Genomic DNA, 68,247 nt, shown 5'->3' with positions numbered 1-68,247 from the left:
CTCCCTTCTATAATATGGGTCCAGGGGTCTGAACTCGGGTCAATAGGCCTGGTGGGAAGTGTCTTGACACGCTAAGCCATCCAGCAGCCCCTCTCTCGGTGAGGTTTTGAGCTGTGCTGCGCACTGGTGAACGGCGTGAGCCCCTTCTCCCAAATGCTAGTTATCTGCAAACAAATATTCTGTGGACCCTGTCTGTTCTGATAGTGCTATCATTTCTTTAGGCTGAGTTTGCCATCTTCTCTGTTGGCCGTGCACGCTACCCTCTTACCCATCATTCCTTCCTTCCAGCAGCTTTTTGATGACCCTGCAGAATTTCCACCCGGGCAGGCAGGCAGGCAGCCTGTCTCCCATCTTCCTTTGCAATCTGTCGCCTTTCTTGTTTCTCATGCCTCGCAGGGCAGAGCCTTCCTTGAAGAGTGGCAGGCAGGGCCAGAGAACCACATTCCTGCCTTGTTCCTTATCTCCGAGGGAAGCATTTAATCTCCCAGTACTTGCTACAAAGTCCACCGCATATTTTTCATAGATGCCTTTTTTATCAGATGGAGAAAATGCTTTTGAACTCCCAGCTGCTGGAGAGTTTTATGCTGAATAGATTTTGAATTTTTTCAAGTGTTTTTCTGATACAGATAACTATAATCCCGTGGGAATTTTTGTTTGTTAATACGGTGAATCCGGTCTGTTTATATGGGGAATTTGCTGACTTCAAATACCCAGATACTCTTCATTCCTAGTAAGGGCTCTGCGCCTCCACCACAGCTAATCCTTTGTATATGTTACTGGATCTGACGTGCCAGGTTGTTTCATATGTGTTCATGAGAAATGCTGGACCCCAGTCCCCTTGGCGCTCCCATCTTGTTTTTGACACCAGTGTGTCGCCGCATAAGCCTGGTGGTTCCACTGTGGCTTCTTTGCTGAAGCCTTTATCAGTCACAAACCCCCATAGCAGCATGTGGTTGTGTGAAAACATCCTTAGCAGATTCCCGAGCAGATCAGGGCTGGCCTACTCAACCAGCTGCTCTGGATATTTTTGGTCATTTCTGTGGGTCAGGGACTCTATCACAGAATTCCCTTTCGGTCTTCAACTAGTTTTTAAGAATGATTTTCAGTTTTTAATTTTGTGTATGTGTTTGTGTGGGGCATGGTATGTAGATGTGTAAGTGAAGGTGCCTGAGGAGTCCAGGGGAGACTGTTAGATCCCCTGGAGCTGGAGTTACAGGTGCTTGTGAGCAGCCCTGTGAGTGCTGAGTGCTGAGACTTGGGTCCTCTGCAGGAGCAGGAATCACACTCAAGGGTGGGGCCATCTCTCCATTGCCCCCAATGCTTCCCGGTCTTCTTGTAGAGAATCTGTGGAATCAAGATCCAAACTGAAAAATAAAAGCACTACAGTTCTGAAGGGACATCCAGGGAAGGTTAAGGGGACCCTGAGGTGGGGTAGGGGAGGGTGCCATAGAATAGCCAGTGAACATGCAAGAGAATTGACTATCAAAAATTAGTCACTTCTCCACGGACAGTCATAATGAAGAAGGCATGTGGTTGCCAGGCATGGTGGCATGCACACTTGGTACCCCAGCATTAGGAAAGCAGAGGCAAAAGGATCAGGAGTTCAAAGCCATACTCAGTTATATAGCGATTTCAAGATTAACCTGAGCTACATGAGACCCTGTCCAAAACAACATAAATAAAAATATATTTTTCAGGAGAAGAGAAAGTGTTTCCAGCAATTATAACAATAAACTATGAATTCCTATCCTTCTTAGAAGATTGTTTATTTTTATGTGCATATATGTTGTGTACCATGATGTGCAGAGCACTGTGAGGCCAGAAGAGGATGTTGGATCCCCTGGAATTGGAGTTACAGATGGTTATGAGTCACCATATGGGTGCTGGGAATCAAACCTGGGCCCTCTGGAAGAGCAGTCAGTGCTCTTAACTGCTGAGCCTTCTTTGTTTTTGTTTTTCAAGACAGAATTTCTCTGTATAGCTTTGGAGCCTGTCCTGGAACTCACTCTGTAGACCAGGCTGGACTCGAACTCACAGAGAGCTCCCTGCCTCTGCCTCCTGAGTGCTGGGATTAAAGGTGTGTGCCACCAACACCTGGCGACTTTCTACTCTTCAGACCAAAATTAATTACACAAATCAGCAGGCAACAGAGACTGGACAAGAAAGAACAGGTGAGTCCTATGGGACTTGGGCTATGTGGAGATTCTTGGCATTTTCTCACTAAGTACATGGTGGTTGATTTTCCATTTTTCCTTTGTCAATCCATATAGACATAACAATTCTTATCAAAACTAGAATGGCTAACCTCATTATTGTTTAGTAAAATGGAGGCACCCCACCACTTGGTTCTGAGACTTGCTTCAAAGCTGGTGACCCATGGAAGGGACACCCTGAGAGGAGGCAGTCAAGCAGGCCACAGGCAGAGGGAAGCCGCTCCCTCCATATTTCCCTTCTTCTCAGGAAGCTGCAAAGCAGCTCAGCAAAGGAAGAGAGCATTAGACATGTATCTGGGCAGCAGGCCATCCACAGGTTTCAAAAGGTCCATGGAGGTGGAGAGATGACTTGGACCGGAGTCGAATCTCCAGCACCATGTAAATGCTGGGTTTGACCAAACACTCTGGCAATTCCAGCACCTGAGAGGTAGATTGGAAGCTGGCAGGCTAGCCTAGTCCCACCCCCTAGTGAGAGAGACCCTGTCTCAAAAGTCAAGGTGGACACCTGAGGTTGACTTCTGCCTCCACCTGCCTATTCACACACAGTACATGAATAAAATAAGTAAAAGCTGGCCTTGACCTAAGCTGTGTAATTCTCATAGGTATGAAGCCACATTGGATAAAAGTCGACAGAACTTCAAGAAACACACAGGAGCAAATGTGCAGGCCCTGGACTATGCCCCAGTGTCCCAAATAGGGGGGCAGAGAGATGGCTCAGTGGGTAAAGCTCTTTCCTTACAGGCAAGAGGACCCACCTGTGATCCCAGGGCTGCCCAGAGCAAGCCGGCTGCCTAGATTAGCTGAACTAGTGAGCTCCAGGTTCAAGGAGAGGCCTTACCCCAGGAAAGAACGTAGAGGGTGAGTGAAGAAGACACCTAACACAAACCCTTTACACATGTCCTCACATGTACACGAACGTGCATATACACATGCACACACTAACATATTAAACTAATTAGACCTCACTGAAATGAAAAGTTTTCACTCTGTGAAAGACCAGTTAAAGCAATACAAAGAAGGAAGCTGGAAACAGAGGAAAGATTTGCAAGCACATGTCTGACAAAGGCTTTCAGTGTAAAATAAAAGGGACTCTCAAAACTGCATAGTTTAAACCAGGCACGGTGGTAGACACATGTAATCCTAGAACTTGGTAGGCTGAGGCAGGATGATGATTGTGGATCTGAGGCCAGCCTGGACTACAAAGTGAGATACTAGCTCAGAAAAACCAAACTAAACACACACACACACACACACACACACACACACACACACACACACACAAAACCCTACATTGTGCAAGAGGCAGATGAACCAGTTAAAGCAGATATGAGGCCTTGCAAAGCCAGGGTGCTAATGAGATGCTGCAGAGGCAAATGAACTCCTAGCAGAGCGTGCAGCTCACACTGCCTTGCAGGGAACGCAAGTCCATTAGGGCCTCAGCAGCAAGACTGATGGCCGTTCCACATGGCGTCTTGGAAGGAGCCAGAAGAACGAGGTGTCCCCCAGTCTGGCCGTGGGAAGGTAAAATAGCACATCATCTCTGGAATATTGTTTGACAGTTTCTCAAAAAGCTAAACATACACTGACCATAAGGCCCAACAGTCCCAGTTCTGGGCGCCCAGCCCAGAGGCAAGAACATGTGTGTCCGCACGCAGCCCGCACACAATTGCACCTACACTCTTTGATGTATAACCTTAACTGGAAATAATTAAAGTGGCCTCAGTGGGAGGGTGGGGGGAGTGAGCTTGTGGGTCTGTGATGGCGAATACAACTGTCCACTCAGTGACAGCCAGGGTCTCAGGGCATCACGCAGAAGAAAAGACAAGCCAAAGAAAACTAGCCCCATGCAGTCCCTTCCTATATGATGTTCAAAGTGACAAGGCAGAGGCCCCTGGAAAGGGACAAGAGGGCTTGGGTACTTCATGGGAGGAGATGGGAGTGAGGTGTGCATGGAAGAAGGGTATCTGTGTCTCTATGGCAGCAGCAGGGCTCTTCTTGCTGGGAGCTGACATAGAGCCAGATGCCCAACTATGGGACACCCATCCTGCCATGGGTACCCCATCACAGGAAAGTAAGAAGGAGACACTGAAGGACACTGTGGCAGCATGTGGGGACTCCAAGCTGTGCTAGGTCCTGTGACCCTGTAATGATTTAAAAAAAAAAAAATTTATCTGAGCAGATGGCTCCTTCAGTAAAGGACCTGAGTTTGCTCTTCAGCCCCTCAGTTAAAAGTACGGCAGTGCATGCCTGTATTCCCAGCATGCACTTGGGAGGCAGAGGTAGGAGGATCCCTGGGACCCCATGGCCAGCCTGCCTAACTTCATCAGAGAACTCTAGTTTCAGCAAGAGACTTTCTCCAAAGACAAGATGGAGAGCATTGGGAGGGACATCTGATGTGGACCTCTGCCTTACACACACACACACACACACACACACACACACACACACACACATACACACACACACACACACACACACACCATGTGTCTACGCAGAAATGTATGTACATGCACACATATACATAAAACATCATGAGCTGGGGCTGTAATGTTGGTGCTCAGGAGACTAAAGCAAGAGGACTGTGAATTTGAGGCCAGCCTAAGCTACATAGTAAGGCCTCTAAATAAGAAATAATAACTATTTTTTTAATGGCCTAAGAGTGTCCCTTGGCGGCAAAATGCTTGGCTCCTGTGCACAAAGGCCTGGGTTCAACGTGCAGAACAGCAAAAACAAGAGCGGGAAGCACAGCAGGAGTGACCACCAGGGTCGAACGCCCGGCAGGCTGGCGGCTCTGCCTTATGGATAAGAGGGAAAGGGAAAGAGAAAGAGCATGCATACAGCATGCATCTGGTTAGTTTCGCGGACACTGTAGAAAAGATAAGACAGATTAAGATGCATTTTTAGGATGCTTGTACAATCAGGGAAGAAGGGCCAGGCACGGTGGTGCACCCCCATAATCTCAGCGCTCAGGAGGCAGAGGCAATTGCTGTGAATTCCAGACATCCAGAGCTATGTACTAAGACCTTGTCTCAAAAATAAAATAAAGTGAAATAAAATTATGGAAGAAAAAAGACACTCCCCTCAGGAATCATTCTAACATTTAGTCTTCAAAAGGGAAGAAATACAATTTAAAAGGATAGGGAAAAAAATGTAAAGGGACTGAACATTTTTTGAGTACATTGAAGACCCAAGGCTTGTGAGGGCACCTGGGCAGGATCTCACCCTGCACGGGCAGCTTCCTGGGGGTCATGAAGAATAGAAGGACTGAGTGGGCATTTCTGCCAGTGGCACAGGCCCACTTAACCCTTCTGTATACCATCGAAGACACTGTTCTTGGTGCTCCTTACAGGCATGACACAGGTCATGAGTGCCTAAGAGCCTCACACCCCACCAGCAGGGATCCAAGACCAGGTCTGGCTGCCCCCTTCCCCCAGGCCCACGGCCACCCAGGTCCTGAGAACAAGGCCATGGTTAATCCACTTCCCAGCAGATCCTCTGTCCAGCCAAGGTGGGTGGGAAACCAGAGCCGCTTCCTCAGCCAGAGAACATTCTATACCATTCTTGCTCATGCTGTTTAATTGCCCGATGTTTTCCTTTGGGGGAGACCCGAAATTGCAGAGATCTTGGGGATTTTGGAGGAATGCAAGGCCTAATTTTGCCTAATTAGGAACCGTCTGGGCGGTGACGGTGATGCATCCCAGAGTTGGGCCATGCAGACCCTGGGCCTCCTGGGCGGCGGGGGGCTGGGGGCCGCTGACGCACATGTTTACCTGAGGTCCTGGGCCACAATCTGGTTCGCATTGGGAAATCAGACTGTTTACAGGAGGCCGCAGCTGTCTCCCTGTCTCCTTGCCTTTCATTTCTCTGTGACGTTTTGCAGGTCTCCCTGAGCCCCCTCAGGAGGGCCAGCAGCATCTTTCGAGTCTGCCCACCCCATATGGCCCTTATGGGGACTCAAAGTTCCAGACAAGGCCTCAGAGTGGGCAGTGTGGATCTCAGTGGACTGTGGAGATGTGGAAAAATCCAGGACACAGGACACAGGGGCACTATGGGCATAGGCCCCAGGGAAGGACACTAAATCCTCACCAAGACCAGTGGACACAGTGGGAACCTGAGCTCACTGGAATGTTCTGGAAGCAGAGGTTGAGCAGCATGGGCACAGGGTCTGTGACTTGCTTGGAGGCTGACTAGCTCCCGTCCACAGAGGCTGAGGGCTAGACACACTCAAAGCTTCCCATTCTGGGCAACTCTGCGGCCTGTAATGTCCTGATGGCCTTAGCCTTCCTCCCACTGGAGAACACCCCTTCTTTCCTCCTGCTACCTCAGCAGCTCAGGCCCTCCATTCCACTAGGGAGGCTTCCTTGAGGACTCCTGCCTCAATCGCTCTCAAAGATGAATCCTCAGCCCTCAATTGCATTCATGTCCTTCTATGTAGACCCCAACCAAAGAGGGCCAACTCTGTCCCTCCTCTTTACCCTCACCCTCCAGAACAGGACCGGGAGCAGAGAAAGGCCTTTCCTCCTGAAGGCTGTCCTTTCTAGCCACCCTCTCAGCTCTAGTGCGTCGTCTCGTTTGCAGGCCCGAAGCTCCCTCTCTGCCATGGGCATGACACTAATACCTGTCCCAGCTGGGCAAAGTGGAGAAGAAGCAGAGGGCACAGAAAGCCGGATCCAAGATGTGATGGTGCTTGGTGTCTGACCTGGACACAGGACCTGTCGGTGGCCGAGAGGAGAGGCTGCAAGACGCTGCAGAAGGGACAGGATGGGCAGAGTCACTTCTCTATGAGTTTGAGTGGGATGTACAGGGGCAGGACAGGGGCCAGCAGGGCACCAACAGTTGGGCACACTGCAAGAAGAAACTGTTGTCTTCCGAGAGGTCAGAGGTCCATGCTCTTACCACAATCTCTGTCCTGTTTCCTTGTCAGCCTCTTCCTGTAGGGCCTGAATCACCTCAGGGACTCTTTAGGAGGTGGGTCTGGGGGTGAAGAGTGGGAGATCACAGCACTTAACAACCTGGCCCACAAATGGGCCAGTGGGAGCCTCCGTACACCAGCCTAAGCTCCACCCTTCAGGCATCCACTGCAGGGTTCTGAGCTCTCCTTGCCTGGATCCCTGAGAGGTCTCTGCCTCAGTGCCTACAAAGTCGGGTCCTGTTTTTCTCATAGTGCGCAGCCACCAGGGGGCACCCACGCACTACTCAGCTGAGGACTTGTCTAAATAGGTTCCTTGCCTGATTTGGTGGGCTCTTCCAGAATTGGCTTCTGCCGGCTCACAGGAGAGACAGACTGTGCCTAGGAAAGAGGAAGCAGCAGATGATGAATGCCTGGGTTCAGAGGACAAACCAGCCTCTCACAGAGAGCTGGCAATTTGCTCTTCATGACCTCTGATTTCCAAAGCCCTCCCCACCAAACTGACTTTTTAAGAGAGACAAGATGGAGGGCTGGAGACTTTCTGTCATTGTTTGATGCCATGTAGCTGGGGGAAGAGGACTATGAGAGACTAGACTCTGGCCCAGCCTCTCAGTCTCTAGATTCCATTTTTTTAAGGAGGTGGGTGGAATGGTCTCTGCAGCCTTGTCCAAGGATGCAGAACAATGTGTCTTCTATCTGAGGGACTGAGATGCTCTTTTGGGTAGAATGCTGCTTGTCAAGGGTGCCCAGACACCCTGGGTGGAGCACCCAGCTTTCCCCTCCGAGTATCTGAGTCTCTTCTAGACTATGTGCTTTCATTTTGTACCAGGGCCTGCAGACTCAGGGGTGGTCCTGAGCCCACATCAATAATACCACTCGGTTTAGTGTTTATCTGTCCATGCCTGTGCTCTGGCTACTCCAGGACCATAAGGACATACTGACAGGGTTCCCTTGACCCTGGCTCCTGATGGGACTCTACATATGTAGGCGCCCATGTACTTTGGCCCTTTCCAGTGTTCACCTGGGTTCTTTTCCAGGGCCCCTGTCCTGTGTACGGGATGGGGACAGACCTTCCACAACTGTGGCTCTCAGAGCTCTGGCCATTGTGCTTGCCCACCAGGCAGACTGGCCACAGTGGCTCCCTGCTAGCTGATGTGTGTTGTGCCTGCTTCCATCTGTCTCCATCTCTCCCAGCCAACTGGCCAGTGCCATCAGTGACCACAAGGTGCCAAATGACATACCATCTTGGTATCTTAAATAAGCCTGAGTCAGCCAGTCCTGGAGCCTTGATTCTGCCAGACCCAAGTTCTTAAGCTGTAGGTGTCCTCCATCGTCCATCCAGGATCCCACAGGATCTGAGAAATTCTGATTCCTGCCCTGGTCCTGATCCCTGCTCTGATCCCCAGGGATGCACTGACCCTGAGTCCTTCTGTAGCCTTAATCCTGAGTCCTTTCTGATACTAATTCTTACCCTGACCCTGAGTCCTGTTCTGACCCCCACTGGTGCCCTGACCCTGAGTCCTGTTCTGACCCCCAATGGTGCCCTGATCCTAATTCTTATCCTGATCCTGAGTCCTGTTCTGACCCTCACTGGTGCCCTGATTCTGAGTCTTACCCTATTTCTGAGACCTGAGCTGATCCTGAGTCCCGCCCTGTGGGAGACATCAGAGACATAAACACAGAGGACCATATGAGGAGAGTCACAGAGACTGGGAACATATGAACATAACAGTATACCTAGCAATCAGCAGAAGCTGGATTAGGCAGGCAGGATCCTCTTTTAGAGAAACATGCCCTTGTCACTCTTGATCCTGGCCTTCTATCCTCCAGAGCTGTATTACAGTAGTAGCAGATACCTGGTCGTCTGTGTGTGTTTATGCTTGTGTGCACACACATGTGTGTGCCTGCACATGTGTGGAGTCCAGAGGTCAATGCTCATGTTTTTCTCAGTCCCACCCGCCTTGTTTTTCTTGAGACAGAGTCTCTCATTGGATCTGGAGCTCTCCAGTTCCACGAGTCTGGCTGGCCAGTGAGCGAGCGCCCAAGATCCTCCCGTCTCTGGCACACCTATGCTGGAACCACAGGTGCATACTGCCACATTTAGAGTTGACCTGAGTGATGAGGGTCTTATGCTTGCTCGGCAGTCACTTTACTGTCTCCCCAGCACCAGGGCACTGATCTTTACGGTCACTTAAAGTCACCAACTGGTCATTTGCTGCAACAGCCTAGGAAATGTGTGAAAGCAACAGAACTGTGTCCCACACCACCAAGAAATGGCAGGGACTTTACTACTGTTTCAAGAGCATGTGAGGAAAATCCTAAGCTAATCAGAAGAAATTATGATATGAGCGTCATTATCTCAACACAAAACAAAGAGAATTTTTCTGGGGAAATGGCACAACCAGGAACCAGGAAGTGACTGTGTGCCAGCCTCCAGCCTGGTCCTAGGCAGGGAGATAAAGGGGGTTCCATGTCTGCACACCCCTCTCCCTCCTTGCTCCTCTGACCTACTCCATCATCAACTGACTACCGGAACCATGACTTGCTGTGGCTGTGGCTATTCTGGAGGCTGAGGCTCCAGCTGTGGGGCCTACGGCAGATGTTCAATGTAAACTGGAGAGGTGCATTCTGGGACTCACACTGTGATTTCTGGCAGATGCAATTTCCTGGGTGCCTCTGTGGCCACCACACTAGTAATACCAGAGAGCAAAGCCACCTACCTTCACTTTTGCCTTGGAATCAAATGGCCAGGAGAATTGATGACAGAGGCCAGGAACCATGCTTCTTCTGATCAATCCCTCTCCTGTGTCCCAAGTGTTGTTCTCTGTCTCACCCTCGGGGCGGGCGGGGGGGGGGGCGCGGGGAGGCCTCCAAGGCCTCTAAGATGGGCTCCTGCTGACCCACACGACTGGCTTTAGACCTTTTGCCTGCTGCAGTTGTGGGGTAAAATGGTTGTGTCCCTTTCCAGAGCGAGCAGAGCTCACAAAACTAACTGTAAGTTGGGGCTTGTAGGACTGAGCCCTATGCTGCCATCCAGGGCCCCTAAGGCACTGACTGCATGGTGGCCGTATTGCTTTGGCCTAACACTGCAAAGCAACAACATCTTCACATGGACTGAATTGAGTTTCCACAAGCTGAGCAGCCTCCTAGACCAAGATCGAGGACATTCCAGCTCCCCCAGAACACCTCTGTGCTCACCACCTCCACACAGGTGGGACCCTGAACTCTCTCATCAAGTACTGGTTTTGCGGGGCTGGGGCTGAAGAAAGTTTACAGAGTACGCAGGAAGTCCTAGGTTTAATCCCGAGCACCACACCACAGAAACAAGATACCGTGGTGCACCCCCCACCCCCACCCCGCCATCCCAACACTTGGGAAGCAGAGGCAGGAGGATCAGGTCATCCTGCTTACACAGTCGGTTCAAGGCTAACCTGGGCTACAGGAGAAGCTGTCTCAAAAACAAAGGTTGAAAGTGTGGACTTTGCTGTTACTGCTCTCTGCAAGTACTACTTTGCCTGCCTTTGGGGCAGCTCCCTAGCTCAGCAGGAGCCAGCCACGCTGTCTCCAGGGGTTCGGCTCCTTTGCCATTTTTGTGGCCTATCTAGCAGCGCATTGTGGGAACAGAGAGCTCTGTGGGCAGGTGAAGAGGCCTGGAGTCTGAGTAGACAGAGCTGGGACTCCTGCATGGGAGAGGACGCTGCAGCAGCAGAAGGGTAGGTCCAGACCAGCAGCCATGGCCAGAGACGACAGCAGGGGGGGACGCTGTTCTGAGTTGGAAGGCCGGGGCCACCTGCTCACAGTGTGAGGCTCAACGATGCATTTATTTTGGCATCTAAAAGCCCCACCTGTGCCCAGAGCTGCCTAAAGGAGGCACAGGGAAATTCTAGGCAGGACCACAGAGAGGCAAGGGTCTGAGCTCCAGACACATGCACCTGGACCCTGAAGAAAGAAGTAGCAGAGGGACAAGGACCTCGACTGACCACGCTATGACAATAACAAAAATGTCAGTTAGGTAACTTAAAACATTTTTGTTCATATTTATTTTCTTTTTATTTGTATATGTGTGTGTGTGTGTGTGTGTGTGTGTGTGAGAGAGAGAGAGAGAGAGAGAGAGAGAGAGAGAGAGAGAGAGAGAGAGAGAATGAGTGTATCCCGTGTGTATGTGGGTGTCTGGAGAGGCCAAAAGAGAGCATCAGATCCCCTCGAACTAGAGTTACAGGTGGTTGTGAGCGGCCATGTGGGTGCTGGGAACTGAATCCAGGTCCTCTCAAGAATAGCAAGTGGTCTTAACCACTGAGCCACCTCTCCACTCTGACAGTGGGTTCTTTGGCTGCATGGGACCTTGGTCAGAGTGAAAGATGGCTTCCGGTTGTGGTAAGTAGAATCATGTAGCCCAGACTGACCTCAAACTTCTATGCAGCTGAGGTGACATTGAACACCTGATTCTCCAGCCTCCACCTCCCAAGTTCTGGGATTACAAGTGTGTGCCGTCATTACATGTTTACTTCTTATGTGCTGAGGATCAAACCCAGAGCTCCACTCATTCTAAGCAGGCACTCTACTAACTGAGTCACATGCCCAGTCCTAGGTAGCAGCCGTTCTCGTTGAAATGTGTCTATCACTGTGACGGGTAAGCTGTTCTGGGGACTCTAAGTGTGCACATAACCAAGAGACAAGGACAAAAGAGAGCCAAGGAAGGACTATGCCCTGTGAGGTTTCCTTGTTCACCAAAGGCAGGAATATGCTGATTCTAATTAGCCAGTGAAAGGGGACTACATATCCTGTAATCCCAGAAAAACATGAGCAAGGAAGGTGATTCTTTTAAAAGATCAAGGTATTTAATGAAATCTCAGCAACACTTATATACCAGATAAGAGAAAGGAGACAAAAATGACCAATATTAGAAATGAAAAGGGAATCGCTTCAGACTCCATGGACAGAGAAGCACATTAACTCAAGCTTTAAAATGTCTATGAGGGTAGAGAAACGGCTTAGAGGTTAGAAACAGGCTGCTACTTCAAAGGACCTCAGTTTGGGTTCTAGCGTTCATGTCGGGTGGGGCAGCTTATAAAGGTCTGTATCACTCTCTTGTGGCCTCTGCAGGTACTATACACACACACACACACACACACACACACACACACACATGGTTGCACACACACACACACACACACACACACGGTTGCACACACACGAGCGCGCACACACGCACAATTTAAAATAAATAAATAAATAAAGCTTCTGCCTGCTCAAGAATCAATCAAGAGAGCAGAGAGACATCCTGCATGGTGGGAGGAAGAATTCACCAGCCACAGAGGGCTAGCATACAGGATATACAAGACATGCAAAAAAAAAAAAAAAAAAACAATTCAACTAACCCAACCCAAAATGGGACACTTCTCACACGAAAGCGTTCATGTGGGGCTGGGCAGTGGTGGGGCACACCTTTAATCCCAGCACTCAGGAGGCAGAGCCAGGCAGATCTCTGTGAGTTCGAGGCCAGCCTGGTCTACAGAGGGAGTTCCAGGAAAGGCTCCAAAACTACACAGAGAAACCCTGTCTTGAAAAACAAAACAAAACAAAACAAAACAAAAGAATACATGTGACCACAAATACAGAACACAGCAGTCAAAACAATGTAGAGACCAGGTGTAGTGCAGTGGTAGAGTTCACCTACCCAGATCGGAGCCCTGGGATCCATCCCCAGCACTGCTGGAAAACAAACCAACCTACCGTTCATTCCATTAGAATGGCTAGTAAAGATAATGAAGCCAGGCATGTGGTCAACATGGCTCACACACCTGATAATACTATGATTTAGTAGGGAGACAGGAGGATTGCCTTGAGTTTGAGACCTAGCTGGGCTGCAGTGTAAGAACCTACATCAAAAGAGAAAGAAAAAACATCTGGTGATAGCATAGAAGAAGAGGATGTCCGTATGTTGGCAATGGGAATGTAAACTAGTCTAGCCAGTAAGGAGAGCAGCATGGAGACTTCCCACAAAATTAAAAAAGGACCTACTTCATGATCCAGGTAGTCTACTTCTGGGTTTACAGCCAAAGGAAATGAAACCCACATACAGAAAGACACCTGCAGGTCTGTGCTGCCTTCAGTCCTGTCTTAAAACCTAAGCTGTGGGGATGGCTCAGGAGCCCACCAATAGATAGATGGATGAAGAAAGGGTATGTATGCACACCGGAGTATTACTCAGTCATAAAGAAGAATGAACCCCTGCTGTTGGCAGCAAAGTGGAAGGAGCTGGAGGGCACTGTTGGGTGAGGGGAGCCAGGTTCAGGAGAAGTCCCTCTCCTCCTCATTCACAGCGGAAGCCATGAGCTTTGTAACTGTGACGCCGTATACCGTACACAGACAGATTTTCCCAATGAAGAGGAAATGAACCAAGTTCTATAGTGACATGAGCCACTAACTTCCCTCAAAATAAAATAGATGAGCGGAACCATCCTTTGCCTTTTTAAGTTTAAGAAAAGGAAAAGCAAATGCAGAAGAAAGCCCTCTAAGTCTGGATGTTTTCACTAGTGAAGTATATTAAGTTATTGAGGAAGTAATAACCCAAATTTCACATCATTTTTCTCCTAAAATAGAAGAGGAAGAGCCACTTTGAAATTCTTCTTCTTCCTCTTCTTCTTCAAAGTGAAGGGCATGATCAGGACCAAATTCAGACCAAGCAGGTTTAGACACGTGGACACACAGACACGGAGACGAACTCCTGAGGAGCGTCCACCACGACTGCCACATCCATGTCAGCCCACACCACAGCCAAGCGTGATCGTTCAGGGAATGCAAAGCTGGGAAGAGATTGGACATGAGCATAACTGGCCGTAAAAAGAGACTCAAGAGGCTGGATAGCCCATCGGACAGGCCTCAGCTCCATTCACAGGATGGCAAGAGGCCTGAGATGCCCACAGCCCACAGCAGGAGTGTACTTGATGGTTAAAGGGGAGGGGCACTTACCCTGGGACCAGGAACTCGACAGGAAAGTCCACTCGCCCCTCAGGTGACATTAGCCTGCTCAACTGCAAGGCACCCGGGAGCACCCGGAGACGTCGAAGGGAGCCCCGAGAGGCAGCTCAGTGAGTAAGGAGCCTGCTGTGCAAGCATGGGGACCCCAGTTCCATTTTCAGTACCCTTGTAAAGGCTAGGCAGGGAGGCACATGCCTGTAATTCCAGTGCTGGTGAACGGGTAGGGTCAGGAGGATCGCTGGGCTCACCAGCCAGATGGTCTAGTCAATTGGTGATCTCCAGGTTCAGGACAAGACCCTCTTACACAGGTATAGAAGGGAAAATGAAAACATGCTGACCCATGGGCATTGTCGTTACGTATTCATTTAAATATCTGATGTGTATTGTGTAAGCCTTTGTGAGTTCAAGTGCACCGCATTCACAGAATGCCCCCGAAGGCCAGAAGAGGGGCATCAGATCTTCTGGAAGTGGAGTTGCAGATAGTTGGGAGCCCTTATGTGGGTTCCGGGGAGTTTTGCAAAAGCAATGGGGGCTCTTAACTGCTGAGCCATCTCGCTAGCCCTCAGATGTCATAATGAATGTGATTTAAAAATTCACATCATTCCACCAAAACTGCTAGAACTAGTAAGTGAAATCAAGGTCACAGGGCGTGAGACAACCCCTCCCCCCCCAAAAAAAAAAAACAGTCATTTTTATGACTCAGTATGATGATAGTGAGGAACAGTGAGAGGCCAGACTTATTAGAAATATCATTCAAAATGGCTTCTACACAAATAGGCCTCTGAAATATTCATGATGTCATTCATTTTCAGGGAGTTGCTCCTTACAACGGCAATACAGTACGATGCACAATGCGGGGCATGCAGCGTGAGGACCCGGCGGGTGCGGACGTGAGCATCAGGAGCTCATCCTCAGCTGGTGGGAACGCAAACTGGTCGGGCCACTTGGCAGATGGTCTGACGGCATCTCACACAGCTGTGTTCGCCCAGTGACTTGTAAACACATCCACACACAGCCTTGTGTGTGGGTGTTTGTGACAGCCATAATTGCTGAAACTTGGAGACAAGCCAGATTTTGCCCTTCAGTGTGTGGATGGATAGACAAACAGGTCTATCCAGACCGTGGATTATGATGCAGTCACAGAGAGGAGTGAACTAGGACTGGGATATAGCTCAGTGGGGGAACCCTTGCCCAGCATGCTCAATGCTCTGGCCTCCATCTCCAGCAGCACAATGAAGAAATGATCTATACAGTTCCCCAAACCTTAGACAGAACTACCGCTCTGTGATTTGAGTGTGGAATGTCCCCCATGGGCTCCTATGTTTGGACACTTGATGCCCAGCTAGTGGCGCTGTTTTAGAAAGTTGTGCATCCTTCAGGAGGCAGGGCCTCATTGGAGGAAGTCTGTCCCTGGAGGTGGACCTTCAAGATCCTTTTCCTGTCCACTCTCTGCTTCCTGACTTCAGAGTGTTGTTACCAGGACCTTGGGACCATCACCATGTACTTGCCTTCCCTGCCATGATGTGCCTGCTCTACCTGCATGAACTGTGAACCAGAATAAATCCTTCCTCCCTCAAGTTGCTGCTAGTCAGGATTTTGGTCACAGTTACAAGAAAAGAAACTAATACACAATGTAATCCAGGAATCCCATTTCAAGGTTTGTACCCAGAGGAACTGAAAGCAAGGAGTCAGTGGCGAGCTGCATATGCAGCAATGTTCACAGTGTTGCTCAAAAGTGGCTGCAGTGTCCATCAGTAAATGACAGGGGCAGCAGTGCAGCCATGCACAGGGCAGAATTCAGCTATAAGAAGGAAGGGCTCCTAACATCTGCTGAAATGGAGATGAACCTTGAAGCCACTGTGCTGACTGAGACAGGCCTGTCACAAGGGGACACACACTCCCTGTGAGACCCCACCCTGGTGAGACCCCCAGAGTCATGGTATCCACAGGCAGGATGAGTACCAGTGGCTGGGCGTGGGAGTCACCGTTTTGTACCAGCAGATCTTCAGTATGAGAAGAGGAGGAAGTTCTATGGCAGATAATGAGGCTGGCTGCTCGAACTGCTCTTTTGAAAATGGAAGGATGTAGGGAGGTGGAGTGGAGGTGGATATGATCAAGACACTTTACATGTGTATGAAACTGTCAAAGATTGAATAAAAGCATTAAATAAGTGTCAATAATAAAAATAAGAAAGATGCCAAATATCATGTGAATTTTGCCACAACATAAACTGACTAGAAAGGAGCTGGGGAGGTGGTTTAGTAGGTGAAATGCTTGGCTTGCAGACATGAGGATCTAAATTTGGATCCTCAGCCCCCATATGAAGAGCCACGCTTAATAATGCATGTCATTAATCTAGCACTAGGGAGGCAGAGACAGGAGGATTCCCAGAGCTGGCTTGCTAGCTGTTCTTGCTGAATCAACAAGGTCCAGGTTCAGTGAGAGACCCTGCCTCATGGTTTCTAGTTTGTGTGTGTGTGTGTGTGTGTGTGTGTGTGTGTGTGTGTGTGTGTGTGTGAAAAATAGCTATAGAACCATGAACAGAGAGAAAGGCATCTTGAGTGTGTATTGGGAGTGGAAATGGGCCAGTGTGGAAAGGCTGTGTGTTATGTGACCCAGCCATATGACATTCTGGAGAAAGAGAAATAAATGGTGAAGACTGTGAAGCAGTTAGAGTGTTCTGGGGAGGGAGGGTAGAAGGAGAACAACCAGGATGGTTAGCATGGAAAAAGATATTCTACCTGGTACGGTGTAGCCAGTCCCCAGCACCATACACTCGTCAGAAGCCACACACTTCTCCCACCAAGACAGAAATGCAGTGTGAACTAGGGACTCTGCTGACAAAGGAGTGTCGACGTGACTTGCAGACTGTGACAAGTGTCCCTCTCTGGGGTGGAAGAGTGATAATGGGTAAAGCCGTGTATGGGGTTGGGGATGATGGTGCATGTGAGTGACAGGTAGTGGAAGGACAAGTAGGGGGCAGGAGTGGTGGGTCAAGTGGGGAGAACGCGTGTGCAAAGGAGGACAGGTGAGTGGGGGACAAAGGCGTGTGGAGTCAGGTGCACGTTGGATCTGAGCTCTGCTCCAGTTGTTGTAAGCCCAAAGAAACTAAAAAAAAAAAAAAAATGAGGCCTATTTTTACGAAATCAATCGAAGACTTAGTTACAATCTCACTGCACATGTTCAGAATTTGTTTGTTACAAGTTACAAGATACTGACTGGAGAAATCAATGAATATGTGAACCAAGAGAGCATGGCCTGTGGGTTTATTTGGAGACTCAGAGAAGTGATGACGTCAGGTCCCTCAAACCCAGTTTCAGACTCACTGGAGTTTAATAACAGCACAGGGTGCTATTCAGAGAAAGACACACTATTAGTGGAGTGTATGTGGAAAGGGGGAAAAGGACATCCAAAGAAATTCTGAAACAAGAAATCAGTTAAAAAAAAAAAGAAATTGACTGATTGTAAGACTCTTTTGTGAAGTGGCAGTGTTCTAGACTGTGAAGTGGCAGTGTTCTAGTCTGTGAAGTGGCTGTGGTCTAGACGACTGTGAAGGGGCAGTGGTCTAGACTGTGAAGTGACAGTGGTCTAGACGACTGTGAAGGGGCAGTTGTCTAGACTGTGAAGTGGCAGTGGTCCAGACTGTGAAGTGGTGATGGAGGGGTGGATGTCCAGATCAGGGGAAGAAGTGAATCCATCGTCACGCTCACCACACAGCACAGCCTCGTGGCTTCTAAGAAAGGCAAAAAGGCTACTATGCTGGAGAACTTTAGTCTGTTTCTGCTACTATAACAGGATACCTGAGTCTGGATGCTTTACAAGGAACGAAGCTTAGCCCTTACAGTTATGGAGATTGGGAAATCCAAGGAGAAGGTACTGCTGAAGGCGTCATTTCTGGATCCTCACATGGAGGGAAAGAGAAGTGGGCCTGAGCCATTGTCCATCTACACCCGAAGCCTCTTTATAGGATGCAGGTCCACAGGTGAGCGTGGAATCCTCCTGATATAGTCACTGCCCAAGGACACTACACCACCACTTACAAACACCTCGGCAGAGATCACATTACAGCATGGAAGTCTGGGGGACACAGAGCTTAGAAGGAGCAAGAGTCTATTTCAGCGAATGGACCAATGGAATACCCACCCATGGGGTAATCTAACAGCCTCACGCCTTCCAGGGTTAGCAAATCAACCACAGATCCACTGTACATACACACACGTCTGTGCTGGTGTACACGCAAAGAAAGAAAGGAAAGGAAAGACGTGAAATTAGAAGTTGTCTCACAATGTCAGAGAATGGAAAACATCATGTCTGTATCTGGGGTTTCTCCACGGAGAGCAGGCAGTGCCCACATCATAGAAGATCATGTTGGGAGTGTGACTCAGTTTCCACCTTATGACACTGCTGCACAAAGAGCAGGAACTTACATTAAAAAAAACATTTGGAAGGAAGTAAATTTGAAAGATCAGAGTGAACTGCCAAATGGAAACCAGGAAAACGGGCAAGAGCAACGAAGCCCGAAGACTGCCCTTCAAGGTCGGTAACAGCTGGTAAACGCCTAGATTGTCAAAAAAAATCGAAGTGAGAAGACAGATATCCCCAACCGCAGGAAGGCGTGTGGGCTTGGCTGTGGAGGAAGATGGCTCCCAGGAGTCGGGGGACTGTGTGCTTGCCTCGGGTCTCACGGCTCAACTGCTGGGGCCTTCCCCAGGGGCTGGCACCACAACCCATGAAGGAAGTGGGCCCACGGGCCTTGCATCTCCATGAATAAATTTTGTCTACCAGACATACAAAGAATCCAGCACCAACATGGGGACTCCCCCGCCCGAAAACATTTGACACTTGAAGTAAAGACTGGCAATAAAACATGCATTGTAACACGTAAAAAGATTTCAATTTAAACAGTGGGTATTTCCCACCTACAATGCAATTATGCTACAACTCTGAGAAAAAAATAACTAGAAAATTCATGTTGGTTCGGTATTAGAAAACATCACAGATGCTACAGGGAAAACATGGCAGAATATGAAAGTATTCTTTGATTCACTTTCTTTTTATTTTATTTTTTATTAAAAATTTTCTTCTTTCCTTTTATATACCAGTCCCTGTTCCGCCTCCCTCCCTTTCTCCCACTGCCCCCTCACCTACCCCCACTCCATCCCCATCCCCTCCTCATAGGGGTAAGTCCTCCCTTAGGTAGTCAGCACAGGCTGGCATACCAAGTTGGGGCAGGACCAAGCCCCTTCCCCCTGCATCAAGGCTGAGTAAGGGCATCACACTATAGGGAATGGGCTCTAAAAAGCCAGTTCATGTACCTGGGATAAGTCCTGGTTGCATTGCCAGGGGACCCACAAACACATCAAGCCACACCACTGTCACCACGTTCAGAGGGCCTAGTGCAGTCCCATGCAGCTCCCCAGCTGTCAGTCTGGAGTGTGTGAGCTCCCCCTAGCTTGGATCAGCTATTGCTGTGGTTTTTCCCATCATGATCCTGACCCCTCCTCGCTCCTATAATCTTTCCTCTCTCTCTTCAACTGAACTCCAGGAGCTTGGCCAAGTGATCGGCTGTGGGTCTCTGCATCTGCTTCCATCAGTCACTGGATGTAGGTTCTATGATGGCAATTAGGATAGTCCCCAATTTGAGTGCAGGGGAAGGCTAGTTCAAGCACCCTCTTAAATGCTGGAATTTTAACTGGCTTGATCTTGTGCAGTTGACACAGCTGCTAGCAAGTGTTTTTTATCTGAAATCTTAGACTAAATATATGAAATTATTAACATGTAGCTATTTTGTGGATGTGTTCCTCTGTTTCAGGTACCCATATATGTGCTCATGTGTGTATGTATGTTCGTGTATGGGTAGGCACATACATGATGTGCTTGTGTGTGTGTGTGTGTGTGTTTAGGTGTGTGGGCACATATGTTTGTGTGTGTGTTCATGTGTGGGCATACATGAGAGGGCATACATGGATGTATGTATTGTGGTTATATATGTATTTGTGTATGTGTGTGTTCCTTTATGCACAGTTACACATGCATGTGTATGCATGTGTCCAAAGATTAAACCTGAGTATCATTCCACAGGCACTGGCTATCATTTATTTATTTACTTATTTTATTTCTCTCACTGGCCTGGAACTCACCAAGCAGTCAGAGTCCCAAGGACATGCCTGTTTCAGTCTCCCAGTCTTGAGATTACAAGCACACCACCATTCCCAGCCTTTTCTTTGTACTTAGGTTCTGGGGTTCAAAATCAGTACCTGCCATTTGCATGGCAGGTTCTTTAGCCACTGAGGCACCTCCGGAGCACATTTGTTTATTGTTCTCATTGTTGTTTTGGGGGTTGGGGGACTTTGTTTTAGGGTTTCTATTGCTGTGAAGAGACACCATGACCACAGCAACTCTTATAAAGGAAAACATTTAATGGGGGTGGCTTACACTTTCAGAGGTTTAGTCCATTGTCATTGTGGCCGGACATGGTGGTGTGCAGGCAGACCTGGTGCTGGAGAAGGAGCTGAGAGTTCTACATCTTGCAGGCAACAGGACGTGAACTGTATCACTGGATGTGGCTTGAGCATATATGAGACCTCAGAGCCTGCCTCCACAGTGACCCACTTCCTCCAACAAAGCCACACCTGCTCCAACAAGGCCACGCCTCCTAATGGTGCCCCTCCCTTTGGGGATCATTTTCTTTTAAACCACCACAGGCTTTTTTGGTTTTGGTTTTTTTTTTACTTATGAAAGCAACCAACCAAAAGCTTTTCAATCAGATAGGATGAAAACTCTACATGTCAAAACTGTGACATAACCAAAGAAGAGCTGAAGAAAAGCATGTGGCTTAAAGACAAGTATCCTGACCCCACCACGACTTTATTGTTCTTGAGAAGTCTGAGAGTGGAACACCAGGAGGCAAAATAGGTCCATCGGTTTGATGAGCAGATTATAATGGGCTCCGCCTCAACCAAGGCATCAAAGTGATTTTAACAAGTGAAACCATGGGTCATGTGTCGATGCTGCAGCAGGAGATGGAGAGTCAGGGGTGAGTCGTGATCACTAGAAAAAGTCACCGTTCTCGTCACTGAATTTCCACCAACCACTTTGTCACTGTCTCTGTTGCTTGATACTCAGTCAATAGAATGACAGCACTCAGGAGGCAGAGGCAGGCGGATCTCTGTGAGTTCGAGGTCAGCCTGGGCTACAGAGTGAGTTCCAGGACAGCTAAGGCTACACAGAGAAACCCTGTCTTAAAAAAAAAAAATGACAGCACAGAAGATACCCACAGGGAAAACAGGAGCTGAAGCCAAGAGCAGGGCCACCCCCACTCAGTCTACAGCGAAGTGGCCTGAACCCCAGCCTTCCCCTTTAGTGTGTGCAAGCTCGGAACAGAGTCCTGGGGTCACCAAAAAGAGATGCATAACCCAAACTGTATAATATCCTCTCTCTAGTGAAAAATTCTGTGTTGCATAAAAAATAAAAACAAAAAGCAAAAAAATCAATGTTTTTGTCTAAAGCCCATTATGCCAAACTTATTTCCTTGGTGTTCATGTGTGCATGTCTGTGAGTGTGTGTGTGTGTGTGTGTGTGTGTGTGTGTATGTGTGTGTATGTGGTGTGTGCTTGTGCTCCTATGTGAAGACCAGAAGTCAACACTGGGTGTCGTTCCTCAATCACTCTCCACCTTCTTCTTTAAGACAGTGTCTCTCGGTGAACCTGGAGTTTGCTCACTCAACTAGCCTGGCTGGCTAACCAGCTCCGGGGATCCTCCTGTTCCAACCTCCCCAGCACCGGGACTACAGATGCCTGCCACCACACCTACTTTTTACATGGGGATTTGAACTGGGGTCCTCATGCTTGTATGGCAAGCACTGTAGACTGAGCTGTCTCCTGTAATCAGACTTTTTTGTCGGGACCATCAGCTCCCCAGTCATGACATAGAGACTTATTATTAATTATGAAAGCTTAGCCGACAGCTGAGGCTCTTATAACTTAAATTAACCCATTTCTATGAATTTATTCCCACTGGAGGCAGACCAAATTTTCAACCACTTTTGCAATGAAGAATCATAAAGGGCAGGATACTCTCTGCGTCTGAAATAAGAAAAGATGGCTGGCATAGTGCCCCACACCTGTAATCTCAGTACTTGGAAGACTGAGGCAGGAGGATCATAAATTCTAGGCCAGCCTGAGCTACACAGTGAAACCCTGTCTCAAAAAAAAAAGGCAATAGAAGAAAGTCAAAGGCAAAGCTGATTACACAGGGAGTTCAAGGTCATGAGATGGGATGAGAGAGGAAGGGAGATTAATGAGCTAAATATTCAATGTGAGATACTGGAAACAGGAATAGCAAACAGGACAGCAAAGAACAATAACTCTTAAATTAAAACCTTCTGTATCCGTTACCTTTCTCATTGCTGTGACCAAACGCCCCAGAAGAAGTCCCTTAAGAGGAGGGAGGATTTCCTTTGCCTGATGGTGCGATGTGGGGAAGGCCAGGCAGCTGAGGCTTTTACAGCGTGACTTGTTACATCTCCGTGGATCAGGAGGCAGAGGGGTCATTCTGGAAGGGGAATCAGCCTGTGGGCCCTCAAGCCTTGCCTCTGCAGACCCACTATGGCTCCATCTAGACTGACCCCATGTCCTAAAGGCTCCAGGGACTCCCAGGACAGCACCAGCCTCTGGAGACCCAGTGTTCATACATTTAAGCCTGGGGAGCACATTTCAAATTCAAAGCATGACTCCTTCCCACTTAGAAACTCCAGGGCACGTGGCCCCATCATCTGCTGCTCCAACACAGCACAAAGACACCCCACTCTCAGTGACACGTCCCTAAGGGAGCGGGAAGAACACCAAGTCTATCACATGCCTCTGTGTCTGAAGAACTGCAAATAAAGCAGTGTTTTAAGAATACTAATACAAAGAAAATACTTTAAATTTGGCCCAGACACACAAGGTTGTTTCAATGCTAAAAAAACAACAAATAGTATAATTTACAGTCTTTTTTTTTTCAGATTTATTTGTGTATGTGGTGTGTGTGGGGGTGTGTGTGCATGTGGTGTGTGTGTACATGTGTGCATGTGTGTGTGGTGTGTGTGCATGTGTGTGTGGTGTGTGTGTATGTGTGTGTGTGATGTGTGTGTTCACATTTGTGTGTGTGTGTGATGTGTATGTATGTTTGAGTGCTTATAGTGCTTGTAGAGGCAAGAAGAGGGCATTAGATCCCCTGGAAATGGAGTTACAGGGAATTGTGAGCTGCCCAGTGTAGGTGCTATGAACCAAACCTGGGTCCTCTGCAAAAGCAGCTGGTGCTCTTAACCATGGAGACTTCTTGCCAGCTCCAGATTTATTTGTAATTATGTTTGGTGTGGTGTGGTGCAGTGCATGCCTGTGAATGCCGGAAGAGAATGTCGGAACCCCAGGAGCTGGAGTTACAGGTATTGTAAGCTGTCTAATGTGGCTCCTGGGAACTTTTCCAAAAGCAGCCAGTACTCTTAACCACTGAGCTATCTCTTCAACATCTACTTTAACTTAGTAAGGAAGAAAAAAAATATGTAATCAAATTAAAAGATGCAGATACACTGTTACAGAGCCCTTCATAGAAATTTAAGGTAATTTGGCTGGCGAGGTGGGTGAAGGTGCTTGTTGCCCAAGCCTGATGACCTAAGCACAATCTCTGGTCCTTGGAGAGAAAGAGAAAACGGACTCCAAAGACTCTGACCTTCACATATGTTCTATGACGCACATGTGGCCACGCTCACACTATACACAGAATAATTAAAATTTTTTTTTTAAATTTCTGGAAAGCTGACTCATGGTTAAGTGCACTTGTTACTCTTGCAAAGGACCTGAGTTTGTTTGCCAGCACCCACATGATGGCTCACAACCGTCTATAACTAAGGGAGCTGATGCCCTCCGTGGGCACCACATGCACACAGTGCATAGACATATATGCAAACAAGATACTCAGCCACAGCGAGGGCAAGGAGACAAAGAAACAAAAGCTTCCTTCTTCCATGTCCTTTCATATAGGCTGCCATCAGACTGTATCCCAGATTTAGGGTGGGACTTCCGGCTTCAGGGAACCTGATCAAGAAAATCCATCACAGGAATGCTCAGCAGCATGGGTTTTAGTTGATCCCAGATGCAGTCAAGTTGACAACCAAGACTGGCCATCACATATCATTGCTGTTGCTTGCCCTCTGCTGGCTTCAGACTCCACCCTGGCTGAAAAGAATACCGCTGTGGATCTGCATGACATTTTCTTTATCCATTTCCCAGTGGACAGACACCTAGGCTGGTTCTGTAACTTACCAACTGTGAACAGTATTGCAGTGAGCACTGATATGCAGATGTCTCTGTGATGTGTGCCCAGGAGAAGCATTGTCATTTTATTTTCTTTCATCTTATTTGTGTACAGGTATATTTTTGGTTACGTGTACAAATGTGTGTACTCATATATAAGTGTGCATGTGGAAGCCAGATGTTGATGTCGGGGGTTTCCCTCAATTGCTCTCCATTTTATCTTCAGAGACAGGTTTTCAGTGAAACCGGAGCTCACCAATTCTTCTTGGCTGGCTGGCCAGTGAGGCCCTGGGATCTGCCTTTGTTTCCCTCCCCAGTGCTTGGTTACAGATGTGTGCCAGCACCTGGCTTTTCTATGGCTTCTGGGGACTCAACTTCAGGTCCGCATGCTTACAGGACAGGCACCTTACCACTGAGTACCTCCCCAGCCCTAAGCTTATTACTTTTTAATGTACATTTTTATGGAATGCAAAAATCTATCCTAGCATCTTTGCAGTCTAGCAAGAAAGCCCTCGGTGGCATGTTATGAATAGTAGTGAGCTTCCTTATGCAAATTCAAGAGAACTACAAACAGCTAGAATAAATATCATAGGCAGTCCCACGGCCTTGAAGGACCTGCCTTTCCCCTGAGGGTTATACAGATAAAGCCTGCTTTGCCAACTGCTGTACCTCACAGTAAATGAGGCCTTAGGAAAGGCAGTCAGTCGAGAAAACCAGTGTATGCGGATGAGATTAGATATTCTGGGAGCATACACAGATAAAGCCTCAGAACTACAAAAAAAAAAAATCAAATCAAAAGATAGGTTGAGAATGATGCTGACTATGCACTCAGTTACATTTTGTGACAACAGAAATACACACCCAGAGAAGAAAATAGTTCAGGCTGTGACATTTACAACCACATAAAAGTCCTATGTCTAGAAATCAACCTGACATACTCTTTAAGACTGTACAGGAAACTAGAAAGCATTCTGAAATTAAGAGAGGCCTAAGTAAAGGCAGCCTACTGCACACTCGGGGATTTGGAAAATTCAACGCTGTTCTACAAATGTAAGTTCTGCTCCGATGTGTCTACGAATGTAACCAAATCCTCACCAGGCTTTTGCTTTTGTTTTTGTTTGATATTTGCCAGATGGGTCCTAAAAAGCAAATGAGAAGCAGACGTGGAGTAGTGGGGGGGGGGGGGGGGTGTGGTTTCTGAAGAAGAATGGCGAGGAACAGCCCCGAGAGACTGTGGCTGCTGGAGCAGGCCTGGAGCCCACCCAGGGAAGACCCTTCAGAGACTCAGGTCGGAGGGACAGAGAAAGAGTGGCTGGCCAGAAAAGCAGGCAGGTGTGCTCCCACTCGGCCGGACTGTGTACCTACGTGTGAAAAAGATCCCAGAAGACAAGTGCAGGCAAATTAAGACTGTTCGTGATTTAAAAAAAAGTCACCACGGGAAGGGACTGCCTCGCACAAAGGGATGTCACAGTAGGTGACATAAACACTAGAGCCACCAGGAAAGACAGATGGCAGAGCACCTAAAACAGCGGAAACCTGTCCTCCACCTCTCCCTTTCTGGTCTTTCTGGGGCAGGGCAAGAGTCCCAGGGCTGGTCCAGTGTCCACCATGACAGCCGACGGAGAAGACATCAGCAGAGGAAATAGTGGATGGTGTCTCCACTAGGTCCCCAGCCCTTCAGGCTTTTGTGTCCATCCCCTCTAACAGTGACAACCCTGAGTGCCATAAACTTTAACACATTTACTAATACGGCCTATCCCTTCATGGCCAGCCTCCATCACCAGCCCTCATATCTGAGTCCCTGGAAACCTCTCTACCTGCCCTTGTTTTTATGTGTCCTGCCTCATGGATTCTCCTCCACTCTTCATAGGTGTATGAATGACTTCAGGATGACTACCCTCAGCGAAGTTACTGGAAAGTCAAACCAAGATGTGCCCATGGACATATTTTATTTTCTTATGTGTATGAAAACATACATTAATGGGCGATTTGATCGTCTCCTATTTGTGGCACTTATGAACAACATGCTATAAACATGTATAAACATATGCACGTTGGACAGAAGCTGCATAGAGTAAAACCTGTGGTTTAAAAATTTGGAAAATAGCCATGCGGTGGTGGCTCACGCCTTTAATCTCAGCACTCGGGAGGCAGAGGCAGGCAGATCTCTGTGAGTTCAAGGCCAGCCTGGGCTACAGAGTGAGTTCCAGAAAAGGTGCAAAGCTACACAGAGAAACCCTGTCTCGAAAAACCAAAAAAAAGAAAAAAGAAAAAAGAAAAAAATTGGAAAATAGTTGGGCGGTGGCAGCACACGCCTTTAATCCCAGCACTCGGGAGGCAGAGGCAGGCAGATCTCTGTGAGTTCGAGGCCAGCCTGGTCTATAGAGCTAGTTCCAAGACTGCCAAGGCTACACAGGAAACCCTGTCTCAAAAACAAAACAAAGCAAAAAAAAAAAAAAAACTGGAAAGTAAATGCTCATGTGACCCCCACCAGCACCTCACGAGTCACTCATGGGTACTTCGATGGTCATGTAAGTGGTCTTTTCATCCCAATGTCTTCAATTCAGAAAAAGAATTAGTTTTTAACTATTTATTTCTTGTTTTATTTTAATGACATGTGCCTTTTCTTATGTGAATGAACATGCAGCATGTGCATGCAGGAGCACCAGATCCCCTGGAACTGGAATGACAGATGTGTCTGAGATGACATGTGTGTGAGAGAACCAGACCTGAGTCCTCTGGAAGAGCAGTGCACATTCCTAATGGCTGAACTGTCTCTCCAGTCTCCAAATGTCTTCTATTGATAGGTTGCAGAGAAGCAGTAACCATGTGAGTACTGTCAGAGATGTGGGGAGCTGCCTGCCACACCCTCCAAGCACTGGCTGACGAGGAAGAGGTTAAGAAATGACAGCCTCTCAGAGCCAGGCGGATCTCTGTGAGTTTGAGGCCAGCCTGGACTACCAAGTGAGTTCCAGGAAAGGCGCAAAGCTACACAGAGAAACCCTGTCTCGAAAAACCAAAAAAAAAAAAAAAAAAAAAAAAAAAAAAAAGACAGCCTCTGTGTCTTTCTTAGGGTCCTCTTTACTAGGTAGCCTTCTTGGAGTTATGAGCTGCAGTCTGATTATCCTTTGCTTTACATCTGAGGAGGGATTATATGTGCAAGAGATATCGAGACCATGATTGGAAAAAGCACAGGGACAAGTAGCCAAACTAGTGGAAACATATGAACTGTGAACCAATATTTGAGGCGCCCCCATGGAACTGGACCAGGCCCTCTGGATAAGTGAGACAGTTGATTAGCTTGAACTGTTTGGGAGGCCCCCAGGCAGTGGGACCAGGACCTGTCCTTGGTGCATGAGCTGGCTTTTTGGAACCTGGGGCCTATGCTGAGACACTTTGCTCAGCCTTGGTGCAGGGAGGAGGGGACTGGACCTGCCTCAACTGAATGTACCAGGCTGGGCTGGCTCCCCAGGGGAGACCCTCCTTTGGAGGAGGTGGGAATGGAGGGTGCATTGAGGGGGAAGGCTGGGGGGTGGGAGGAGGGAGGACAGGGGAATCCATGGCTGATGTGTAAAATTAAATTAATTATAAAATAAAAATATTTATTTAAAAAAAGGAAGTGGTCGGGACTCTACACTGTTCTACCAAGGGGGCCAAATATCCAGGGAGGTACAAGCTGAAGCTGCCATTGAACACCACCATGAGCTTAGTGGAGACAGACAGCAGGCAGCAGGCAGGGCATGGAGCCAGAGGGTGTAGCCTCTGATAAAAACAGAGGTATAAGCCCTTTAAAACTGGCATCTCCATGAACCCCATGGCCCAGCAGCCTACCTAAGGATGAGCCCCAAGAAATACATTATTTCCTGCAGTGCTAAATATCCCATCATTTTTTAACAAACCTCTCCCTTACAGTTTTTAAAATAACTGCCCCAGCCACACACACTTAAAAATCCCTTTGCTTCTTGTCTTCGTTGTTCTGCAAACGTGCAGTGGTTCTCTTGTCTCTGTGTTCAGATGCCAGAGGGGAAACAATGGAGCACATAAGTGTATTTGGCTCATGGTTTCAGGGTGGGGAGGGCATGGCTGCGGCGGCGGAGGGATGTAGGCTGCTAGTTCACATCTCAGTGTACCTGGTAGAGAGCACTGGATGGGGCTACTCAGCTCCTGGTCTCCTTCCCTCTTATTCCACCCCAGCCCCCAGCCTTGGTTTGTTGTTTTTGTTTTTGTTTTTGTTTTTGCTGTGTAACTCAGGATGTATTGAACCCCCAATAACCCTGAGTGTCCTCATCTCTCATTCTTGTCCACGGTCTTGTCTAACCTTCCAGTTATCTGGTTAGTATCAGCTCACGCTTCTGCATGTGCTCGGCCCTCCACTGACCTCCATCTACACTCTGTGCCCACTGTTGGTGACAGCTTTTATTCTTGCCTTGTCCTGTCCCGACACTCCTGACACCGCAGAGGGGATGATCAGAAATTACAAAGGGGGCCGGGCCTCCCCACCACTGAGCATGTCACCTGAGCCCTACAGTATCTCTTTTTTCAAGATCCATCAGGATCTCACAGGGTGGGGTCCCTGTTCACTCGGACCATCATCCATTTTTCAGCTTACCTGCACTGCAGCTCATGGGGCAGCACCCTTCTGTGGCAGCACTACTTCTAGGACCAGCATGCTGTTTCTGATCTTGACCTTTGGATAGTGACCTTCAGTTGACAGGGAGTCTCTTTCCCCATTTCAGGGCCTGAGTAGGTGAGAACCTTATCACCACCCTGTAGGGTACCTAGAGGCTGGCAGGGCTTCACCATCACTGTAGGACGTTTCTCCTGGACACTACACATCATCCCTCCTACTCCATACAGGCTGCCCGACTCTGTGAATCCTGTGTGGAGTCCTTCCACCTAAAACTCCTCATTTCACCATCCTACACAGCTGGCCATCCCAAGACCACTTGGTTTCTGAGCAAGCCTTGTACAGAATTAGCTGTGTGCAGGCCCTGGGGTCATGGTCTGCAATGAACATCTGATAAATGTCCCCAAACCTCCGGGTGACACCTAGACCCTGCTTGGAACATGGACAGAAGATGAAGCTGAGCTGGGCACATGTTTTAATGAAAGTTCACAGATACAAGAGCTTGGAGCAGGGATCACAGCTTGGAGGAAGTTGGGGTCAGGAGTGAGGGAGCCCCAGGTGCTGGCAGCCCCTATCCCGGGGGCTCCCACATAAGCCCTTCTTGCTGGGTGTCAGGTCTGAGGGGTGCAGGAACCTGGGTGGGGTGCACAGGTCAGGAAGGGCAGCCACTGGCAGCCAGGCAGCATCGTGAGAGGGAGCCCAGAGACCCAGTAACAGCAGGACGGGGGCAGGAGGCAGATAGGGTGGCTGGGAGGAGTGCGCCGCTCCATTGGGCACTCAGCTTCAGGTGGCCTTGCTGCCATGCATGGCTCTGGGCCTTGGTAGGAGCCCATTCTGCCCCATACTGTCAGCATCCTGAATCTCTGTGACCATCAGTCTCAGTGCTGTGTCTCCAAGGCCACTGCCTGCTGGGCTCAGTAATCAGTGAGGGGGTACCGCAGGAAAATGAAGATGAGGATGATGCAGGAGGCTGCCAGCGCAGAGCTGGTGATGTTAAACAGCCGTGCTGTCTTGGCATCTTCCACGGCTCCATTCAGGTCATTCAGGAGCTTCTTGTCCCGAACCTGGAGGCAGAAGGAGGAGGAAGAGAGGCAGAGGTCAGAGGATGTGGTGGGTGGAGGTCAGCAGAGAAAGAAAGACAGAGGTCAGTGCAGGAGGAGGAAGGAAAATGGGAGCTGTCAGAGGAAGCAGGAGGAGGAGGGGGCTAGCAGAGGAGAGGGGACAGTGGTCAGCAGAGGAGGAGGAGGAGAGGCAGAAGTCAGGAGAGGAGGCAGGGCAGAGGTCAGCAGAGGAGGAGGAGGAGAGGCAGAAGTCAGGAGAGGAGGCAGGGCAGAGGTCAGCAGAGGAGTGGGGATAGAGGACAACACAGGAAGCCGGTAAAGAAGAGTCTGGAGATAAGAGAAGGAGGGGATATGGAGACAGAAGAAGGGTAAGAGGTCATCAGTGGAGGTAGACAGAGGTCAGTAGAGGAGGGAGGTTGGCGTGTTGGGGAGCAGGGATGTGAGAATCGGGTAGTCTCAGGACCTCTGTCCTGCAAGCACCCACCCTTGGTTTGGGGGAACATAGTCAATGAGAAACTCACCTTTCACAGTTTGTAAAGTAAATAGTGTCTAGTCAGAGAAGGAAATGGGGAACGAAGGACACAGGTACCCTGTGAAGGATGCCCAGGACTTTCTGTTTTATTTTGTGCAACTGCTCAATGAGTTTGAAGTGATCTAACATAAAAGAGGAAGGTGACCCCGGAGACAGCGGATGCATGGTGAATAGGATTGTGACACCAGAGACAGGGGGTGTGGGATGTGATGACATGTGTGTCCGGTGTGTTGTAACTGATCAGTTCTGCCTAGCTAGACATTAACTAGGATGCTGAGTGGACAAGACATCCTAGGGAGATGGGGACAGAGCTGGCCATTTCTAAGAGGCTACTTGGTCAGGGCAGACACGTCTTAGGACAGCCCCCTCACGCTCTGTAATCCAGTGAGTGCCAGCTGAATATGATGCCAGCTGAAGCAGAGCCTAGAAGATGAGCACAGGAGGAGATGGGGATTGCCATATTCACGGACTGGGTTTGGTTGAAATAGGAAGGAGGGCAGAGAGACAGTTGGACTGGCTGATGGCAGAGTCAGGGAAGGGGTTACCTGAGGAGGGAGTGTGGTGGGAGGAAGGGGGTAGACGGGAATGGGGTTGGGGTATGGACAGGCAGAGGACAACTGAAGTCTGCTGGGAGGACGGATTGAAGCAGAGGGAGGAGTGGTAAGGCAGGAGCCAGGGAGAGGAGGAGGCGTGTGATGGGTACCCAGCAGTGGGCAGAGGGGGCAGAGGGGAGGCAGGACAGGGCTGGGGCAGAGTAAGAGGAAGGGAAGGGACCCAGCAAAGGGCAGGGGGTGACTTGGAAGGTGGGTTGTGCTATGTGTGAACTGGATGGAGAAAGTATGGCAAGGGGGGCTGAGGAGTCAGGAGGGCAGAGGTGGGAGCGAGGCTGTGCCAGAGCTCTGGTGATTTGGGCGGGAGCCAACATGTCCGTCACCAAGAATGAGGTGTGTCCCCGTTCACTTAGCTTCCACGGTTTAAGTGAAGTATTTGACAAAGTTTTATCATTTTCTCCAGAAAATTAAATCCTGTCTTCCCTCAGGTTTGGTATTAGCCTACTTGTTTTTCAACTATAATGTAAAGCCCTTCCCCACAGCTGCTTGCTGTAGACACTGGATCTCTAGCAAGGAAGATTCTATCCAGTTCAACTATCCCACCACAATCATTAGCCAGGTGTTCTCTTAGATAAACCAGCTGTTCTACTTCCTCTTGCAAGCCCCTCCTCCAGGCTGCAGCCGTGTTAGGGAAACTCTGGGCCTGGGTTTCCCTCCGCAGGTGCCCACTGGTAACCTCACAGGGTTAATGGGCCCTGTTGCCTCTCCTAGTGCCTGCCTGTGGCATGAAGACAGTGAAGTGTCCACCTCACAGTGTTGGGAAAGGCCGTGGTTAGGCTCATGTTCCTGGCACAGCTTCTTGCCCATACACCCCTATGAGGAAGACAAAGATGATTCTAGAACAATGCTGACTAGCAGAGGGTATGCAGAAGAACCTTGGCTCACCCTTGTTCTTTTTTATTCTTTTAAGAAAATAAATATTTATTCTTTTACAGTTCTGGAGGCTAGAAGGTAGCTATAAATATAGAAGTGAATATCAAGTGAACAATGTGGATGAGCAGGTAAATGAACTCTCTCTCTCTCTCTCTCTCTCTCTCTCTCTCTCTCTCTCTCTCTCTCACACACACACACACACACACACACACACAGACGCCAAGTAGCTTAGACAAGTGGGGCCACTGGTGATTTGATGTGTGTTAGATGGACCGGAGAGGCAGTAGGTGAATTGTGTCATATGCTGCATGTGTGGGATAGGTACACAGAGGGACATATGTCAGATGGAAATAACAGGATGGACAAAGATATGAGTGGATGCTTGTTGTGGGGGCAAGTAGACAGGTGGGTGTATGAATATGTGAGTGTGTTCTGGATGAGTAGAGCAGGTGGTGTGGAAGAGAGAAAATATGTTGGTTGTGTAGGGTGTGTTGGATGATTGGACAGGTACATGGGAAACAGTAATGTATTTTATGTAGTTAGGATAGATACCTAGATAGAAGTGTGCTGGATGGGTGGGGCAGGTGGGCAGATAGGTTTATGGAGATGTGTCAGATGGTTGGACTGGTACATGGGGTATAGTAGCACATGTTGTATCTTTGAGAAGGATTCTTGATATGCATGCTGGACGAGTGGAATGGATAGATAAATTTAGGATTACATGTAGGATGGGTGAAGGGAAAGATGGGGGAGGTTAAAAGAATATATCATTGACTACTGAATGAGAGATAGGCACAGATTTTGAAATTCATTGATCAATCAGTCAGTCAATCTTTACTTAGTGCCTGCTCTGGCATCCTGGGTGTGTAACGGCTGCCATGCATAGCCCAGCTGTGCCCTGGTGTGTAGCAAGGAAAAAGAAAAGGCTCCATCCTCATGGTTCACAGACCAGGAGAAGAGTCACAAGCACAGGGCAAGCAAGGCAGGTATTCACAGGATAAGGAAGCTAGAGAGACATCTGAAGACGCCAGAGGTCAATGGTGTCCTAGGAGATCCAGTCTCAGAAGACCCTAGAAAGACTTCATTGAGTGGATGTCTGTCACCAGATCAGTGATGGGTTTGGTCCCTTGGCGTGTGCACGTGGCGTGGGGCAGGGGGCCACATCAGGTATGGGGAGCAGAGCCCCATGAGGGTGGCTGAGGCCAGCCTGGGGCTGCTGTTGGAGGTCAGAGCACAGACAAGTAGGGAACAAGGGAAGCTGTGGAGAAGATGGTGGGGCTTTGTGAAGGCTTTTCAGAGTGACATAGAGCCAGGAGAAAGGGAAGGCTGGACAGACTCTAGAAGAGCCTTTGGCTAAGGATTCAGGTCAGACAAGGAGGAGGCAGAGTCTGGCCTGGAGATCGGAGGCTCATTCATCAACCGAGGGACATGGGTCTAGTAACATGAACAAGAGCTGTGGAGTGTGAAAGTGAGCTGGCAGATGGGTTCTGGATCTGTGATAAGGCAGCTCTGACAATGTGGCGGATGATGAGGAGATGGGGCTTGAGATGAGGTGGCCTTGAGGATAAACTAAAAGTGAGTTGCGGAAGGAAAACCTGGAGGCCAGGGAGCATGGCAGTGCAGGTCCCGGCACCAATGAGAGCTGCTTTTTAGATTTGTGGCTGGACACCGGGAACAGCAATGCTGCTGAGTCTGGGGTTCAAGGATGAGGTGGAGGGCAGAGGTGAACATGTGAAAGGCATCACTGCAGGTGTGACGAGACCACGTCGGGTACTGGAGGAGCTGGCTCTGCAAAGATGAGAAATCCAAGTTCAAAGACCAGGAAATCGATGTGAGCAGTAAGAAGACTTGGGAGAGTGCACAGAGAAACAATGGGAAAGCTAAGAGAACAAGGGAGCTGGGTAGGGCAGGAGCAGAACACTGGAGCAGCAACCAGAGCAGGAAAGACACACAGTGCTCAGTGGGCCCAAGAGGTGACAGATAAGATCTGTTGTGGAAAAGAAGAATGGAGGGCAGGTCTTGGAGAGACTGATGGGAAGTTGGGTAAGTCGATCAAAGTAAGTAGGGGAAGAAGATAAGTACATTAGACGAGACGGGCAGATGAGCGGGGCGATGAGTGGGTGGCCTTTTGGTGAATGTTTGTGGTCTGATAGATGAATCCATGAAGGGAAGGGAGAAAGGACAGGCCCTGAGTTGGCAGACCAGTGGGTGCTAGCTCATCCCTTGGTGATGAAAGAACAGGAGGGGGCTGGAGAGATGGCTCAGAGGTTAAGAACACTGCTTGTTCTTCCAAAAGTCCTGAGTTCAATTCCCAGCAACCACATGGTGGCTCACAACCATCTGTAGTGAGATCTGGTGCCCTCTTCTGGCTTGCAGGGATATGTGCGGACAGAACACTGTATACATAATAAACAAACAAGAAAGAATAGGAAAGGGAAGCTGATGGGGGACCAAATGGTCAGGAAGTGCTGAGCTCTGGGTATGCACTCCACCAACTTACACAGAGAAGGTTCTGGCCCCCAGGGATGGTAGGAGGTGAGGCTTTTGAGGGTGAGGCTCTCACACAGAAGGGGCCCCAGGAGGCCTTTAACCCTTCCACCATGTGAGAGATGTGAATAGCCTACAGCCCAGAAAAGTGCAGACCTGACCAGAGCCTGACCGTGCTGAGGCCTTGTGAAGTTCCAGTCAGCAGAACTGTGGGGGAAATCACACAGTGTGGAAACTCTTCATACATGCAGACCAAGGCAGGTGACTCAGATTGGGGGTGCATGAGTGGCAGGTACAGACACATGAAGGATGGGAAAGGGAGGTGACATGGTAGGTAGCCAGAGGATACAGGAGTGAGAGGAGAGAGGAGAGGGGCTGGAGGGCACATGGATAGGGATTTTAGAGTGTATGATGGAACACATGGGTAGGGTGGTGGGGTGAGTTTTTAAAATAGACAGGGCAGAACGGAGTAGGCTTCACTTGGATAGAATGGAACAGTTGAGATGGGAAGGAAGTACGGAAAAGTAGACAGAGAGGGGCTGGGGATGTAGCTCAGTTGGGAGGGTGCTTTAGCGTGCATATATATAGCCCTGGGTGTGACCCCAGAACCACAAATGAACGGGTGAATGTGCTGATACACACCTGTAATCCCAGCACTTAGGAGGTAGAGGCAGGAGGACCAGGAGTTCAAGGTCATCCTTGGATACATAGTGAGTTAGAGGCCAGCCTGGGCTAAGAGAAAGTGAGAGAGGGAGGGAGAAAGGAGGAAGAAAAGGAGGAGGAGGAGGAGGAGGAGGAGGAGGAGGAGGAGGAGGAGGAGGAGAGGAAAGAAGAAAAGAGAACAGAAGAGAAGATAGAACATCCAGGAAAGGAAGGCAAAGTACGGACAGACAGAGGGACAGAGGAAGCCCAAAGTCAAACCTAAAACAAGAGTCCATGACACCCTGGTGGTGATCTCCAGGGTGTGCCTGTGTCTAGCTTCCCAGTTTTTTGGAACTTACTTCATAAGATTTTGCTATCATTAATTAAAATATTCAATTTAATTGTGGGGGTTTGGGGCCATGCCTGGAATATACTCAGAGCTCCATCATCGCTTGATATTTTATGGTTCTTGTTTTGCTGAAGGTAAGAAGGTGACTCAGAGGAGAGAGAAAGATGAGGTAGACAGTGGGAGTGGGAACAGAAGAGAGCAGTGGGGTAGACTAGCAGTTGAACAGTGAGCAGAGGAAGCGAAAAAGAAAGGACCATATGTGCCCTGTGACCAGAACTGGAAATTAAATATGTGAGTGAGTAGACCGAGGTGTGGCTGATACTTTTGAGGGGAGCCAGGAGGAAAGGAGCAGCTGGGCAGGTGACTTTATTGGGACATGAACGGTGGAAGCAAGAGCGGGAACTGGCAGATTCATTGTGGGATGGAGGCTGCTCCTCCCATGATGCCTCTCACCTGTGTGGCTAGTGCCTGTATACTTTAGACCACTTGGGTGAGAACAGTCCTTGCAAACATCTCCAGTCTCCTCTGGATCTCTCACTCTGAACCTCCACCAGGACAGTCTGTTGACTATGGGGTCCAGACTTGGAAGCTCCCTGTCTATAGATTCAACTGAGCTACAGATCAAAAAATATTCAAAACAAAGTGGAATCTGTGCTGAATGTGTAGAGTTTTTTTCTTGCTGTTTTTCCTAAGTGATACAATAAGAACAGCAACTGCTCTTCCTTTTAGTAAGGTTGTATATCACCTAGAGGTGATGTTGAGATCATCTGAGTATGTGTGTGGGATCCAAACAAATACCAGGCTGTTTTAAATAAAGACTTGAGCATCCATGAGCTTGGGTGTCTATGGAATCAATCCCCTGTGTGAATAAATACTATATACTAAAGGAAAGGCTAGGCAGCAGCCTTCCACACCCACCTCCCTGGGCAACCCAGTATCATTCATTGGGAAGCTCCTCCCATTTGGGCTCCCAGCCCTATCTCTCTGCATCCCTAGTCTGTCCCCACATGGAAATTTCATCACATGAATCCACTCACAGCAGATGACAAAACCCTCACTGTGGAAAACAAGGCTGTGCCTCAGGCATGTCTGGTCCCCTCTCCTGTTTCAACCACACAGGCTATGGAACTTTGTCCCTGGGCTTCTCTGCAAGGCCTAGTCCTTATCCTGTGGCACACTTTCTTAGACACACATGTCTACGGCCTGGACCACCTTGGGCTTGCTCAGTACAACAACATGGACTTCTGTCTGAGCCCACCTTGTATGAAATGGCAATCCCAGGCACTCTCCTCAGTCTTCACAGATGGCAGTGAGTTTCATCTTCACAGTGAATTTTATGATGGTCTGAGTTTCCTGCTAGAGGGAAGGCTCCTATGGTCAGGGGCGCCATGGCTAGTCACCCCTCATACACTGGGCAGTTATCTGCTGCATGGGAAGTAGGGCAGTGGGAGAGTGCTGGGGCATTCCCATGAACCTATGACTACATGGTGGGCTCGACAGTTCAATGAGTGGCCATGATGGTAGCATCAAAGGAGTGGGCAAAAGAGAAGAAGAGAGAGGGGAGGGTAGACATAAGCTTCAAGGTGATGGAAGATGGGGGGCTGGGGAGATGGCTCAATTCATGTTAACTGTTTGCCAAGCAAGCAAAAAGACCTGCCTTTGATCTGAGGAACCTGTGTTTAACATCAAGAACAAAAAGCCAGGGAGGGGCTGGAGAAATGACTCAACACTTGCTGCTCTTCCAGAGGACCCAGGTTCAGCTCCCAGCACCTAATGGGTGGTTCATAACCATCTGTAACTCCAGTTCCAGGGCATCTGACAGCCTCTTCTGACCTCCTTGGGCACCAGGCATGCACGTGGTGCACATACATACATGCAGGCAAGATGCACATGCACATAAAATCAATAAATCTAAAAACATAATTTTCAAACTTCAGGCACAGCAGCACATGCCTATAACTCAGCACTGGGGAAGCCAAGACAGGCAGATCTCTGGAGTTTGATGGCTAGCCAGTCTAACTAAACCGGTGAAGCCCCGGTCCCAGTGAGAGACCTTGTCCCAGAAGACAAAGTGAGAGTCTGAGGAGATGGCTCGGTGGATAAATGTACCTGCTATCAAGCTGAACAACGTGAGTTCAATCCCTGGGATCCTCTTGGTGGAAGGAGAGAGTAAACTCCACACAATACACACAAGTGTGTATTCATGCACACACAAAATTGTGTAATTTTTTTTTTTGCTTGCTTGTGCATTGCACACACACACACACACACACACGTCCCATACATGAACATGAATACACACACACCCGACACAGACACGGAAGTGAAGGGAGATGGATAAACATGTGGACACAGGGCAAGTTCATGGACAGAAGAGGGTGAAGAGGAGACAGGAGGAGGAAAGAACATGGTAGGTGTGTGGGTGACCAAGGGGTAGAAGAGGCAGCTGGTCTGTGTGCAGTGGCAGGGTGACCATGGGAGCAGGAAGGACAGAAGAACAACTGGGGCAGGACACGGATGAAAGACAGACTGTGGGAAGGGAAAGTGGAAAGATAAGCCGGTAGATTACTCGATGAACCTTTAGTAGGATTTGTGTTGATGCTTGTGGGTTCTTTCTTTTTTCTTTCCCCTTTTCTTCCTTCCTTTCTTTTCTTTTTTTTTTTTTCTCTTTTGTAAAGACTATGTAACTGAGGCTGGCCTTGAATTCTAAATCCTCCTGCCTCTGACTCCCGAATGTTAGGATTTTATGTATGCAGCACCATATCTGATACATCTAGGGTGTGTCGGTGTCTAAGAACAAGAGAGGACAGAACATGAGGGAGCAAAGGCAGGGCAAATGAGCACACAGCTGAAATGAGTCTGCAGTCAGGCAGTGAGAGTGTGCAAGCATGCTCACAGTCACACAGGGACCGATAAATTACTGGATGAGACAGACAGAGATGTTGGGGGATAGGAGTAAAGAAGAAACAGAAGAGTAGATGTTTGGGTGAACATAAAGCTAGAGGAAGGACAGAGATTTGAGGCTGATAGATCTGAATGTTGATAGAGGGATGCAAGAGTAAAATTCTACACCGGGAGGGGGAGCAGAGGGTAGGAAGGTTGGAATGAGGAGAGGATGGACGGACGGATGGATGGATGGATGGATGGATGAGTTCAGCCTGGGAAGTTGAAGGGAAGACTACAAAAGAGGAGAGAAAATTAATGTGGATAAATGGGTGCATGGGTAGAAAATAGAAGAAAAAAAGGATAAAAGGATGGATGAACTGAAAGGGGAAGAATGTGAATGAGGAAGGTGAATGACCAAAAAATGCATGCATGGCTACTTGGTGTGATGGAAAGGAGGACGTGGCAAAGCATGAATAGATGGAAGACAGTGCTGGTGAGGGAAGTGGGGTTGTCCTGAGAAAATGACTTTAGAAAATACTTTACTGGATTAGTGTTAAGGTTGGTAAGGATGGAATGGGGCAGCAGAGGAGAGAGTCAGAAGTACAAATGACTGTGTGTCAACAGATGAGTGGAAGGCTGATGCTGTCTGGATGTGGTGAACAGAGTGGAGAATGAATTGACATAGCCATGCATCACTTAATGAGGGATATCTAAGAAACTCCAGATGGCCTCATCATATGTTAACACCACAGAGTATATACACAAATCAACTATGACACTAGTAGGTGATGAAGTCTTGTGTATGTGACCTGTTGTTGCCTGAAATGTCACTCTACTATCTAACAGTAGGTGGATGGCTAGGTGACTGCACATGGATGAGTGGATGGGTAAATAGATGGAAAGGTGGGGGATGGGTTGTGAATGTGTAGAGGAGTGAGTGGATGAATAGTAGAGTGGGTAGATGGATAGAGAGATGTGCAGATGAGTGTGTAGGAAGATGGGTGTAGTGTGGATAGATGGATGGTAGATGAGTGGATGGGTGGGTCAGTGGATGGGTTGACAGGTGGGTGGATGGATGAGTGTGTGGATGGGTAAAAAGGGGTGGATAAATGATAGGGTGAGTGGATGGGTTAAAATGGTGAATGGACAGGTAAATGCTGACTGGGTGGGTGGGTAGATGGGTGAGTGGGTGAACGGGTAGGTGAGTGGATGGGCAGATGGTTGGGTAAACAGGTAAGTGAATAGCTAGATGTGAATGAGTGTGATGTAGATAGATAAATGGTACATGGGTAGATGAACGCATGAATGGATGGGTGTGGTGTGGATAGATGGATGGCTAGATATATTGAATGAATAAGTGGAAGGATGGACAGCTGAACTAGTGGATGGACAGGTACATGAATAGATGGATGGATAAGTAGATGAGTGAATGGGTATGGCATGGATGGGTAGATGGGTAGGTGGATGGGTGGATGGATGGGTAAGTGAATAGATGGAATGATAACACTGATATTCAGAAAGGATGAGATGAACAGATACATAGAAACCCAATCAGAATCTACCCTCCTAATCTGTTCTTTAAGGCTTTCCTGTCACAGGAAGTCCTCAGGCCTCCTGACCTCAGATCAAGCATCTGCCACATGCTGGCTGCACGGCACTCCCTTTCCTGTCCTTCACACCTCTGCTCCTCACAGAGGATGTCTGCTCCTTTCTCTAGGTAAAACTTTCTCCTCACCCATCCTTCAAGGCCCATGGAAAATACTGCCTCTTCCCAGAAGCCCTTACCCTGATCCCTACTTTGCTCCAAGCTCAATGTGATGTTTTCCTTTTCTAAGACACTAGACTATCTATCCCATCTGATGACACCCTCTGTCCAGCCAAATAATATCCTTAGGACCCCCCCCCATGATGGTCACCATGGCTTGTGTACTGAAGGGTGGTCCTGAGGGTGAGGCAAGCAAATATGACCAGGGAAGGAAGGCCCTAGAAGTTCTGCAGGAGAGACACAGGCTTCATACCCAAGAGAGGATACCTGTGAGCCAGTGTGTGCACATAGCTCAGTGTTTCCCCCAGAAAAAGGGTAATGATGAACTGTGAAGAGACTTGAATACCAAAATTGCATCCTGGGTACTGTGCAGCTAACAGTGAGGCTGTGTGGTTATGAGGCAGTGTATGGAGTCTGCATGGAGACTTGATCTACTGGATCTTGCTCTTCCCTAGACACAGAGCAGCCTGTACGGAGCTGACCTGACCCATGTGGTTGGAGGAGTTGATGGTGGCCTGATGGGACATGGACAGACAGGGCAGGCAAGAATGCCATCATCTCACACCAGCCTGCCAGCCCCACCTGATCACATGATGGCTTGAACAGTGTTGCTTCTATTGTGAGCAGATGAGGGGATGGGATCAGCAAGGAAAGATGGCTGGAAAAGCAGCCAAGTCCTCCTGACCCCTGGTCCACCTGCTGTCCTTGGACATGCTTGCATTGGGCTGCATGAGTGGCAGGTGCAGCTGGTCAGGAGGCTGCAGCTAGATACACAGGTGGACTGATTTCCAGGCATCAGGTCAGAGTTAGCCTGGTCTATGCTGACTCTGCATATTCCTCCAAGAAGCCCCGAGGCCTGACCACTGTCCCCTGAGAAGATCTTAGGGAGCAAAACAAGGGAGAGAGATTAAGCCCTCTCTCCTCCCCAAAGTGTCAACCTCACATCCCAGTACAAACCCATAACCATCCAGAAATGCCTGACCTACCTACAACCCACACCAGATGGGCTACCCTGCCCAGCCAGCCGGACACAGCCTGAGCCAGGGGAGGAGGGAACAGCTCCCGGACCAGAGCCCAGGCAGCCGTGCCCAAATCCTCAGGCTGTAGACAGTGCAGGGAAAGAGGGCACCAGGGGAGGCTATGTTCCACTAACAACCTGGCAATGGTGCCCTCTGCCCGGCACTGCCCCAGAGAACAGAGCTGATCTGATCTTAGGACATCCCAAGTCCCTAGATTCCCTTCTCAGCACAATCATACACAAACACACACACACAAAAAAAAAAAACCCACAAAAAAAAACCCTGTGGTGCACGTGTATGCAAAGACACATATTTGACTCACAAATATTTGCATGCACATATATTATACTCAAATGTGTCCACTCATGATATACCTAAAGGTGATTATGTTGGCACCCCTCGCATGCAATTGGACATACATTTCTTCCTATGTTCATGCACACTCACAGACAATTGCATTTGCTCACACACATGCATATGTGCATGCCCATGATTATATGCATACAATAACGCTCAGACGTATACTCAAGTGTCCACACCCACACCCATATAAATATACCCACCTATGCAACAAACTCAAATGCACCCACTCATACTCTCCATACATTTAGTAAATTACACATATGTAAGCACATGTGTACACACATGCAATCTCATGCTCTCACAGACATGCCCACTCATGTACACAACTCTCATGTTGTGGTAAAGCTCAAGGTGAGGAACCCAGACCTGGAGATGAAGGCAAGAAGATGGTGTGATATGCTGAACATAAGTCAGGAAGAGGAAGGGAGAGCCTGGTGGCCAGGCATGTGATATAGGGCAAGGTGGGGCTTACGTCTCCAGATGAACGGTGGGCTGAGCTGCTTGGGCAGCCTCCCTCTTAGGTCAGTCTTGTCCTCACTTTTTAATCCCTGCAGCACCCTGCTGCTCCTCCAGCCCCTGGCACCCCTCCTTGCTGGGCAGCTGCAATCTCTGGACCGCATTTGGCTTGGCCCATTCAAGCCTGGGCTCAGGAAATGATGATCTGCGTAATAGTGAGCCAAGCCCTTCCTTCCGGAGATGCAGGATGGGAGGAGGGCAGCCCGGCACTATCCCCGCACCCTGCTGGTGGGGCTCCAGCAGACCAAGGTTGCTCGGTCCTCACCTGGGACACAAGGGCTGCGCTGCTCTGAAGCCACCTATCACAGCTCCCCTCAGCCCCACAGCTGCGTTCATTTCTCTCACTTTGCCGTGGGAAGGGGTAGGGGCAGGGGCAGGAGTGGTTGAGGGGGTCCCACAGCCTTGCTACACTGTTTGTTCCCAGCCACCCCCGGGGCAAAGGGGAGTTGTAGCCACTGTGGGTGCAGAATAGGTGGGGGGTACGATGGTGAGTTTTCCAACTTTTCCCAACTTTTCCCCTGGGCCAGCCTTTGGCCCTTCCACCACACACCTGGCTGGGTAGGCATAAGTGCCTGGCAACAGATCCCCCAGGGAGGGGCTGACAGAAGAGGTTCTGCAAGGGCCCTGAGACCACCCCCTCCGCTTTCCACAGCCACAGGATTTCAAGTCCCTTGGCTCCATGCAGTCTCCATCCCATTTACCTAGGTGTGGCTGCTGGCCGTGTTGACTCCCATGTCCCCTGACAGAGGAGAGGACCTTGGGCCCTGAATGCCCGCTCCCAACGACTTAACTAAGTAAGTTGGACAGAGAAGACAACCCTACCCCACTCCCCAGGCTGAATCCAGCTTTCTCAGTCTAGGAGATGGAAGAGACCGTTTGCTGCAAGTCCAGACCTGGCCAACAACCTTACCTCTCTGAATCCATAACAGATTTCCTGGCTGGGCTTGCATGCTCTGCCCTGGGCTCCACTAAGTGGCATTGCATCCATCCTGCTAGCCCGGTTAACCCTGCCCTGCTCCCCTGCCCTGCTCCCCTGCCCAGGCTCACTTTGAGGGAGTAGGCCAGAGCAATGAAGCCCAGGCAGCAGAAGTTGAGGTAGACGAAGTTGAAGATGGACCACAGATAGTAGTCGTTCACCTCCGTGGTGTCGGGGTAGACCTCGATGACAGTTGTGGGGTTCGTCATGGTCTTCTTCTCAGCTAAGTGCTTGCAGGCCGGCGGGACACCTGATGCCCGAACGCTGTCAGTCTTGCTGCTTTTAGATTCCATGGGGAACAGAGTGGGCGCCATGGGGGGCGAGGCCGAGGGCTCAGGGGCTGGGGCCGCTGCAGCCTGCAGGGCGGGAGGCTTGGACACACAGGTGAAGCAGCCCTTGGGTGAACCTGCTGGTGGCCTGGGAATCCAGAAGGCCCCGTCCAGGGGGACTCGGGCTTCCTGGGTGCCGTCCGTGGTGCTGGCCGGGGCTCCCAGCAGGGCTGGGGACTGGCTGGGGCCCTGGGCCTGGAGGGAGGGACAGAGTGAGGAGGAGCTGGGTCCTGAGTGCCCAGTAGCACCCACCCTGGAGCCTTACAGCATCTCCCCTGCAGCCCTATAAATGGCCTTCGGGAGATGGAAATCCCCGCGAGCTTGCCAGCTGCCAGCCTGCCTGCCACCTGCCTCCCCCACCCAGCCGGCCACGGCCAATACCAAAGCCATTCGCAGTAGCCTTGGCAAGCACATCGGGGCTTTTCATCGCGTTGCCATCTGCATCCACTGACACACACAACAGCACCCCCTCAGCACCCTCACTGACACCCTGTTGCGAATAAGCAGAGCTCCCCTGCATCCCCACGCACTCAGGGCATTCAGACCTACAGTGACACTGCTCTAGTCACCGACTGGCAGAATGAACAGCTCTCACTGAAGCACATACACACCGAGACGCACCACAAACATCATCACCCGCCGAGCTCTCCAGTCCCAGCACACCCGCGCGTCCAGACGCGCCAGGTAAACAACTGCCCACCAAGAAGCGCAGCACTACACACATCGCCCCACAGGCTCAGACATATCGCCAGAAGATACACACAGGTGCAGGTGCAGGGCTCCAAACTCGCGCACATCGCCGCCCCCCCCCCTCCCCAAACCAGGCAGAAAGCGGCACCGGGTATCCTAAGAGCGCACACCGTCACACGGAGCCACTCACCTCCCCCCTGCACCCGTGCCACCAACAGACCCACAATGACACTCAGCGAAATGGACACTTCCAAGGGACAGCTTGGCGCCGGAGCCCTGCGCCACAGGGCGCACCTGGCACCCGTGAGGAAATAGCAGGGGGCAACGGCCGAGCTGGGTGGCCGCTGGTCTGACCCCGGGTTGCAGCAGCCACCAGGACCGCTCACCTACTGGCGACGCGGCAGAGACTGGGCCAGACCCCTACGCCTAGGAGCGCTCGTCCTTCCGCCGTCCCGGGCCGCTGTCTGTCCGCTGATCGCGTACCAGCGGCCCAAGCTTGGGGGCGGGGAGCGAGCGGGGCTGGCGCCGCTGCCTCCCCCGCTGCCCGCGCGCGCTCCGCAGCGCCAGGCCGGCCGCGGCAGCAGCCAGAGAGCCTGACTCACAGCGTCGCAGACACCTCCGCCTCCTCCCTAGGAGGGGAGAATGCCCTCGAGCACGGAAGCCAGGACCCCGGGAAGTGGAGAGCTGGACAAAGCTGGGACCTATGCAAACCAAGAGTTGTGTGGCTCCCATATCCACCGACCACGGAGCTGCTGCCCTAGCCCACCTGTCCTCATATCCTCTCGCAGGTCCTCAGGTCCTGGGCAAGTCTGTCTGCTGAGTACTCCACCTTGTTTCCAAGGCTGATTCTCTCTCCCTGTATTTCTCCCACTGAGCCTTACTAGCTCCAAGACCTGTGCCTTCAGAACCACTTTACCTTGAACCTCTTCTTCTTGCCCTGTTGAGTCCCACCTGCCACCCTCGTCTCCGTGGTAGTCCTTGCACTATCTCCATGAGGCCCTGTCCTGATATCGGCTTCCCAAGCTCCTACTCACCTCTTCCTTGAGCCTGCACAGCTGGACTCCATCCTTACTAATAGCTAAACCCCTGTCTGAGCTGGTCCAGTCCCCATCCCTAATCGGGCTTCCTTTTGGAGTCTCTGGGTCCCTTGAAGCCTCCTGACTGCACATCACAGTTCCTACCCAAATAGGATGCAACACACCAAACCCCAGTGGAATACTCATCTTTGTTCAATCCTGTCTCTCAAGTCCCCCAAGGTCAATGTCTAGAGTTTTTCCTTCTGAGCCCACCAAGTCCAGGGCCTTCATCAAGAATCTTCAGAACGCCCCCCCCCATACCCCCCGACTCAAATCCAGTCCTGTTGGATTGGAGGTCCTGTCTCCCAAGTCTGACCCCACCAAAGCCTGGTTCTTTCATGCTAATCCTGTTCATCATAAATCCAGCTTGAAGACTCTGACCTGTAACAGGCTGGCCCATCCCTTCACAGCAAGCTCCCCTCGGCCCTCAGGGTCAGGTGTGCTACTCCAAAGCCCCAAACCCTGGTCCCTCTTAGAGACCCCTACACTGATCTCCTTGGAGCTCAGCCTATATACCTGCTCATAGCCCCTCCAACCCCCATCCTGGGCCCCAGTGCCCTGACATTGCTCTGTCCCTAAACATTACTTGCCCTAAGCAATATTAGCTTCTATGATTGTATTCCATCTTTCTTCCCTCATTCTCAATCCCTCTTGGACACTTGTCCCCAACTAAATCCCCAGCTCCAGATAAGTCCCAATGGGCTCCCTTCACCTTGGAAGACCCCTCCCCCAACAGTCCTCCCTCCCTCAGAACCCCTACCTCACCATGGGGGGGGGGGTCCTCAGTAGGTCCACTTCACCCTACTCTGCACAAGAGCCCTGTTTTCTGCCCTCTTCTCTGGATTATCCCCAACCCCCTTCTCCCTAGCTCCTTCTCTGGGACCCTTTCCAGAGTGACCCAGGACTGCCTGAGCCCTGAGTCTGTCTGGTCTCCTGGAACCTGGGCTGTCTGAACCCTGAGTCTTCTCCAAAGCCCTGTCTCCTGGATAAGTCCTGCCCCATGCCAAGATCCTCCCTTCCCAGCCCAAACTCCACCTCCGATCCCCGCTGACCCCTGGCACTGCTCAGTTCTGCATGTCAGGAATTTTCAGCTTGAAGGATCTTAAGTGTAGATTAAAAAAAAAAAAAAAAAAGCACCAACCAACCTACCAAACAAACAAACAAAAAAAAGTCTTTGAGTGGGTGGAATTTCCAAGCAAGCAGGGACCCCTCCCTTGTATTCTTGGCTTTCTTCTGGACACTCCCTAATGGAGCCTAGCCTTGTTGGTCCAATGAGCCTGGGGGCAAACAGGCTGTGGCAGAAAGCCAACTCTCCCTCACCCAACTCCACCACTCCTTTGGATCCCAAGGGCCTGGCAACCAGACTTGCTGAGGTCTGAATTGAGGAAGGTTCTTCCCAGCCTGGATGTGGCTGTGTACCATGCCACTAATTTCCATCCATTTTTGCCCTTGACTTTCTCCTTGCCATACTACCTGGGTCAGGTGCTGCCCTTGGCATATCTGACCTGTGAGACTCAGAATTCAGGAAGCAGTAGGGCCTTTGGCTCTCAGGGCAGGGTCTGCTCAAGGTCACTGGCAAGGTGAGGGCTAAATTGGGGCCTTCTTCCCAGAAGTCAGCCTCAGGAGTCAGTGTCCCAACTCTCAGTTGGTGAGGAAAGGGTTAGCCTTGGGTATGGTCACGCCTCACTGTCCCCCAGATCAGGGGTTTGAGGGAAGAAACACCGTGAGAGAGAGGGTACAAGGTTTTACAGGCAGCCTCCCTCGCCCTGCCTGCAGCAAGTGTCCTGCTTCTTCCCAGGGACTGGAGGCTGATGTGAGGGTGTCATTCAGCTAGAAGAGACTGGATTTGAACTAGATTCCAGGGCATCCCTGGGCGGTGGTGGCGGCCGCAGCAGCAGCAGCAGCAGCAGCAGCAGCAGCAACACACAGGCCTGGCAGGGCAGCTCAGCCTTAGGCCCGCAGGGGAGGGAGGAGCCGTCTTCAGCTTTGGTGCACAAGCCTTTGATAACATTAGTCTCCAGAAGCCCTGCCAAGCCCTGCAGGACTCCTGCTCGGATTTCAGAGAACACTGGGCACATGGTTACTGGCCTTCTGGCAACCTTTGGTAAACTGCTCAGCTCCATAGTCCCCCAAACTCCTCCTACTGAGACAATGACAGCCACTGACCAGCAGGTGTAGGGTGCCAGGAAAACCCCAAAGGGGGACAATATCACCTGTATCCTGCACCTGCTGGTGTGGGGAAGGGGCTCCAAGACCAGACTTACTGGTTCCAAAAGGAATCCCCGCCCGACCAGAAAGGACTCGGGAATTCCTACTCTCTATCTGACACTCTGCTGGCTGCCTCCACTGCTGTATTTCAACCCGTGCTCACCCCTTTCCTCCTCTGAGACCCACCCCTCACACCAATGCTTGTACAGTGACTGCGGCTCATGACCAAGGAGTTCTGATCTATGAACCCTAAGACCCCAGGCATGCAGACTCCAGCACTAGCTTGACTCGAAAAGCAGAGGCCCAGACAGGAGGGAGGCTGCCCGCAGCACCCAGCAACAGCTGAAGGACTGACTGTTGAGAAGGGAATGTATGAAGGCCTAGATACCCAATGGGGCTCATTCCATTTCCTCTGGGGACAGGGTAGTTTCCTGGCAAAGTATAGTAGGTGTTGGCCTGGCCACCTCTGAAAATGATTCAACACAGGCCCTACCCCAGAATTCTAGGCCTGCACCAGTCTCCGGCCAAGGCCACATCCGGCTGCTGACTACTGCCTGAGGTCCCAGAAACTGCCAGTTCCAGCCCAGACTCATCTTGCCCACAAGGCCAGACAGCAAGCCAGAGCCTTGAGAGTCCTCTCTGTGGGCTTGCCTGACCCTGAAAGCCAAACCTGGGCTCCAGCCCCACCCCAGCCAGCTTGACCCTGAGTGATCGAATGAGCCCTCAGAAGCACATCCCCAGACCCCAATTCGGAAGCAGTACGAAGCACACGGACACAGAGAAAGAGGTCCAAAACAACTGTATTTGTATACCAGCTTTGGCTCCCAGCCACATGGCCCAGGATGAAGGCGGCAGAGGCCAGCCAAAACCAGTCAGCCATCCTGCCTCTGCCCCAGGCTAAGGCCTGCTTTCCCGGGTGGGTGAGGTCAGGCCCCAGGTGACACCCTAGGTTCACGGCTTTCCTTCCGGTTCATCTTCAGGCCTCTATCAGGCCAGGATACAAACAGTGGGGCAGTGGAGCCCGGTGCCATCCCTAGGCTGGGTGAGGGACCTAGGTAAGGTTTCTAGGAGGGATCCCAAGAACTATTGGCCTGCTTTGGAACGCTGCCCCCGCAGCAAAGGGCAGCAGGACAAGGAAAGCTACCAAACCAGTAGGGGCCTTTCAAGGCAGCCCTTGTACTGGGTGGTCCTTGGCCTCCTTCAGACAGGCAGAGGGCAGCAATCTGAACCCAGGGACAGAACCACAGAACAGAACAGCTGGACCAGCTCCAGTCAGGCCTCCCAAGGGCCCAGCAATGCCAGGCGAGTGTGAATGTGTATGAGTGGGGCAGGTGGAAGGGTGGGGCTGGCTGGCTTCCTCTACTGGACTCTGATCCATTTCCCTGCTGGTGGGCAAGGGGCAGGCTAGAGTGTGGCAGCCTTGGCGAAGCCGACCCTATTGTTGTCTCTGTCAAACACAGTGTAGTAGGTGCCGATGAAGACATCGCCCAGGATCCAGAGCGGCCCACTGGGAGGGGGTATGTCCATCCCCATGAAGCCACTCAGGCAGATTGTCTTTCCACCCTGCGACACCTGCAAGGCCAGAACGGTCACATGATCACAAGGTTCCCATCTCACCCAAGGTGTCCCAGATTCACACTGCCACTGCCCGCACCCACTCACCTTGAGTATATACTTTTCTGGGGATAGTTCATAGTTCTTGCCTCCTAGCTTCAGGGTGACAGAGGGCAGGCTGGATACCTTCTCACAAGGGATCATGTACTGGGAGACACAAAGAGAACATGGCATTGAGGGTATGGCCTCCGGAACCCCCTCTGCCTGCTGGCCAGCCCACACAGGCCTGTGGCTTACCTCGCCCTGGATAAGAGGTACTGCTCCAATGGCTTTCTGCAGCTCCTTCACTTCTTCCACAGGCCCCACCAGAAGAGACGTCCCTGTGTCCACAATAGCCTCACAGCCTCCCTTGCACAGGGTCAGGCCATTGGCCACATCCAACCTATGGGGCAAGAGTGTCTCCATTACCTCACCCTGTCACAGGTGAGTCTGGGGCATAGCTTGTCTAGATATGGTCCTGGAGACACATACTTCTTTTTCATCAGGACCAACCAACTCATACAGAACCCTGAACGGTCCAGGATTGCAAAATGAAAAGACTCAAATGGCAAAGTAGCCACAAATGGCTGGTAGGGCCCCAGGCTTCCCACATGCCACACCTACATAACACTCCCACCCCACCCCCAGCCACACCCATGACTCACTGGTCCATGTGCACCTGCCAGTAGGCCATGCGGGTGACATTCAGGTAGGACAGCTCCCCCTCGTAGTACTTGGAGTCAATGCCGCCAAGCATCAGCTCCCCTCCAGGTTGCTTGTTGGGGTCCCTAGGAAGAGAGGAAGTAGTCAGACTCCACCCACTAGCATAGGAGGGTCATCAGAGGGCCAGAGATCAGAAGGAAGGAGTTACGTGGGGCAACCAGGGAGGCCTTCCTGGGGGATGGACCTGGGGAGCTGCTGAATACAGCTGGACCTGCTCTGGGTCACTATATTGTCCAGAATGGCAACTTTGCCTAGACTTGAGTTACTCCACATATAAAGCAACATCCTTAGCCCAAGTTATTCCACTCTGAGTGTAAGCAGCAGGAGTGACTCTACATCTTATTGACACCAGCAAATCCCCACCATCTGTCAGCACACCAGGAGAAACAAACTGATAAATGACAACTGCAACTATCAGATCCCAGCTCAAACAGACTCCAGCTTATCAGTCACACCAGATGAAAACCCCTTACCTGGGACTCCAAAGAGACAACCCAAGGCTGAAATGCAGCAGGCATACTGACCAGTCACTCAGCATGAGCCTGGTGCAGGAATACTATCATGGCAAAGGACCCTTGATTCTATCCCCAGGCTGTAGGCTCAAATAGATTCTCTTGCCTCTGAACTCAGTGTACTTCCAAAGTGACCCTGAAAAGGGCCTGCCGCCAAAACCTACAACTCACGTTGAGTCCAAAGACTTCTTATGTGGTTCCCTACATTCTTTCTGGTGTTTGTATCAGCTCTCTATCTACAGCCTCTCCCGGGCTCTGCAGCCTCTGCAACACTTTCTTAGCTATTTTGGAACGTGAACATATAGAAGCATTGTGTGAGGGTAACGTGTGGCCTGTTAGTGTCTGTAATTAAGATCTGAATCAAAGTGGCTGGAGAGATGGCTCCGTGGTTAAGAGAGCTTGCTGCTCTCGCAAAGGGCTGATTTTAGTTCCTAGCACCCAAGTCAGAAAGTTCACAAACAGCTATAACTCCAGCTCCTGGGAATCCCAACACCCTCTTCTGGCCTCCACTCATGTGCACATACTCCCACACAGACACACAACAATGAAAACATTGAAGTAAAAACCTGTGATGCCAGTGGCTGGCCATCAAGCAAAATTGGGATTACCTGGCAAACTGCAATAAAACTTATTTAGCTTGTGAATTTATAGTTATTCAATAAATTCTAACACTGTGGACACAAACATGTCCATCTATATTTCCAACATGACACATTCATGATGCCCTGCCTGGCCAGGGATAAGCCTAGAGTACAGCCAGCCTAAAGCTGAGATCCTAAGCAAAATTCCTATTTCTAGATCTGCTGCCCTGCTGAGCATCCTTGATCCCACAGGGATGGGAAGACCCAGAGAAAAGAGAAAGGCAGAGCCTTTTACCCCAGGGAGGGGCTTCCAACCTAGTCTCACATAAGCTGCTGGGTACAGCTGGTCCTTCTCTGCAGGACTGCTGGCTGGGGGGGGGGGGGGGGGGCTGGGAGGCTCAGCCATTGGTGGCCAAAGCCAAGACTAGAGTCAGGCTGGAGCTGAAGGACAGGGATGCTCTCTGCCTGGCAAAACTCACGGGAGGCTTCTAGGAGGAAGCCGGGGCCACAGCCCTGAGAGGCTAAGCTGGCTCCATCCACAGCTGTAGCACTTGCTATCTAGGAATGCTCTGTACCCACGCTCAGCTTCTCCTCCAAAGCCTTCTCTCAATTCCCCCACCTCTAGTCTCACTGGGAATGCCTACCACAATATCCTCAAGCAGTAAGGGAGTGTGGTATATAGCTACAAGGCTGAATGTTCTTAAACAGTAAGTCTAAGCTTGTCACCTCTAACCCGAGGGACAGGGGAATGTGAATGTCATGCCTGGCCAGGCATCATCCTGGGGCACAACCACCTAAACCTGAGAGAACATTTTCATTTCAGGATCTGCCATCCTGCCAGGCCTTCCTAACCGGGCTCTGCACCTTCCTCCTGGCCAGTGTTATATTCAGGAGCCCTGAGACTCATCCTGTTCTCCTACCCCAGACTCCACCCTGCCTGGCTTTGGCTTGTCATCACCTCTGAAAGCCCAGATGGAAAGATGATGGGTACTGGCCCTGCCTCTTCCCTCCTCACCCAAGTCCCACCCACACACCTGGTCACACAGCCACAGTCCCTCACTTTGCTGGTTTCACACCTGCTTGCTCAGCAGCCACACCTGTGGGTCATCAGCCTGAGACCTGGCTGGCAGAGTAAGTGTCCTGGGGCCTAAGCTGTAGCTACCACATCCTTTCCTACTTGCTGAGCCTGGGGTGGGGGTGGGAGGGGCACTCCTCCTAGAAAACAGATTCTGGCAAGAGAGGTTATCTTGAGATCCTAGAACCAAGCCTTGGGACTTACAGGCAGGTGGTATTTGAAGACCACTAGGCCCTAATGCACCATGGGCCTGGGAAAAGACTACTATTGATAAGTAAAACAGAGGTCTCCAGTCTGCGACCTGGCCAACTTTTTCAGACAGTGTCTCTATATGTAGTACTGGCTGTCCTCAAACTCACAGAGATCCTCCTGCCCCTGCCTCTTGAATGTTGGGATTAAAGGTATGTGCCACTAGGCCCAGCCTGGCCAAGTTCTGGGCATCCTCCTGCTCTAGAAAGCAGAGCCCATGGGTCTACTAACACTGTCCATTCAACCATGCCCCTGCCTCTAGGAAGCCACTTTGCCCAGAGCTGAGCAAGGGACAAAAGTAGACAGGGAAAAGCAAAACTAGAAGATTCTGGGCTGGCACAGGGCCAGTGACCCACAGTCAAAAGCTAGGGGGTCAGGCCTGGCAACAGCATGGAATGGGCATTTGGAGGCTACCCTTGCTGAGGCATGCAAGTAAATGAGCCCAGAAAGGAGGGTGTGGTCAGCAGCAGCTCAGAGTAGGAGGCCAGCTACTTACACCCAGCCCACACCCAGGAGCTGAACCCAGTAAGTGAGGAGCCCCATATACTCAGCTGTCCATCTTGTTTGAAAGCTACGGTTGGACAGGCCTGCAGGAGGCAAGACACCGATGCTGGCGGCTCCTTGCAAGGTCGTGTGTGTATGTGTGTACGTAGGTGGGTGTCATTTGTACGGTGGGGAGGATCTCTGCGAACAGGAAGGTCTACGACTCTCAGTGTATAACCAGGGCTCTCATTCCACTCCACCCCCCACCCCCCTCCGCCAGTGACTTCGGACTATGGAAGGCTCCAGAGTTGTGTCACAGATCAGGACTCATACCCATGTCTCTCCTAGCCACCAGCAGCCCAAGCAGGAACCACATCTGCTCTCAACAGTCCCAGAACCCTAACAACCCTGATCACAGGAGGGAAACCCCAACAGCCAAGACCTCCTAGCTGAAGCCCCTGGCATATGGCTTTCTTTCCCAGGCAGATACTAGTAACTCCTGCCTGCCAGACATCCCAGCCATATCCCTCCCCCTGGAGCTGAGCCCGGGGGAAGGTGCGAGCCACGCCTCTCCTGCTGCACCTGTTCAGGTAGAAGGAGAAGATGTTCTTGTCCACCAGCTTCTGTTGCATCAGGTTGTCAAAGACTGGAATCACACGGTTGACAGAGATACAAGGGTATGCCATGCCCAAGATGCCATCAAACTTGGCTGCGATGAATGTGATTCCAGGCTGCTTGGTGGCTTCTCCAAAGATCTGTTTCTCCACCTTGATACCTCCCGATTGTGGGGAGTTACATGGCACCTGCAGGCCAGAATACATATGTCACAGCTGACATTCCCTTTCAAGACAACCAAAAAAACAGAGAGGGTGGATAGAAGTGCTGAACATAGCCACACAGCTGGAAACAAGGAGATGGTGTCAAAAAAAAAAAAAGTCCCTCTCTGAGGGACTTATGAGGACCCTGTGTTAACCAGAGATGAGAAGAGGGAGCAGAGAGAGAGAGATGCTACAGCCTCAGCTCCCATCACCTACACCCCTCCATATCTATATCAACCAGGACAGTGTTGTTCTTGCCCTCGGACATGGGGACAAGCCACTGAGCCTGAAGCCTGAGCAGCTGGGTAAGCCACAGCAACTGCCACCCTGAAGCCATACTCACTCTGCCCACCATCTGCCTGCCTACCAAGCTGAAGCTGCAGACAGAACCAGAGCAGGAAGTGGAAGGAGCTGCTGCGGAGGACATGTCAGAAGGATGTAATGCGGGTAGTTAAAAACATCCTGTGTATCGAGGGGCCCCTGAGAAATATCACAAGGAGCCCTCCACAGACAAGGAAAGGGCAGAGCTCTGATCTCATAGGTACAAGGTGTCACTCTCCAGACAAAGACCAGATGAACAGGATGCTGGCTGGACTCCCAGCCCCAACCAACAGGGCCCAGTTGATGGGATTTGCAGCTTCCTGCCCTCGGACCCCTACAACCCTGCTGTCCTGATGCTAACTCAGGGGTGGTGAATGGCCTCTCCTTGGGGAAGAAGGCTCAGCCCGTAAGTTCCCCCTATAGACAGATAAAGAGCCCATCCCAAACACACTCTCTCTCCTGGCTCCTTTACGGCATTCGTGCCAGCATAGACAGGGGTTTCCATGCCATCTCAGCCTCAAAAAGCTTCAGGGACCCTTTCTATCCCCAGGCCTGGCCCCTTGGCCCAGACCTTCCTCAAGTTTTTTTTTTTTTTTTTTTTTTTTTTTTTGTATTTGTTTTTCGAGACAGGGTTTCTCTGTGTAGCTTTGCACCTTTCCTGGAACTCACTTTGGAGACCAGGCTGGCCTCGAACTCACAACAGAGATCCGCCTGCCTCTGCCTCCCGCGTGCGCCACCACTGCCCAGCATTCCTCAAGGTCTTAAGACACTCTGGTGGCAGCTGGGCGGTGGTGGGACACGCCTTTAATCCCAGAACTCAGGAGGCAGAGGCAGGTGGATCTCTCTGAATCTGAGGCCAGCCTGGTCTACAGAGCAAGTTCTAGGACAGCCCGGGCTACACAGAGAAACCCTGTCTCGAAAAACAAAACAAAAACAAAAAGACACCCAGCTGGCACTTCAAATCTAAAGCATCCAGCACAGTCCTCCTCAGCCAGTGTCCCCAACACCAGCCAGCAAGCAGCAGATCCGCTTATGGCTTCAGCAGCTGCTCAGGGTGGTAGTCCTGACTAGTCAACACTGCACACCCCAGCTTTGCTTCTCCACTCACTCTGCCAACCCTGGGAGCTCCTGGCCGTCCCTCCAGTTCGCACACAATAAGGCTGCCCACTCCCATGTCCTTCCCATTTGCTTTCTTAGCATCAAGCATGCTGGGCTCTCCTGCCCCAGGGCCTTGTTCAAGTGGCATCCTAATCTAGCGGGTCTGTCTCTGTTTCCTATCACTCAACACTGCCACAGTCATCCAAATTCAGCAGCCCTGGCAGATGGGTGGAGCTACCCTGCCCTCTCTCCTCAGCTGCAGGTGCTCACAAGATGAACCCCTTGCCACAGCAGGGCCTCTGAGCTCCAGGACAGGCCGCAGGGACTCACCGACACAGTGTCCTGACTCAGGTACCCAGAGAGGCTACCTGAGCCGTAGTGGATGTCAAAGGATGTGCCGTTTTTCACAAAGGTGCTGGACTTGCCGCTGTTGTACTTATGGTGAATCCCTGCAGGAGAGCAGGGCCGTTAGTCTCTGGCCTCCCTGGGATGCTGTGGGAGGAGCCCAGGCTACTTCTCTAAGTTGGCCTCTGGCCATGACCTATGCCCACACACTGAGGACCCCTTGATCTTGGCCTTACATGTGGCCCAGCCCTCAGATGGCTCCATCCTTGACCAGCAAGATTCCCAGCCTCAATGACAAAGGCTGCAGCTGACAAGTTACCTCAGGGCAGAGCAGAAGAGCAGGGCCGGTTGGATGTGGTGGATATGTGGGCAATCCTTGTCCAGGAGGTGGTCTCAATCTGGGTATCCACGAATCTCAAGCCCAACCCACCTCCCATAGCCTCCCAGAAAGGTTGGACTTCAACCTTTCGGATCAAGAGATGAGGCTGGAGCCCCAGCTCTCCAGAGAGAGGGAAGTCAATACCAGTTGTTCAGGGGCCCCCACAACAGGGCCTCTGTCGCCCTGACTGTTCCAAAGGCCACTGAGCGTGGCTGAGAGCGTAATACAGCCGAGCCAGGCACCTTAACCCGGCGCCCCTCGTCTCTCCTCTAGATCCTTGGCAGAGGTGCTGGGAGAGAGGGCAGCGGGAGACTCACAGCAGGCTATGTCCAGCAGCTTGCAGTGAATGGAGGGGACCCACAGGTTAGAGGAGCCGGTGTCAAAAACGACTGTGAAACACTGTGGGGGGGTCCCGATGCCGATCTCACCATAGTACTGGGCCTAGGAGAAGAACGAGGTTCATCAGGGTGAGAGGAGGTATCCGAGAGGGCTTCTGGCTGTCTAGGAAACCAAGCCTAAAGGGCCCAGGCTGAGGGAAGGAGTGCCCTGGGGTCCAGGCCTCAGCTAGCACATCTATCTCCACCTACTGAACCCTGAAGGGGTAGGGAGGTTTCCAAAGACTAGATTCTAGCAGGGTGGGCCTGAGACCCCAGTACTGAACACTCCAGGACTCTGGGCCCCTTCAGCAAATGTACTATGGGGCTGGGGAAGAACTAGACAAGTGGAAGGTGACACCAGTGGTCAGGCAGGCCTGGCCCTCCGCAAGCCCAGTGATGGAGAAGGCCAGCCCGGAAGGCCCCTGTATCACAGTATCACACCTGACTCTGAGGGCCTTCGTTCCTGCCCTGTATCTGCTCCACAGGCCTTAGTCTGGAGACTGTCCTGTGGAATCAGTGATAAGATGGCCCACCCCTGGAGGCAGTGGTACTGCCCCCAACTTGGTCACTGCTTCCTAGTCGAGAAGGGTGGCCTTGGTTTCCCATTTATTCACAGAGACAGCAGGGACCACCAGGGCTGCCAACTCCAGGGGCTAGGCAGACACACGGGTTCCCAAATCCCTCTGAGGGGAAACTTAGTTGTTAACTAGTGGCTATGGGTCACCCATATTCAGTCTACCCAGGAAGGAGCCTGAACCACTGGTGGATACAAGACCCAGGGTCCAATCTCATTTAACTCCAGCTAGCATCAGAAAACCCAAGAGAAATGACTAGGGAGGGGAAAGAGCGTTACTCAGCAAATTGTGTGTGTGTGTGTGTGTGTGTGTGTGTGTGTGTGTGTGTGTAGGAAGTAGCCAGCTGCACTCAGACAGGCAGACCTTCCATCTTCTTCAGCCAGTCATGAGCCTGGGTTTCATGCTTCCTGTCACTGCCACAGCTTGAGTAAGACAAGACAGAGGGAGGGCACTGCCATTTCAGCCCAGTGGGCACAAAGCCCAGGGTTGTACAGCCATCCTGGGCTTATAAGACTTGGAGGCAGGGGCACAAGAGATGTCAGGCTCTAGCCTAGAACCTTCCCCAGAGCTGGGACCAGCTCACTATGTGACTTCCAGAATGTTTTCTCTCTGAGCCTGTTTCCCCTTCAAAGACAGTGGTGGGCTGCTGAGCCAGACCTGTAATCCCAACTACTCAGAAGGTCAAGATAGGAGGATTCCAAGTTCAAGGCTAGCTTGGGCAATTATCTCAAAATAAAAAGTAGAAAGTGAGTACAGAGCACAGGGGTAGAGCAACTGCCTACCATGCACAAGGCCCTAATCAGTTCAATCCCCAGAAAGGGGGTGGGGCCTAAAAAAGCAAAGAGGCAGTTGGTCCTGGGGGGGGCATGGACAAAGTGATGGTACTGGGCCCAGGGGATCAGTCTAGCCTTGCATGGGACCACGCACACAGAGGCTCCAGCAAGTTATACCTAAATAGGTCCAGGAACTGTTCCCCGAGGCTCCCACATCTCAGCCCTAGGGCAGGCTCAGGCCAGACTGGGTTTGATTCCAGGCTGCTCTACACACCATGGGATAGTCCTGAGAATGAGACTGGACACCAGCAGCAGTTCTGAGCTAGCAAGCCAGCTCTGAACTGCGAAGTCAGTGTCCAAGACTTAATGTGGGGTTGGGGAGGGCATGACTGGCGGTGTGCTCAGTGATCAAGCACTTGCCCATCCTGCACGGGGTCCCAGGCTCAATCCTAGTACCACAAACAAAACAAAGGAAAACCCTCAAGACCCAGGAAGAACCTTCTGCAAGTACCAAGCAAGGCCACCCTACTCCATCCTTTAGCCTGAGCAGGCCCCTGTCAAGGCAGGAGGAGCGAGGATTGTAGGATGGCAGGAATGAGGAGCTGCTAAGTAAGGAAGTGGCTGAACCTGGAAGCCCACCCGACTGACTTCTGCCCCATGAAGAACTGCCGGCTACTGACCCCAGGAAGCTAGCCCCTCCCACATTCACCCTTCAAAGCAAGCCCCCCCAAACACAACCCCACTCACATCCAGGTAGTTTCTAAGTATCTCTGACACTGGCTCCTTGGTCTTGGCAGTTGACTGCATGGAGTACTTGGTTATGGGACCCTTAAGGATCAGGTCTTCCACAGAGCCGCCCACCTCCGTCATGGTCCGACGGATAGATGAGAACTTGTGCAGAGGGATTCTGTAAAGATGGGATAGAGGTATGTTAGGACACAGCTTTGACCGCTGTCCTCCCACCTCCCTCCTCTTAGTACAGAAGGACTCCCAGGCAGCATGCGCCCAGTGCTTCTGAAAACCAGGTCCACTCAGATGGCACCGTATACCTCAAACTGGCCACAACATATAATAAACTCCTGCCCCAAAGCCATAGGCCTAGCGGCCCACCAAGCCAGCTAAGGGGCACCCCATCACCACCAGACTCCTCCGTTCACAGTCAGTCACAGAAGGCTCCAGCCTGCCTCACTCCTCACATCCAAGTGCAGGCTAGTGTGCCCACCCCTTCCCTTCACCAACCACACCGCCGCCGTCAGGTGCTCCTCACTCCAGAGGCAAAACCAACAACACATACTGGTCCCCAGCCCTCTCTGTCAGCCTACTCTAGTCTTGCCCGGGTTAGTGGCTAGTGGGTTGCACTAGGCTGTAGCCAGTCACTTGTGCCCTATGTCCTGAGGAACCCAACCCTGCAGGAGGAGAAGGCACTGGCACAGGTGCATCCAGAGCAAGATGCACACAGGACTCCAGGACTAAACCACCGAACCTGGTGGCCCTTAGCCGCATCTGTTGCCACGTGGACTCTACAAAGATGTGCCCCCCACCCTAGGCTTGCAGTGACAGCATCACCCTGACCTCCCTGAAGGTTTTTCCCCTAACCATGCAGATGCTTGCTAGCCAGCCCTGTCACCCTTCACAAAACCCAGCACTCTAACCCAGGTACACCTACATGTCCTACCAACACACAAGACTCATGGTCCACACATGCTCCACGCAGCCCACTAAATGGGGAATTTTCCCATTAGACAGCAGAGCAAGGAGTCACTGCCCTGTCATCCAGGCCACCTCTCCACCCCCAGTTTGCTCCTGCTCCCAAGGAGAGCTGGCCTGAGTCTGTAATCACTTGACCAAATTTCCCTGCCCAGGGATTTGTATTCAAGGTCACAGCTGGCCTTTCCTGGCACGCTGAGGGAATGAGTACTCTTGAAAGATAGGAGTCTTGCCTAAGAGTGGTGGGCTGGAAGAGCCAGGCTTCTGGCCTGGGAGTGTGTGAGGGGCACACAGGCTGCAGGGGTCAGGAAACATGCCAACAGCCAAAGGTACCAAGGATGGTTAAGAGTGGCTTTGGTTCTGGTGCCCAGTCCCCCGGGAGCTTGGAGTTCCCTTCACCACTGCAATGCCACCTCTTCCCAGAGAAGGGAAGCTTGAGGGTAGGGAGGGCAAGGCCAGGGCAGGATCAAGCCTAGGCCACTCCCTACGATGGCTCCACTGAGGCTACCCACTCCCAGCTAGCAGCCTACAGGCTGTACTTCTTCCCACCCAGCTCTGGTGCCCAGCCGGCCGGGCCAGCTCTGCTCCAGCAGCCCATGGCTTCATCCACCTGCCACAAACAAGACTCCGCTACGGAGTGGGAAAACAAAGGCCACCACAAAGGCCCCATCTAGCACAAAGGCTGAGTCCACAGGCCTGCGAAGGGCCTGGTCACCACTGGGGCAGACCTCAAGCCCAAGGTATTTGAACTGGGCCACTCCATACCTCCTCTCTCTGGGACTTGTGCGACTCAGGGAGTGATTCACCACCAAGACCAGAGGGAACATCTTTGAGTAAACTTCTGTGCAGTAAACACCAGGGCACGGCTGTTAAACAGGGTCCCTCAAAAAGAAAGGCCTGCCCAGGTTCTTGGGGACACGAGCCGACTGGGTCTTCTGACTTCCACAGCTGAGTTGGTAGTCACCACAATCCCACCCATGGAGAAGCTCTGCTCCTCGGAAGCCCCCCACGCTGGGGAGGTTAGAGCCAAACTCATTTATGGCCACTCTACTGTCCCCTCCGTCCGACCACAGGAGTGGAGGGGGGTCCAGGAGACCCCTATATGCTGAGTCTCTGGCCCCATAGTCTGCAGGGCCCTGAGGAAGGCCTCGTTGAGCGAACAGGTGCATTCCAGCACCCGCTGGAGCACGCGGGACTCTGGAGGACGGCATCACCGGATACAGGCCGGGTCCTCACCTGATGAGTGCAGAGGCGGATGCGGCCAGGAGGCCGAGGGCGAGCAGCAAGACGCTGGAGGTCTGCATGGTAGCGGCGGCCCGGCGAGAGCGAAGCTGATTGCTAAAGGTCGCGCGCTTATAGCCGGGATGACGCCGCAGTCCAGCGGAGTCAGCTGATCGCTTGTTTGCCCCTCGACCGGTCACGTGGGACGCGGACGCGGGGCGGGGCGACCCGGGGACCGCCTACAACACCTCCCGGGCGCAGGCGTGCGCCGCTCCAGGCTTGCGCGCTGCCGCTCTGGAATCGGGAACGGGAACGCGCCAGCTGACTTTCCCGGGACCAGAGAATTCCTGGATGAGGGTCACGTGGGGAAAGAAGACCGCGCCTATCCTAGTACCGGAAGCATCCATTGGGGCGAGCCCCGCCCTGGGCACTCTCCCTCCCCAACCTGTCTTCTTGCAGAACTGGGGTTCTTATTACCTAGATGTCATTATTGTCTGGTTGGGCCCTGACCCTCTCCTGGACACCAGCTTAAACCCAAGCCTCTTCCCTGTCAGCCCTTTTCCTCCTTGGAGCCTCTCTGGACTCTGAACCAGCAAACTCCATTCTCTTTAAGGGTCCACTTCCTACTCACCTCCCCAGAGCGATGCCCCTTTTCTTTAGGCTAGAATACCTAGCATGCATATTCATAACGCAGCACCCTCCTGGGACCGTGTATCTAATGACATAAGGGTCCAGGATCTATGTGAGCTTGTCGGGAAGGTGGGGGAGGGGAGTTCACAGTGAGAAGAGGCTGGGATTGTGTTTGCCCTTTGGGTCTTCACTAACTCACTCCTTAATGGCCTGCTTGGTGTCAGCAACTGAATTAGGTGCTGTTGGAGAGAGTCAGGGTCCATCTCTCAATCACGAGGAGTTCACAGCCTGAAGAGGCGTTTAAGGAGAATGTCCTCTCTGAGAGGTAATGTCTAAGCAAGGACAGGAACACTGAGGTGCTTTGCAGAGGGATATATGAACTGTTCCAGTTCCCAGGTCCAGGGCTGCAATTCTCATCTGTTCCGGCACCAAGCTGGGCACTTGACCCCTGTCAAGGCTCCCCACTCAGGGTCAGCGTTATGGCTACAAGTGTGTGAGCACACCCTGCCTCCACAGTCAGCAATCCACACATTGCCTAACCTTGGATATTCTAACCCCAGCTCTTGCCCTCTACTTCTCTGGGTCTAAGACTATCCTCTGGTAGCTCAACAGACAGGACCTGGCCTGGAGTTGTCACTTGCTTTCTAGGGATGCTATCTAGAGATAACGGCTGGACCATGGATGGGCAAGGTCAAGTGTCCTCTGCGACACTATGCTGGGTCCCTTAGCCCTGTCATAGATAGTGTTGCAGGGTGCTCAGGTGCCAATACAGGCATCTATGAAATGACTAGGCTGCTGAAGTGAATGGACAGTGTGTGTCAGCATGACTAGAGGCAGGACATAGCTGTGAGCTGTGCTCATGTGTGAGGCTGACACAAGAACCAGGCCAGAGCAGCTGCACTCAGTAGGGATGCAGGCCCTAGCTGGTGCATAGCCTGAGGGGAATGAGGAGGCAGGTAGGGGAAGCCAGCCTAGATATCCAGCCTGTGCAGCTACAGGGTAAAGGGCTGACAGGGACCCTCAGACACCCTCTGCAGTCTGTTCTCTGCAAGGAACACTAGCTGCCTCTGTCCCTGGGTTTTCCTGGACCTGGTACGTGTAGGAGTCCCACAGTCTGTGTGAGTGAATACCTGGACGCACCCAGTCCTAAAGTTGCTAGCTCCTAGAACCTGGCAGGCTCAGAGGTGGAGGTGGAGGTGTGTGTCTTCTGATCTCCTTTTAACTTACAGAGCTCAAGGGTGGACCACAGCTTCTAGAACTCCTGAGGTCCCCCACCCACCCCCATACTGGAGTATACCCTTTCTCTCTGCCTGTCTCAGGCCCCCAGACCCTCTGCACTTGCTAAGCTGACTGAAGCCATCTTTGCACCAGGCTTGCCTTTGGCATTCTCCAGCCAGTGAAGGAAGGGGGTCAATGTGTTCAGGCCCTGCAGTTCTGTATTTAGTCATCCACCTTTGGTTCAGAGATGCACTCAGCACGGCCCATGACCCTTGCCTACTCTACCATACGTTGACCCTGGCGGATTTAGACAGGCCTTTTGACTTTAACAGAGCGGAGGGATTTCTTCATTGCTCCGGGTGCACCAGGCCAGAGCAGTTGCATTCAGTAGGGACACAGGTCTTATCTGGTAAGTCTGCATAGTCTGACGGGAATGAAGAGGCAGGTGGGGAAGCCAGCCTAGATATCCAGCCCGTGCAGCTACAGCACATGGAGCTGCCTCCAGAAGAGGAGTGGCCCTGGGTCCTCCCTAAAGGCTGGGCCCTCGGATTGGGGAGCTCCCTAGCATCTTCCCCATCCCAAGCCTCTCCTGTCCATTTCACAAAGGGTCCAGCAACAAGGGAAGGGTGGAAAGGGAAGCAGACCTGTCTAGCACCCTCTCTCTCTGTAACACCTCCTCCTCGTGGAGACATTCCTTGCTTAGAGACCATCCCCACCCAGCCTTGGCCCTGAGGTGAGATAGCCCAGGCTCATGTGAGCAGAAGCTACTCTCCTGGACTTCCGCTTCAGAGCCCCCCAAGGGCCACACTACGCCTCGTGGGCCAGGCCCTCTGAGTGCATTCATCTTCGGTTCCCATGACGACTGAATAGCAACTGCACGCCAGGCTCTGCTCTGGGTGGCAGGAAAAGGGAACAATACAGAAAGTCCTGCCTTCCTGGAGTCTGTACTTCAGGTGAGGACAGACAGAGCAGGAACCAGGCAGTTCATGCAGACCTCGAAAGCTGATGCAGGAAGTCATGGGGGGGGGGGGGGTTGCAATCACAGAGGCCTCATTTGAGCAGCTCTAAGGAAGTGGACAAGAGCCAGGGACACTGGAAAATTAAGAGGCCAGAAGGCGGCTCGAGTCTTGTTCAGTTGGAGGAGGGGAGAAAGACTGGGAGGAGTGGACACGGACACTGGGTGCTCAGGAGAGGGAGGAGGCCAGCTGAGAGATGTAGCAGCTGTCCAGGTGAAAGGAAGCAGTAGGGCCTGAACCATGAGGCAGGGGAAAGAAGTCAGCTTATGCTCTGTAGGATTTCTTCATTGGCTCCACAGATTGGAGATCAGTAGAGACAATGCAGACGTGGCTATCTGAAACAGCTGGACTAGTGGTATCTGATGGGACAAGAAGGGTGTTCCGTGGGATGAAGGATCCTAGGGAGGAGAGTAGGAGCTCAGCTTTGCATGTTCAAGTCCACTGTGTGCCTGTAGGGTATGCCTAAGGTACTGGTGAGTAGCAGTGACTGAGTTGGGAGTCCAGGAGACAGGGCCACCCGAGTGGAAGTAGTGCATCATCCTCATCCAAGGTTTCATCCCAATCAGACTAGGTGAAACCAAATTCGAGGTTTGCAAAAAGCCTGTGCACAGAAGAGGTCTAGAGATTGAGCCCTGGGCTTCCCAACATTATGAGGCTAAATCGAGGGGACACAACAAAGGAGACCAAACAGTGGTCATCTGGAGGCGAGGCCAAGAGAGAGGAGTGCCTGGGAGCCCTGAAGAAAGTGTCTTATGGGAGGAGTGGCCATGAGGTTAGTCACCTTTGCTGAGGCATGGGGTGGAAGACAGAAGCCACCATGAGACACTGGTTTGGGCAATCTGACCTGGACATCAGTCATTTCAGTGAAGAGGGGGTGACTATTATGTTCAGTAATCAAGACAGGATGGTGTTGACAGAGAAGTGGGAAGGAAGAATGTCACTGGTGTATCTGTCCAGGTGATAGGAAGGGCATTGGAGAAAAGATAATCTTGAATAAACTGCAGATGAAGTAGAGTTAATGATCCTTCTCTCACATCAAACTGAACAATCAATAAATCCCAGAGGCACTGGAGACTTAGGGGGAAGCAAACACACACAGATGGCTTTCTTCGTGACTTGGGAATCAGCAGATTTGGGAATCAGCAAGTGTGGGGAGGGGATTAGTGTGAGTTCCAGATCAGTCTGAGCTATAGTGCGGGACACTTCCTTTAAAAAAAATAAATAAATAAACAAAAATGGCCAACTGCTCTGAACAATCACATGACCAAAGATAGAATCTCAAGGGCAATTATTCAGAACAGATGCCTGGCACCTGCCATCACCAGGGCATTACAGATTGAAACAACAATGAGACACCACTGCACACCTACTAGGTAGCCCAGATCCAAAAGGGTGACGGCATTGTTTTAAGGCAGGGCAGGGAGGTAGTGGGCAGTCCCACTCATTGTGGTGAGGGTGCAGAATGGTGTAGCCACTTTGGAAAACAGTGTGGTGTTCTCTTTCAAAACCAAATGTTCTCTTGCCATACAATCCAGTGATTGTTCTCTTGGGTATTTACTCAGAGAAGTTAAAGATTGAAGTGAAGCATGAAGGCTTGTGACTGTGAGGAGGAAGAGGTGGGTAGAATTGGAGAGCAGTCTGGGCCACTAGACCCTTTCTCAAGAAACAGAACAGAAACAAACAAAACAAAACAAAACTTACGTTCTCACAAAACCTTACACATGCAGAACAGTGAGAACTTTGTGCACAATGGCCCCAACCTGATGGAACCCAGCTGTCTTTCAGGAAGTGGTTGAATTAAAGTGTGGTATGTGTCCACCACCTCGGGGTGACAAAGACTTGAGCTATGGAGTCATGACATGAGGATCCAGAGGAGCACATTGCTAACTGAAAAGGCAAAAGCATTAAGACAGTGAAGTGAATTCGGAGAAGAGTGGGAGAGGAAGGCAAACAGATGTATCCGAGGGCTTCTTCATGATGGCAGCACTCTTGTCTAATAGGAATGGTGGAAATGTGACATGCAAGAGGCTGAAGGAGCAGCCCAGGCCTGCCTCTGGTCCTGTGTGCCTTGAGCTCTTAGTTAAGGGTGACTAGGAGTAGAGCAGGGCTCCCATGCTGTCTAAGTACCTGTCGGTGGTTCCTCTGAGCCAGTTCCCAGACCCCATTTTCTCATTTCCCCAGCTCCATTGGGAGGCTGGGAAATGTCTGTGAGGGGTTCTGGTTGGAGGTTCCTACTCCTGCCTCACATCAGCTGGCCTAAGCTCTGCTAGAGAACCTCTATTCCTCGTTACCAAGATGCATGGTCAGGCAGAGCTCAGCTTTGGCTGGGCTTTGGGTCACACAGCTTTCCTTCTGCATGCTGTTTCTGTAAGGTGACCCCAACAGTCCCCAGCCCCAGCCTCCCCACTCTCTCTCTTTCTGGCTCCCAGGCCCTGTCTTCTGTGCAGCCTTTATTTTACTCTCTACAAAGGGCTGGGTATAAACTGGGGACATCAGGATGGGAAGAAACTCCAGTGGTGTGTGTGTGTGTGTGTGTGTGTGTGTGTGTAAGCCTTCCTTGGAGTTAGCCTCCAGGCCTGCCACCCTTGCATGTAGCCTCTGAGACCCCTGTGCCATTAGCTGTCACTAAATAACACAAGGAGGAGCCATGTGCAGACCCCCCCCCCGACCCCCACAAAGCGCCGAGATGCCCACAGACTCTCTAAGTGCAGGGCAGAGGGGCTGTGCAGGAGAAGGAGTGGAAGGAGCAGATGGACTAGAAGGTTGTGGGTGGCCCCACTGCTAAGTGGGAAATGGTTTCACCCCAACCTCCAACCTTGTGATGAGGTGCTGAGTCACCCCATTCCTCCTCCTTGCCCCTCCTCCTCTTGGCTGAATCACTGATCTGAGCCCTCAAGGCCTAGCTACTCAGGCCCTAGGAGGAAGGGGGTGTTGATCCCTGGCACCCAACAAGTTTCCCTACAAGTTTTTCATGGGGCATCTAAGGCCATCTGAAAGAATGAGCTATAGTTCAGCTGAAAGGAGGGACCTTAGCTGGTGGGGGGAAGAGCAGGGTTGGGGCAGCTGGCATAGTCAAGGCAGGGGGCTCCCCTTAATACAAAGGTAACTGAGGATCACCTTCAGCCTTCATGACACCCTGTTCAAGACTCCCCGGGTGCCTGAAGGTCTCTAGTGATTGTCCTAACCATGAGGCCAGCTTGGTTTCCAGGAACAGCAGAACCCTGAAGACAGGTCACCCCACAAGGACATCACCCCCAAGCAAGTGTAATCACCTTCAAATCTCCCTACAGAGCCAGAAGTGAGATACTGGCCGGCCAGACCATAGCTGGACCAGAACCACTCATCCAGCCCACCTCCCACCCTGCCCAGTTCCTCCTGTTTAAGCTGGAAGCTCTCACCAGTGCCGTGAAGTGCATCTTCCCAACATGGCTTTGGGGATAAAAACCCCTTCTTGCCACTTTACCATAACTTTGTTTTACTGCTTCTTTGGGGTGAGTGGCCATAGGTGACATGTTGGCAATCCAGAGTTGGGCTTCTGGCTTAGGACTCATTACTGGCAGATGTAGGGTGTAGGGCTGAAAGTGGACACAAGAAGGGAATTGGTGAAGAGAAATCCAGGCTTCCATTGACCCATAGGCCCTCTGGAGAGGTTAAGCCTAAGGGTCAAGCCCTGGACTGCGGTTTTCCTCCATCTTGGTTGTTCTGGGGGAGCTGGGCATCTGTCAGTCATATGGATACCCCAGGAGCCCACAGATATGTGTGCCTTATAGACCACTGCAAAATGGCTGGGTAGGTGACTTGCTATCTTCCAAGTTGGCCATTTTGGAGAACAAGGTCAGGAGAAACAGAGAAAAAAAGAGGAACCTGACCAAGAGAGGGGTTGGTGGTCGAGAGGGACAGCACACACAGACCCTGGGGGGCAGAAGTCTCCAGGAGCCTGGCAGGTGAAGGAAGGCTTGTGAGGAACCTAGAGACGACAGGGCCAGCTAGTCGGCCATGAATGGTGTGTGTGAGCATGAAGCTGGGGTGGGGGAGGCAGAAGGCAAATTTACCCTGCTTCACTTAGTGCCTGGACAAGCTCCATCACCATCACCTGGGGGTAGACGGAGTGCTTGCAGGTGCTCCATGCCTTCCTGTCAGCTCTGGGTGTGATGGCCATTTGTGTGTGTGTGTGTGTGTGTGTGTGTGTGTGTGTGTGTGTGTGTACCTAGCTGTTAGTAGACACCTGTCTTGATATTCCTGTGAAGGTATTTTCTAATGGAATTAAATTCATCCTCAGCAGGTTATGAGAAAAGCACATGATGTGGGCAGGCCATGTCTAATCAGGGAAGGACCTTCGAGAAAAATGCTTCCCCAGGAGTAAGGAACCCTGCCCTCTTCTTGGAGGTGCAGCTGCTCCTCAACTGAGGCAAGTTGTTTAAAATAAGCTTCCCTCCCTCCTCATATCTTCATATCTGATGAAGACAGACAGACAGGCTTGAGGAAGGAGTCCCGGGAAGTGTCTGGACAGTCAGAAGCCACGCAGTCTCACCACACAGTTCCCATGGTGGGGAGGGGAGTAGCAAGGAACCAGAAGCAGCTGAGAGGCCCAGAAGCTAAAGGGCTGATCTTGAGGTAGAAGAGAACAGGCTTGAACTAAGACTGAGGCAGCCAGGATAGGAGGAGAGGCCTGATCACAACAGCAGATGAGGGCTTGCTTGAAGCACAGGAAACCCTGGATTCCACCCCCGGGACTGTAAGAGGTGGAGAAGGAAGGAGGCAGGATGGGGGACAGGGAGGAGGAAGAGTGAGACAAAAGCAATAGATGCTGGGACACAGAGATGCAGTCACGCTGCTTCCTGCCTGTGTCTGTGTCCTGTGACTGCTGTCATAAGGGAATACAAACCGTGGACTTAGAACAACACATGCTTATTCTCTTGCAACTCCAGAGTCCAGAAGTCAAAACTTAACGGCTCTGCACTGCATTGTGTTTCATGGGCATACTGGGCTGGTTCAGGGAAGGCTCTAGGAGAGTCTGTCCCTTTCTTCCTCAGCGTCTACTGGTCCTAAAATCCTAGGCTAAGACCCTACATTGCACCTCCAAAGATTTCACTCTACTCTTCACTTCCCCCTTCACACCTCCAGCAGCCACCTGCTTTCTCTGAA

The 68,247-nt window shown here is 51.0% G+C and overlaps 2 protein-coding genes across 2 annotated transcripts; both read right to left on the bottom strand.

Annotated features, from left to right (window-relative positions):
* Positions 1-29,503: 29,503 nt before the first annotated feature.
* On the bottom strand, positions 29,504-44,158 carry Ifitm10 (interferon induced transmembrane protein 10). Its single transcript, XM_059254340.1, has 3 exons — positions 44,135-44,158; positions 43,177-43,629; positions 29,504-30,089 (listed from the first exon to the last, which is right to left on the bottom strand). The coding sequence occupies exons 1-3, from the start codon at positions 44,156-44,158 to the stop codon at positions 29,940-29,942; spliced, it is 627 nt and encodes a 208-aa protein (XP_059110323.1). The 3' UTR covers positions 29,504-29,939.
* A 4,032-nt stretch (positions 44,159-48,190) lies between these two features.
* Ctsd (cathepsin D) lies at positions 48,191-60,436 on the bottom strand. Its single transcript, XM_059264293.1, has 9 exons — positions 60,254-60,436; positions 58,058-58,217; positions 55,903-56,026; positions 55,192-55,310; positions 53,207-53,427; positions 49,667-49,789; positions 49,260-49,404; positions 49,071-49,169; positions 48,191-48,980 (listed from the first exon to the last, which is right to left on the bottom strand). The coding sequence occupies exons 1-9, from the start codon at positions 60,319-60,321 to the stop codon at positions 48,813-48,815; spliced, it is 1,227 nt and encodes a 408-aa protein (XP_059120276.1). The 5' UTR covers positions 60,322-60,436; the 3' UTR covers positions 48,191-48,812.
* Between the last annotated feature and the right edge of the window lie 7,811 nt (positions 60,437-68,247).

Source organism: Peromyscus eremicus, chromosome 1, assembly GCF_949786415.1.
Source record: "Peromyscus eremicus chromosome 1, PerEre_H2_v1, whole genome shotgun sequence".
Taxonomy (NCBI): domain Eukaryota; kingdom Metazoa; phylum Chordata; class Mammalia; order Rodentia; family Cricetidae; genus Peromyscus; species Peromyscus eremicus.
This window is presented reverse-complemented; position numbering and strand designations above follow the sequence as displayed.

Coding starts and splice junctions, on each gene's coding strand:
- Ctsd (XM_059264293.1), bottom strand. CDS start 60,321: ATGCAGACCTCCAGCGTCTTGCTGCTCGCCCTCGGCCTCCTGGCCGCA. Junction 55,311..55,902: donor GCTGCTGGACATAGCCTGCT/GTGAGTCTCCCG, acceptor GCTCTCCTGCAG/GGATTCACCATAAGTACAAC. Junction 49,170..49,259: donor TACCTCTTATCCAGGGCGAG/GTAAGCCACAGG, acceptor TGTGTCTCCCAG/TACATGATCCCTTGTGAGAA.
- Ifitm10 (XM_059254340.1), bottom strand. CDS start 44,158: ATGTGTGTAGTGCTGCGCTTCTTG. Junction 43,630..44,134: donor GTGTAGTGCTGCGCTTCTTG/GTGGGCAGTTGT, acceptor CCCTCCCTCCAG/GCCCAGGGCCCCAGCCAGTC. Junction 30,090..43,176: donor CTCTGGCCTACTCCCTCAAA/GTGAGCCTGGGC, acceptor TTCTGCCTCCAG/GTTCGGGACAAGAAGCTCCT.